Source organism: Bos mutus, chromosome 2, assembly GCF_027580195.1.
Source record: "Bos mutus isolate GX-2022 chromosome 2, NWIPB_WYAK_1.1, whole genome shotgun sequence".
Lineage (NCBI taxonomy): Eukaryota > Metazoa > Chordata > Mammalia > Artiodactyla > Bovidae > Bos > Bos mutus.
Window position 1 is genome coordinate 19,249,227 of NC_091618.1, and position 72,089 is coordinate 19,321,315.

The window sequence follows — 72,089 nt, forward strand, 5'->3', positions numbered from 1 at the left end:
CTGCAGATGGTGACTGCAGTCATGAAATTAAAAGACTCTTGCTGCTTGGAAGAAAATCTATGACCCACCTAGACAGCATATTAAAAAGCAGAGACATTACTTTGCTGACAAAGGTCCATCTACTCAAAGCCATGGTCTTTCCAGTAGTTATATACAGTTGTGAGAGTTGGACCATAGAGAAAGCTGAGTGTCAAAGACTTGATGCTTTTGAACTGTGGTATTGGAGAAGACTCTGGAGAGTCCCTTGGACTGCAAGAAGATCAAACCAGTCAATCATAAAGGAAATCAGTCTGGAATAATCATTGGAAGGACTGATGCTGAAGCCAAAACTCCAATACTTTGGCCACGTAATATGAAGAACTGACTCATTAGAAAAGACCTTGATGCTGGGAAAGATTGAAGGCAGGAAGACAAGGGGATGATAGAGGATGAGATGGTAGAATAGTATTATCGACTCAATGGACATGAGTTTCAGTAAGCTTTGGGAGTTGCTGATGGACAAGGAAGCCTGGCATGCAGCAGTCCATAGGGTTGCAATGAGATGGACACAACTGAGTGACTGAACTGAACTGAACTGAACTGAATAAACCTCCAATGATAAAAGGGTAAAGGACAGAACTCTGTAACTCATTAGCTCAGTTCAGTTCAGTTGCTCAGTCGTGTCCAACTCTTTGTGACCTCATGAATTGCAGCATGCCAGGCCTCCCTGTCCATCACCAACTCCCGGAGTTCACTCAAACTCACCTCAAACCTGTCCATCGGGTCGGTGATGCCATCCAGCCATCTCCTCCTCTGCCGTCCCCTTCTCCTCCTGCCCCCAATCCCTCCCAGCATCAGAGTCTTTTCCAGTGAGTCAATTCTTCGCATGAGGTGGCCAAAGTACTGGAGTTTCAGCTTTAGCATCATTCCTTCCAAAGAACACCCAGGACTGATTTCCTTTAGAATGGACTGGTTGGATCTCCTTGCAGTCCAAGGGACTCTCAAGAGTCTTCTCCAACACCACAGTTCAAAAGCATCAATTCTTTGGCACTCTCAGTGGGCAAGAGCTTTTACAGATGGACAGAAGGGGCTACATGAAGAAACAGCACAAACAGCTCTGGCTGTCATCTTGGAATTGGTCAACTCTCACATCCATACGTGACTACTGAAAAAACCATAGCCTTGACTAGATGGACCTTTGTTGGCAAAGTAATGTGTCTGCTTTGGAATATGCTATCTAGGTTGGTCATAACTTTCCTTCCAAGGAGTAAGCATCTTTTAATTTCATGGCTGCAATCACCATCTGCAGTGATTTTGGAGCCTCCGAAATAAAGTCTGACACCATTTCCACTGTTTCTCCATCTATTTCCCATGAAGTGATGGGACCAGATGCCATTATCTTCGTCTTCTGAATGTTGAGCTTTAAGCTAACTTTTTCACTCTCCTCTTTCACTTTCATCAAGAGGCTTTTTAGTTCCTCTTCACTTTCTGCCATAAGGGTGGTGTCATCTGCATATCTGAAGTTATTAATAATTAAGCAGGGCAAAGGCTAATAGAGGTTTGCCAAGAGAACGTACTGGTCATAGCAAACACCCTCTTCCAACAACACAGAAGAAGACTCTACACATGGACATCACCAGATGATCAACACTGAAATCAGATTGATTATATTCTTTGCAGCCAAAGATGGAGAAGCTCTATACAGTCAACAAAAACAAGACCAGGAGTTGACTGTGGCTCAGATCATGAACTCCTTATTGCCAAATTCAGACTGAAATTGAAGAAAGTAGGGAAAACCACTAGACCATTCAGGTATGACCTAAATCAAATCCCTTATGATTATACAGTGGAAGTGAGAAATAGATTTAAGAGACTAGATCTGATAGAGTGCCTGATAAACTATGGACGGAGGTTCGTGACATTGTACAGGGGACGGGGATCAAGACCATCCCCATGGAAAAAAAATGCAAAAAAGCAAAATGGCTGTCTGGGGAGGCCTTACAAATAACTGTGAAAAGAAGAGAAGCGAAAAGCAAAGGAGAAAAGATTAGAGGCTTCCTTAAAGGTGGGTTCATACCTATTTGTTGAGAATCTTCAGTTATGGCTATTCCACCAACTATAGAGTTACCTATTTCAGCTTTTCTGCAGTCTTTATTTCTCTAGTGGGTTAGGAAAAATGGCATACTTTATTAAATGCCTTGACTTGCTGACCAAGTTACAATATTTCTATTTCTTTCCCCTTTTGTACTATTAATAGTGAAGGAAATTATAGAAAAGGAGGTTTGTCTGGGATTTTGTTCAGTACACATTTTTGAATACCAGTCTGTGTTTTGTCACTGTCTAGTACTTAATGAAGAGATAAGGTTCTTTCCTTTTCTCCTAAGTAGTTACAAAGAATCCATTTAATAGCACTTTCTAGAATTGAAGTAGACAGTGCAGGTAACACAGTGCTTCCCCCTCATAGGGCTTTCAGTTGGTTCTCCATGTAGTTTCAGGTACTCCACGGAATTGTGAAGAGGATCATTTTAATAGAAAAAGTGACAAAGGGAGTTCTTGTGGAAACTTAGATTATGTACTTTAGACACATTCTTTTTGCTCCAAATTAACACAGGGATCAAATTAGAAGGGACTTTGGATACCAGGCATGCAAGTCTAGTGACACTTTTTCTATTTCTTCACCTGTTATTTAATTATTTTAGAGCTCTTTCTCCTCTATTATTGTTGTTTTTCAGTCGCTCAGTCATGTCTGACTCTTTGGGACTCCATGGAATGCAGCATGCCAGGTTTACCTGTCCTTCACCATCTCCCTTTATCTTTTATAAACATAGCCAATATTATCTCTAACCATGAGACTGTCAGTTTCTTAAGGAAAGAGGACTTGTTTTATTCTTTTAAAACTCTAGGACAGTGCTTTGTTCAGTGTTAGGGAAAAAGAACAAGAATTACTTGAAGAGTAAGAAATTTTAGCAGACATCTGAGAGATGAGACGGCCAGAGAACCAAGAAAAAGTAAGAAAATTATGGGAGAGAATTATATTGGAAATAAAGTAAATGATAGAGCTTAAAGTTTTGCCTTGGGTGCACTTGGGACTCACTACAGTCTCATAGAATTTAGAACACATAAAGTCACTGAAATTGCCCAGTGTTCAGCCTTTCACAAGCAATGAGAAGGCAATTTGATTGTAGAAGCTATCAAATGTATCTTACAAACCAGAATTTGATCCAAAGGTGAAATTAATTGCTTGCTTAACTATATGCCAGGTACTCTGCATGTATCATTGAAACAGAGCAGGACCCTATGATCCTTACCTTCCATGTCCTCTGACTGCCTTTTACCACTGGAAAACTTTAATCAAAGAATAATTGTAATCATGGCTTCCCCAGTGGCTTAACAGTAAAGAATCCACCTGCAGAAGACATAAGAGATGCCAGTTCAATCTCTGGGTCAGGAAGATCCCCTGGAGGAGGGCATGACAACCCACTCCAGTATTCTTGGCCTGGAGAATCCCATGGACTGAGGAGCCTGCCAGGCTACATTCAAAAGGGGCAAAGAGTCAGACACAACTGAAGCAACTGAGCACACGTGCAAACAAGTGTAATAAGAGAAGTGAAAAAAATGAAGAAGCAAAGAAAACAAGCCGACAGGACAAAAGAGCAATAGTTTAGTCAGTAACCAAAGTCAACGACCTTTAGTTCCTTCTCAAAGGCTATAGGTAATATTCTGAACCATATTCTCTGAGTTGTCTTATAGAGTCTGAAACCCTCAACAGGTAGAAGAAGTTAACTGTGAGTTGTCTTATAGAGTCTCATCAGGTGGAAGAAATTAACTACATGATGATCAAACTGTAGCTGTGACACAAGATGCCACAATTCCTAGAATTAGCTTCAAAAAAATGAGAACAATTTGACCCTGGAGCTGAATATTAATTGTATTTAAAATAAACAAGATGATGCTGGTCAGACCACTAATGACCAATTCCAAGATGACAGCCAGAGCTGTCTGTGCTGTTTCTTCATATAGCCCCTTCTGTCCATCTGTAAAAGCTCTTGCCCACTGACTGTCAGTGGAAGAGAGTCAGCCTTTGGACAGAAGTCCACCCTCCCCATTGGCTGCTGGCATCTGAAATAAAGAAAACTTTTTTTCCACCATCTTTGCCTCTTTAATATCTTTTAGTGGCAAGCAGCCGGGCCCCACTTTTGGTAACATGATCTCATAATTAGTGGTCAAAGATACCATCAACTGATTATTGTGAAAGTCACTCAGTCGTGTTAAACTCTTTGTGACCTCATGGACTGTAGCCTGCCAGGCTTCTCTGTCGATGGAATTCTTCAGGTAAGAATACTGGAGTGGGTAGCCATGCCCTTCTCTAGGGGATCTTCCCAACACAAGGATCAAACCCAGGTCTCTCACACTGTAGGCAGATTCTTTACCATCTGAACCAGGGAAGCCAGTGAGAGGAAGAAAGCACAACATGGAGATAATGGCCCAAAGTGAGTGGTGGAGCAAGGCAATTCCAACCCCTTGGAGTTTCCCCACACTCTCAACCTCTCAATCTGTGCTCCTCTGCACTTAATACATGAAACTTAATATGAACAATCTTTAATGCAATATCACAAGGAACTTATATTTCAGTCAGTTGTAACTGCTTATTCTTTGACTCAGCCTGATTAGGCTCTTGTGTGTTATTTACATCGAGAGTGGAAAAATGCATTGTCTTAGGGTGTTGGGATCATTTCACTGTTTAGAAGACCAAATCTGCTACAGTAAAAAAAAAAAAAAAATTCATTACACTTAACAAAGAGAAAGGTTACGCAGCAAATAAAAATACAGTAGTACTGGTTAATGTAATTAATATGAAAATATATATACATACATATGCATATATATGTATATAATTATCATTTACAATCAATTAGACCCTCAAAGTCATTATTCTAGTGATAGGTGCACAAAAAGATAAATACTTCAAGATAGCCTTGATGAAAATTACAACAAAATTATACACAAATACGCATGTTTACAATTACCTCTTTCAACATTACTTTTGGTACTTTTAGTGTAATCTGTTAGAAATACATACAAGCTATTCTTAAAAAGATCCAAATATACTAGGAATTAAAAAAACAAAATAATAAGGTTAAACTAGTCTGATTCAACAATCTGATGGCTCAATAATGAAAATTATCTAGTATATGAACTCTGATGATAAAAACAGTTAACCAGTCAGGAGTTCATCATGGAAAAACACTGTGGTGATTATTCTCCTTTCCAGAACTCTTAAAACACTCTTAGCTTAAAGTGGACAGCTATTTCAATGATACTGCATTTGCTTCTGGAGAAGCATGCATCAACAACATAATTAACATGCCCAATTGAATATGCATTATGTACTCACTGAACATACTGTCTGAAAACTAATTTAACTCAATATGTTGTAGCAAAAATCTGAGTATATATGTTAAATACTAATAAACATATTAGTAAAGCCAACTTTGAAAAGTTGAAACCTGAATCTTTATGCCTAAACAAAAAAACAACTTTTACTTTACCTAATCAATCTTTTCACAACACAGAGGGAAAGGATTTCTGTATAGTCTGATGGATTTATCATACAGTTAGCCTTGTCCAGGGTAAAGATTTTAGTTTGGTTTGTCTATATCAAAGAAGTTAATTTGCTCATTACATAAATAGCATTTTACCCTGGGGAAGCATTGTAGTTTTTGACTGCTCTCAGACGGAGGTTCATGACATTGTACAGGAGACAGGGATCAAGACCATCCCCAAGAAAAAGAAATGCAAAAAAAGCAAAATGGTGTCTGAGGAGGCCTTACAAATAGCTGTGAAAAGAAGAGAAGCAAAGACCAAAGGAGAAAAGGAAACATACACCCATCTGAATGCAGAGTTCCAAAGAATAGCAAGAAGAGATAAGAAAGCCTTCCTCAGAGATTAATGCAAAGAAATAGAGGAAAATAATAGAATGGAAAAGACTAGAGGTCTCTTCAAGAAAATTAGAAATATTAAGGGAACATTTCATGCAAAGATGGGCTCGATAAAGGACAGAAATCGTAGGGACCTAAAAGAAGCAGAAGATATTAAGAAGAGGTGGCAAGAATACACAGAACTGTACAAAAAAGATCTTCATGACTCAGATAATCATGATGGTGTGATCACTCACCTAGAGCCAGACATCCTGGAATGTAAAGTCAAGTGGTCCTTAGAAAGCATCTCTATGAACAAAGCTAGTGGAGGTGATGGAATTCCAGTTGAGCTACTTCAAATCCTAAAAGATGATGCTGCGAAAGTGCTACGCTCAATATGTCAGCAAATTTGGAAAACTCAGCAGTGGCCACAGGACTGGAAAAGGTCAGTTTTCATTCCAATCCCAAAGAAAGGCAACGCCAAAGAATGCTCAAACTACCACATATTTGTACTCATCTCACATGCTAGTAAAGTAATGCTCAGAATTCTCCAAGCCAGACTTCAGCAATACGTGAACCGTGAACTTCCTGATGTTCAAGCTGGATTTAGAAAAGGCAGAGGAACCAGAAATCAAATTGCCAACATGCAAGAGAGTTCCAGAAAAACATCTATATCTGCTTTATTGACTATGCCAAAGCCTTTGACTATCTGGATCACAATAAACTATGGAAAATTCTGAAAAGATGGGAATACCAGACCACCTGATCTGCCTCTTGAGAAATCTGTAGGCAGGTCAGGAAGCAACAGTTAAACTGGACATGGAACAACAGACTGGTTCCAAATAGGGAAAGGAATACGTCAAGGCTGTATACCGTCACCCTGCTTATTTAACTTCTATGCAGAGTACATCATGAGAAACGCTGGTCTAGAAGAAGCACACACTGGAATCAAGATTTTCGGGAGAAATACCAAAAACCTCGGATATGCAGATGACACCACCCTTAAGGCAGAAAGTGAAGAAGAACTAAAGAGACTCTTGATGAAAGTGAAAGAGGAGAGTGAAAAAGTTGGCTTCAAGCTCAACATTCAGAAAACTAAAATCATGGCATCTCGTCCCATCACTTCATGGAAAATAGATGGGGAAACAATGGAAACAGTGAGAGACTTTGTTTTTTGGAGCTCCAATATCACTGCAGATGGTGAATGCAGCCATGAAATTAAAAGATGCTTACTACTTGGAAGGAAAGTTATGACCAACCTAGACAGCATATTAAAAAGCAGAGACATTTCTTTGCCAACAAAGGTCCATCTAGTCAACATTATGGTTTTTCCAGTAGTCATGTATGGATGTGAGAGTTGGACTATAAAGAAAGCTGAGCACCAAAGAATTGATGCTTTTGACCAGTGGTGTTGGAGAAGACTTGAGAGTCCCTTGGACTGCAAGAAGATCCAACCAGTCCATCCTAAAGGAGATCAGTCCTGGGTGTTCATTGGAAGGACTGATGTTGAAGCTGAAACTCCAATACTTTGGCCACCTGATGTGAAGAGCTAACTCATTTGAAAAGACCCTGATGCTGGGAAAGATGAAGCCAGGAGGAGAAGGGGACGACAGAGGATGAGATGGTTGGATGGCATCACCGACTCAATGGAGATGAGTTTGAGTAAACTCCCAGAGTTGGTGTTGGACAGGGAGGCCTGGCGTGTGTGGTCCAATGGGTCATGAGGAGTCGAACACGACTGAGCAACTGAACTGAAGTCCAGAAATACACTAACAATTACTGAATTGTACACTTTAACTGGATAAACTGTGCAGCAAGTGAAATATACTCAATTAAACTGTAAAAAAATAAGGTTAGTTAATGAAGACAACGCAAGAAAAAGTAGCCATATAGAACAAAATGAAGGAAGGAAGGGAGAAAAGAAAGATGGAGGGGAGGAAGAGAAGAAAGAAGGAAGTAATATACACTGGATTTAGTTTGGGTGGAACAGACAAGTAACTGGAAAAGAAGACCATGTGGTGAGAAAATGTTAGTTTCCAGTTTAGAGATTGATTCAAATGTGCTTATTGCACTACCAAAATAAACAAACATATTTTTTAAAGGTAGCTCTTTTTGATGAACAGTGATGATATTGGACCACAAACCAAGGATTTTGATGAATCCAATTCTGTTAATCTGAGGTCCAAAAAATAAAATTCATGATTTGAGAAAAAGAAAAGATAGAAGGAGGAAAGCCCTTGAAAAGACATGAGAATATAGGTGCCCAAACTTATCAACGTTAATCTTTTTTTACACCTAAGATTTCCATTAATGCTGGAACAGCCAATGAGGATAGTAAGCAATTAATAACTTCAACGTAACTCTAAAGAGTAGTTCAAATGCTGGACGCATAAGCCAAATGACATGAATTAAGTAAATTTCTCAATATTCTCATTGGCAAAAGAAGATCATTGGACTGAATGATTTATGAATTCAACACTAGCTCTAGGATCTGATAAATCAGAGGCATCTAAATGCCATCTCTTCTAGAATGTTATTCTTTTTTTTATTAAGGTGTCTTTATCCCTATGACTGGTAAGCAGAGATGTCATTCTGGGTGATCATGTGTTTACATGCTCACCATATGAAAATACCAACAAATACGAAAAACCAATTTTGTGCCCCATAGAGCTGATAAATATCAAATTTCCAAAAGAAAACAATTCAGCTGTAATGTGAGAATTTAATTGTAAATATTGTTTTATTCTCTCTGGATTTTTTGTCTATCAATAATAGTAATCTGACTAAATGATAATGAAGAAAGAACACTGAAAAACATTTCAGAAGGATTTTATAGAAAATTAAGGTTCAACATGGACTAGAAGAATGAGATCAGATTTTTTTATAATTACTGTTTGATATTAACTTTTCCATCAACATTGATTAATTGTAAGTAAAAAGGGGGAAATTAGTGGAATATTGGCCTGTTTTACAGCTAAGATTAAAATTAACAGCTGGAGTGTTGGTGAGGTAGTCATGTTCCTTGGCAGCAATCTTATTATTCATTTAGGAATGTCATTTAAAAAGTTGCTAATTGACAACTAATGGTGTACGGGCTCACTGCAATGAACATATCACTTCATATCATGATGAGTCTATGTTCCCAACTAAAGGTACCATGTGGTCTAGTGATCATATCCGGATATAAGTGAGTGCCAGCTTCTTAATTGGGCAGGCTTTAAGACAAAAATATAATCAAATAATTGTAGAACATTAGAGTTGGAAATAAATTTGTGAAAATGTTTCATTTTATAAATGAGAAAATTGAGGTTCAAGATGGCTAAATAACTTCTCCTCGATCATTTAATTTGGGATGATCTAGGATTGCAAATATCTTTAACTCTTTATTTGTTGTTATTTATTACAGAGACTATAACAGACCACTATAATTACTTGCTGCTGCTCCTGCTGCTGTTAAGTCGCTTCAGTCGTGTCCAACCCTGTGCGACCCATAGACGGCAGCCCACCAGGCTCCCCCGTCCCTGGGATTCTCCAGGCAAGAACACTGGAGTGGGTTGCCATTTCCTTCTCCAATGCATGAAAGTGAAAAGTGAAGGTGAAGTCAGTCAGTGGTTTTCTACTCTTAGCGACCCCATGGACTGCAGCCTACTAGGCTCCTCCATCCATGGGGTTTTCCAGGCAAGAGTACTGGAGTGGGGTGCCATTGCCTTCTCCATAATCATTTGCATTCTTGCTTTGACAAGAAATATTGTGGGAAAAGCAAGTTTACTTTCAGCATTTTCAGGGATTGTTTAGTGCAGCATTTAAGGGTGGATAATTGATCAACAAATGTTTAGAAATAAAATTTTCTAAGAATTCAGAGTTTATTATTTGCATCAACTCTGAATTCTTAGAAAATTTTATTTCTAAACATTTGTTGATCAATTATCCACCCTTAAATGCTACACTAAACAATCCCTGAAAATGCTGAACGTAAACTTGCTTTTCCCACAATATTTCTTGTCAAAGCAAGAATTGCAGCAGGGAAAATTAAACAGGAAAGAGTTTATTCAAGGCTACTTCAGTAGGAAAGTCCAGACCCTAGTCTGAGCTCAATTCCACTGTTAAGAGCGGGGGGAAAGAGGATTGTGGGTCTGCGTTTGTTAACTGGCTTTGTCCAGAGGAAAAGTGAACCTTTTCATTTATTAAAAAAGGCAGCTTTTTAACTTGGAGATGGATGAGCATGAAAGTTAGACTCCCATCTTTCCACCAAGACTGAGAGACAAGGATGCTATGCTCCTTGATAATTATGTTTCAAACTCCTAGTTCTTGATAAAGATGTTCCTGAGTTGTAAAACTAACAAGTGGCTTCTGAATATATTTTTATCTCAAAAGGGAGGAGAGTTTATAATTTTTCAGTTTTTTAAAGTGGGAAGATGGAGGGACCTCTGTGGTTAGACCAGCTGAATTCCAGGCTGGAATGAGAGAAGGGTCATGGGAATAGAGGCTAGAGGAAGCCTGTCTAAATCTTAGTTAAGATGAGTAAAACTTTGATGCCATCTTGGTCAAGCCCAAGAGTGGCTCCTCAGAGTAAGCTGATGTAATTTTTTACATGTTAATTATGTCAGGAACATCCACAATCAGCCAAAATGATTTAAAGCATGAACAGAATCACACTACCCTATGAAGACTTATGTAGAAAAAAAAAAAAAAAGGCTTAGGCAATCAACTTAGGCTTCAGACATTTGGAAGAGTCTATGTTCTCTTCTCACACAAAGAACCAACATTTTCTCTGTATCTTGTGGTGGAAGACACATTATAACTGTGCTAATTCCTCTCTAGTCTCTAATTCTTCTAATCTATAACTTTGCACACCCTGCCTCCAGACTATTTTTCCCCTTATTTTCCACTTCAGGACCCCAAATTTATTTTCTTCACCTCAACACAAAATCATTGTCTTTAAAAATAAAACTATTAGAAGAACTAGGAGTGGTCCCACCAAGGAATGGAATGACCATATTTGATGAGAGTGATTCTTATTTCTTATTCCTATTTCTGCTTCTGGTTAGAATTGTATACATTAAAACATTTGCAACTCTGTGAAAACTCAAGTTCTAGATTTCCAAAAATTTTAGAACATTTTGGCAATAAAACCTCTGCCACCATTTTTAGTCTTTCCTTTAAATTATAGCTTTCAGATAAAATGGTGATTTTCAAATTATTCATATTGCTAGCATTTTATCATCCTTTAGTTTTTGCTTATGGATTTTGATAATTTATACTAAATTTAACTTTCTCTAATTTTCTGTAATTTTTTCTTTAGAATTACATGAGTGATTAATCTTCATTTTTATCAAAAATTATTAATTGAATGGACAATTTTTGAAAAAAATGAAAATGCTTTAACCAATAGAGTATTGTAATAACTAATTAAATTATTTAGTAACTCTAAAACACTGTTAGATAAAATGTCATGCTTGAATTATCTTCTATACCCTTGGTTCCTAATCATTTTCAAGTGAAGAAGCAGTTGTTTATTTCCCTTCTTTATGTTTACCCTAGTAGGGATTTGACTTTCTGTTCCCAAGACAGTGAATCCAGCCTGGATTTTGACTGTTCCACTGAGCAAGGTGAAATTAATGTGAAGCCTCATCAAACAGCTATAGCACAAATATGGGAGATTGAAGGCACATAGGGTCCAGCGTAGCGGGAAATTGATGACCATGATGGGAGGAGAGGCAGAGAACATACGGGAGAGACTGGGGGAGGAGGAGAGGCTCAGAAGAGAGCAGCAGGGTGATTGGCTAAGTCTCATCAGCCCCGGAGGATCATGACCAGAAACTGCCATCTGGATGGAAAGGCCACCTAATGGAATTCCTGAGTGGAAGAGTCATACCTGAACTGTCATCTCTACACCTGTGTGTGTGGAAACTTTGGCAAGTGATGGTGGGCTGGGTCAGTCACACAACTTGGGCACAAAGGGGTCTTGATCAAAATTACCTTGAAGCACAGGTCATCAGGTTTTGCTGCAGCTTTGTTATTAGGTGACATGTAGCAGTGCCCTCCAGAAGCAGAAGAAAACCATGGGATGGTGTCAAAGAGGAAGAGAAGAATATGTTGGTGGTTCCATAATTTCATGAACTTTCCTCTCTGATTCCTTAAAACTGTAAAGAACGGTAGTGGTCCCCAGAGCAGACCAGTGCCTGGGACTGAGGTTTTCCTCAGGGAGACTGAGGAAAACCAAATCTGCATATGGTTAAATCCAGGGTTCTTCAGTAAAGTTAGCCAGTGAAGCCAAATCTGGTCTCCATATCCCAACACTGAGTTAAATCTCAGGGCCAGAGTTTTGGGTGAACTGGTAAAGAATAGCATTATTGTTTTGCAGGCAAAGGGGGCCACAGCAAGGTAATAACCTCCAAATCTGTGTCTCCCATTGTGGATAAGTTAGTGGGAAGAGGACATGATCAGCTTGTGGACAAGCTTCTGACTTCTTGGTGGTATGGCAATTGGGAGTCAGCATCATCAACCTTCTGGTCCCAATCTGTCCAGGGTCTCCTCGTGGGCAGCAAACCATTAATTTCTCTCACTTTGTGGAGGTTTCATTACTGGCAAAACAGTTCAAAGCTACTGTTATATACATCCCTTGAGAGGGAGCCAGGACTTCACCCCAAGGCTGCACTACTGTTTCTTTTGACTGGTCATCCCTTCCCTGATTAGCATCCGTTTAGATCTGCTCTTGCAACTCAGTGAAGGTTAGAGAGGCTGAATGAAGCCAATTTCCTGTAATCGAGAAATCGGGGACACAGAAAGGCTTTTGTGCCCAGGAGAGCTCTGCAAAGTGCTGCTTGGTATCACTGGGAGGCCTAGCTTGTTGGACCCACAAATTAGCACAAACTCTGTTTTGGTTTTCCTCCATGATCACCACTCCAAGCAATTAGTCTCTTAGGGGGACAAAATTAAGGTCAAGAAAGACAGAGACTAAGAGACCCAGAGAAAAAAATCATACACTGTGAAGTCTTTAAATTGAGTATTTTTGAGTATATCCAAGTAATTAAATCAAACAAACAAAAGAGATATTTGATGGAGTGTCCTAAAGCAGTTTTTCTCCTAAGCTGACTCTCAGATTAGCATCTGATTGAGTGCCGTTTATTTGAAAGGGCATTCTTGAAAACACCTGTCAGTCAGGAGCCAGGAAGTGAGATGGGAGGACTGGAAGCCAAGAAGTGGAGAGTCAGTGATCAGGTGTCACTGCAGATACCTCTGTGGACGTCTGGGAGGTGCTTTGAACATGCTTGAGCAATCTCTCCTAAGAGACAAGAAATTTACGGTATATATCCATGAAATTCTCTGTATTGGTTAAGCATTGCTGATAGGAGAGTTAACCCCCTGCACTTCCTACTTGTCTTGAATAGAGGCTGAGCATTTTTCTGCTGGCGAGAGAAATTTCTCAACTGGAGTCATAAGAGTTTGCCATCAGGGGGTTGCTCAGTCATTCTGTCACATCAGACTTTTTGTGACCTGTGAACTGTAGCCTGCCAGGCTCCTCTGCCCATGGAATTTTCTAGGCAAGAATACTGGGGTGGGGTACCGTTTCCTACTCCAGGGGATTTTCTGAGCCAGGGATCTGAGCCAGGGATCGAACCTGCATCTCTTGCATCTTCTGCATTGGCAGGAGGATTCTTTACCACTAGCACCACCTGGGAAATGCATTAGGAGGTTGGGATGGGGCAAAATAATACTACTGATAGGAACAGAGTGAAGGGACAAAGTAAGTGATTAAATAGTTAATCCCACTAGGGGATTATGAATAGGAAAAAAAATATGGGAGACCCCTGTAAGTTAATGATTACTCAAAAAACAGATTTGTTTAACCACAAAACCAAGCAGCCTTGCTCAGCAAAAACACCATGCAGTAGAAGCATGAGACAAGCCCCAGAACAATAGGACAGTGGTGGCATGACACCTACAGCCTGCCCAGTGAGCTCAGTAAGTTAATGATCCCTAGGACGTGCCCTCTGCACACATAAAAAAAACAACAGCAACAATATTTGTGGATCTAGTTCGACCTTGTTAAGGACAAGAAAACTACCCCCTACTCAACCTGGAGGAGAAGCTGATGATGGACACTAGATGTCTACTCAAGAAAGACAAAGAAGTTCTTTCTCCCCCTACTTTTTCCTTCATATATATGAAACTGTAGCCCAGTAAGTTCTCAGGGTACAGCATTTTTGCCCACCCACTTGTAGACCTCACAAGCACCCTGTTCTAACAAATCACTCCTTATCTATCACTTTGTCTCTCGCTGAATTCTTTTCTGCACTGAGACATAAAGGACTATGGTACCAGACCGCTTTGAAGCCCCCTGAAATGGTGCTAAATGGTTTCACTACTGCAAACAGGAAGACAAGGCAATTGATAAAGAAATATTGAAAATAAAAAACAATGCAGACATTGAAAAAAAAAAAAAGATGGACAAGAAAAGGTTTGTACCAGACCCAACTAAATAACAAGTTAATTTAATGAATTATAAGTTATTTGTAGGTTGTGTGTGTGCATGCCAAGTTACCTCAGTTATGTCTGACTCTTTGCAACCCCATGGACTGTGGCCCACCAGGCTCCTCTGTCCCTGGGATTCTCCAGGCAAGAATACTGGAGTGGGTTGCCATGCCCTCCTCCAGGGGCTCTTCCTGATCCAGAGATCAAACCTGTGTCTCTAAGGGTTCTTTATCACTACCACCACCAGAGAAGCCCTCTGGGTACTCACATATTCCATCGAATAGAAACTATGCAAATCAAAATATGAAGAGATAATACTAAATTTGTGCATTAAAAGAGAGAAACTTCTATTGATAGCAGAATGGAGGAAATTCCAAAAATAAATAAATAAAAAATCTGAATATAGTATTTCCAAATATTTATTTTTAATGTCACAAAGGAGCTGACAAGTTAACAAGGCCAAAAGCTAAATGAAGACAGTTACCCAAAGAGGCAAGTAAAGACTGAAATCTGCTTTCCCCTTGAGAGAATTTGTCACACTGGGTAAACTTGAATTTCAGTTATTACAGCCTCATGAGATATCGGGGCTAGAAACAAGTCCAGATGGAGAATGCTATAGGCAACAGTCTCAGTGTAAGGGGAACTAGATATAACCCTTTCCTTTCCCACCGTACCATCCCATTTATTCATCAATTCATCCATCATCCATCCTTTTCTCATGCACACACCTACCAGAAGACTGTAGAAAACAAAGCAAACAGGTAAACATAAATTACAAAAAAATAACTTACTTGTTAGGAGCTTTGGCAATCAGTGAGATACTGGAGGGATTTTCTTTTCCTAATATAATTTGTGACTACAAAAAAAAATTATATTTTTTCTCATATGATTTTGCAGCTTGAATTTATAGTAGCTGGGTGATCCTGAATGACTTAAGCCATTAACTTAGCTTAAAGCAGTCCTTCTGCATGATTCCACTTACATGAGGTATCAAAAATAGTCACATTCATAGAAGCAAAGAATCAAATGGTGGTTACCAGGAACTGGGGATAGGGAGGGGATGAGAAGTTGTTAATCAGCTGATATAAAATTGCAGTTATGCAAGATGAATAAGTTCTAGAGAATTGTATCCACATTCTTAGTGAATCGAGTTACTTTCTTTTAAACTTGTTGTTTTAGGGCTAGAATAGAAGGAACTGCTTATTAGTCTTCATCTGGGCTGCAATTTACCCTCTCCTCCATAATCTCCACCATTTTGGAGGAAAGAGTAGCCAACATTGCTGAATAATAAAAAAACATCGCTCTCCCTAGCCCAGGCCGTGCAGGGACCACGGTTTTGCTTCTTGACAGCAGTTCCAGTCACTTGACACCATGGATTACAGTGGCCACTTAGTGACAGAAAGCAGTATGATCAGACACCAAGAGGAACAAGAAACTTCCAGAATTGTAACTGTGGCAGAGTAAAAACCATACAGTGGCACCTCATTAAGTCAGTATAATCTCAGCATTCACATTCAGTTCTTTAGTAACTGGTGGTAGAGAGCAGAAGAATGGGGGGATAAAAATGTCAGCTCCTCTCTCAGGGCAAGTCATTAGATTTAGCTCAGCCTGTCTGCACCGCTTTGTAGCTGCAGACAACATGGGTTCCTGCCAAGCCCCTGGGAGTGAGAGGTGCCAACACCCAAATGTTCTTGACTGAGTGGTTGCTCGCGTACATCTGTGTCTTTGGCTGATAGCTGATCAATCCCAATTTTGATAGCCACTTTTGCAAGCACATAAAAGCAAAATGAACCAAGCTGTTTATTTTCACTTTTTAGCCTTCGCCTATTATGCTGCATTTATTTCTCCAACTCATACCATTTACTGATTCTCTAGTAATCTTGTTGCCAACTCTTGGGAGTAGAAGAAAATAAATAACATTTATTTTTTGTAAAGAAAAAGAACTTTGTCCAAGATATTTGAAATTTTAATGCACATGCTATTGAATAAAATTTAACAAAATAGTACACTCATTTTATCAAAAGATAGCTTGGTTGAAGAGTGAGAAAGGCAAAACATACAAGCTAAAATACAAGTGAGGCTTTAAAAGAAACTCTATCTTCAAAAATATGCATGGTATTCTTTTTCTTTTTTTCTAAGCAAAGTTATATGAAGCGGAACCCAAGATGTTTATATATACTCTAGGCACAAAGTTTTGAATTTTATAATGTCCCAATAATGAAAATATAATTCAACCCATCACTTAATAAATATGATTGATTTTGATGGACTTCATAGCTGAAAGTTGATAAATATCTCCCTTTAAATTCATCTTCTGCTTCTGAAACTAGGAGATACAAGTATACATACATGATTTTATTAAGTGAATAGACAACTTACTCTGAATTATTATAAAAGACTCTACATATCTGTGACAACCTATTACATCCAGAAAGAACACATTTGGAGATAAGTTCTTATGGTTTCTTGTATTTTATATGCTATTTCCCCAGTAATACAAACCTTTTTATAGCATAAATTTGGATTATTCCTATGACATTTCTGCTGATTCACATGCTGGTAACTAAGATTCAGAATACACCTCAGTTTCAGGAAAGTGCTTAATGGTTTAAAATTGGAGCACTAATTCAAGAATCTTCTGGCCATTTTGATAAACATTTGTTGAGAAGGAAATATGTTGTTTTTGAAAACAGCCACACTGCTGAGAAAAATAACCTGCTTTTGAAAGAATCAGATAAGGAAACTCTACTCCACCCAAGTACCTTTTCATTTAGAAAAGTCAACATCGTTTTCAGCTCCCGCATCATCCATCCTCAGTGATCCGTCTCCTGCCTTTGTTGTCAGCTGGATGCTATCGTTTGCATATCTTCCTTGTGCTAGATCATTTTGTAATAACAGCTAGATATGAATGAGTCCCATATTTGTCATACACACTTTCAGGTCTATCTGATAGAACGTGGTTTTTAAAATCTGAGCTAAAAAATAGATCTTTCACAGGGAATTAATTCTATTCATTTAGGAGTCATTCAGAAAATAAATGCTACTTTGATATAAAAGAATTTTGTTATCTTTTCCAGTTTATACATCTCTATCCCATATGTGATTCACCTGGGCTTTTAAAAGGAAAGCTCTGAAGGCAAATATACAAGAGCTTTTCTGTTCATTGTTCTGGACTTATCCATGAATTCTCATGGATAAGTGAGCAGGTGGAACGTGAGTTTGTTGTTTAGTTGCTAAGTCATTTCCGATTCTTTGTGATCCCATGGGCTGTAGCCTGCTAGGCTCCTCTGTCCATGGGATTTTTTTAAGCAAGAATATTGGAGTGGGTTGCCATTTCCTCCTCCAGGGCGGTCTTCTTGAGATATAAGTGGCTGAGAGCTCAGTGGTGTTGGTACTGAGTAATTTACTCAGTACCTGTAAAATCACGGGCTGATAACCTCTTGTTTACTATACCTCTTGCAGAAATTAATTCCAAAATTTTATAAAAAATCTCCATATTCCTGCTAAGAAGACTCCTTTTCCAATTTATGGTCTTCAAAGAACTAGAGCAGTTTTCTGTATTGTACAGTGAGTAGGAAATATAGCAGTATTCAAGAAAATGAGTTGGTTTTAAAATTCCCACTTTGTTGTTATCAAAGACCTCTTTGGAAGCTGTTTTTTTTTTTTTTTTTAAGTTAGTGACCACATTTTTACAAGGTACATGTATTGCATGTTGGATGTAAAGGTAGAAAACGTGAATTGGGTTGGAAATACGACATTTACATTTCCTGCTGAGGAATTAATCTGTCTAGCACATGGAGAAGGCAATGGCACCCCACTCCAGTACTCTTGCCTGGAAAATCCCATGGACGGAGGAGCCTAGTGGGCTGCAGTCCATGGGGTTGCTAAGAGTCAGACACAACTGAGTGACTTCACTTTCACTTTTCACTTTCCTGCATTGGAGAAGGAAATGGCAACCCACTCCAGTGTTCTTGCCTGGAGAATCCCAGGGACGGGGGAGCCTGGTGGGCTGCCATCTATGGGGTCGCACAGTGTCAGACACGACTGAAGTGACTTAGCAGCAGTAGCAGCAGCACATTAGAAAATCCACTGGGGTTTATATATACTCCTACAGATATACACAGCTTCAGTTAATACACTCAAGCTTGACAAAAGGTGTGTGTGTGTGTGTGTGTGTAACCTTCATCTTGCCCTAGAGTAAACAATAGCATTTTATCTGTACAATACACCTGTAATGTTTGCTGAAATGCCCTGCAGTAGCTACAGCAGAGCGTTCTACACAAGGGCAGATACTGTTCCCAGTACTTTAGAAAGAATCATCATCCAATATCATGGAGATCTTCCACTTTGAAATATCTGATCTAGAAATATCTAGATTAAAATGAATATCAGGAGCAGTGTTTAAGAAAAATAAATCTGAAGACTCAAATAATGCAGTCTCTGAGAGGATCCTGGCTACAGGAAGCAAGAAACTGAAGTCTCTGAGACGTTTTCCCTGCTGGATTCTCTGCAGATATTTTAAACACAGCTAGAATCCTTCAGTTCAACACTGTCAATCTTCTGTCTCAATCTTCTTTGCCTTGTTTTCCTCTAGAAGATGATACTGTCTGTATGTGAGAAGTGTAAGACATGGTGGTGAACACTGCAGACCCGGGAGCCTTGCTGTCCGGGCTCTAATCCCAGTTCTGCTGAGCACCAATCACATAACCAGTCACATAACTGGATCTGGGCATAATGAGAGTAATATTATTGGACAGTAATAATGCTGATCTCATGGCGGGGGGCAGTTGTGAGGCTTATATAATTTAATATATGTAAAATACCAAGAATGATGCTTGGAAAACTTTGTTGTTCAGTCCTTAGTTTCATGTCCAACTCTTCGCAGCCCCGTGAACTGTAGCACACCAACTTCCCTGTCCTTCACCACCTCCAAGAGTTTGCTCAGACTCATGTACATTGACTTGCCAGGTGGTGCTAGTGATAAAGAATCTGCCGGCAATGCAGGAGACGTTAGAGACACAGGTTCAATCCCTGGGTCCATAAGATCCGCTGGAGGAGGGCACAGCAACTCACTCCAGCATTCTTGCCTGGAGAATCCCATAGACATAGGAACCTGGTGGGCTACCATCCATAAAGTCACGAAGAGTCAGACACAGCTGATGTGACTTAGCACAATGCATGTCCATTGAGTCGGTGATGCTATTGAACCATCTCGTCCTCTGCCACCCCCTTCTCTTCTTGCCCTCAATCTTTCCCACTGTTAGATTTACATAAATCATACTATTTACACCACTTAATTCACTATTTTTCTATGTCAGGTACTCGTTCTCCAACTGGCAATATGTAGCCCAGAAAAAATAAAATCCTGTCTAATAAAAACAGTACATCTTTAATATAAAAATGGAATGAATAATGCCAGTTGTTGATTTCTCAGAAATATGAGCCTGTTAATAAAACAAGACTAGACTGTAGTCTTAGTCGAGTCCAGGAAGAAGAAGTCAGAAAGGGCATTTAACGGTCTTTGACATCTGGGTTTAAGTGAATTAGGACATGTCTTTCAAGAAGGAGAAATGGATTGGTCAGTATTGGAGATGTAATAGTTTAGAATTGGTGGATATAGTGAGGGTGAAGTGAGGTGAGGATCTTGGAGTGAATCTTGATAAGCAAACCACAGTTTGGTAACTGAGTCATTTGCCCAGGTGAATAGACTGTTGCCACAGATAAATCACTTTCCAGGAAATTTCTGAGACAAACATTGAATTCATTTATTGGTTTATGGTCTTATCTTTCCTTGGTAGTGGTTTCCTGGAATAAATAACAAAGTCATGATACCATCAGTGAACCCAGTTCTGGGTCCAAATGGCTATGTCATGTTTATGCAAGTGATTGCAATTTTCAAAACAAAGTTTAAATCACCCTTGATGTTAAAACTTATCTGCTACCATGCTTAACATTTTGATGTATTTTCATTCAGTCAACATTTACTTACAATATTAAGGACTAAGTAAACACATTTACATTCTGATGTTTTATGTAATATTATATTGTACATTTTTCCATTTTAATAAAATGACAGTAAGAATTTTAATGACCATCCCTGTAGCTCAGATGGTAAAGAATCTGCCTGCAATGCAGGAGACCAGGGTTCAATCCCTGGGTCGGAAAAGATCCTCTGGAGAAGGGAATGGCAATCCACTCCAGTATTCTTGCCTGGAGAATCCCATGGACAGAGGAGCCTGGTGGGCCACAGTCCACGGGGTCGCAAAGAGTAGGACACAACTGAGCGACTAACACGACCACTACACTACTACCAAGTTCACCTTATGCTTTCATACAACTTATTATCTGTGTTTAATCTCCATACAGATTTTAACGCTACATCATTATTTTTAGATTTTTGTAAACTATGCAATGATGAATATTCTTGTATATAAACTTTGTGTTCACTATTTCTGTTTTGTTAAAACAAATTCCAACTGAGAGCAAAAGCTCCCATTCAAGGGGTACAGGTCTATTTATATATATTTCCAAATTGCACTCAAAGTATTACAAAGTTTGGTAAAATTTATTTAAAAACAAAATTTGGAGAAGGAAATGGGAACCCACTCCAGTATTCTTGCCTGGAGAATCCCAAGGGGAGAGGAGTCCGGTGGGCTACAGTCCATAGGATCACAGAGTCAGACATGACTGAAGCAAAACAGCAAGCACGAACACTCATTTTAAAAATGGCAGTGATGAAACTATATGCAGGGCAGAATAGAGACTCAGACATTGGGCTTGTGGACACAGCGAGGGAAGAGGGACGGGTTGAGAGAGGAGCACTGACATGTATGCACTTCCACGTGTAAAACAGATGGCTAGTGGGAGGCTGCTGTATGACGCCGGGAGCCCAGCCTGGTGCTCTGTGATGACCTCAAAGGGTAGGATTGGGGGAGGGTGGGAGAGAGGCTCAAGAGGGAAGAAATATTTGTGTACTTATGGCTGATTCACATTATTGGACAGAAGAAACAAACCACAACATTGTAAAGCACTTATTCTCCAGTTAAAAAAATATTTTAATAAGTAAATAAGCAAATGAGCATATGGCCATGGCTCACATGTATTTTTTTTACTATATTTTATATACTATATTTTTACTTTTTTTTTTTTTACTTTACAATATTGTATTGGTTTTGCCATACATCAACATGAATCCACCATGGGTCCATGGCTCACATATTTTAATAACTTTTTTGGAAACGTGAACTCAGTCACTCAGTCATGTCCGACTTTTTGCTATCCCATGGACTGTAACCCTCCTGGCTCCTCTGTCCATGGGATTTCAAAGGCAAGAATACTGGAGTGTGTTGTCATTTCCTCCTCTAGGGGATCTTCCCAACTGAGGGGACTGAACTCACATCTCCTGCACATATTCTGCACTGGCAGGCAAGTTTTTACCACTCGAAAAAAAAAAAAGAAAGTTTCTCAGTCCTGTCTGACTCTTTGCGACCCCATGGACTATGCAGTCCATGGAATTCTCCAGGCCAGAATACTGGAGTGGGCAGCCTTTCTCTTCTCCAGGGGATCTTCCCAACCCAGGGATCAAACCCAGGTGTCCCACATTGCAGGCAGATTTATTACCACTGAGCCACCTGGGAAAACTTTATTGGAATATTGCCTTGCTGCTGTTGCTGCTGCTGCTGCTAAGTCACTTCAATCGTGTCCGACTCTGTGCGACCCCATAGACGGCAGCCCACCAGGCTCCCCCGTCCCTGGGATTATCCAGGCAAGAACACTGGAGTGGGTTACCATTTCCTTCTCCAATGCATGAAAGTGAAAAGTGAAAGTGAAGTCGCTCAGTCGTGTCTGACTCTTAGCGATCCCATGGACTGCAGCCTACCAGGCTCCTCCATCCATGGGATTTTCCAGGCAAGAGTACTGGAGTGGGGTGTCATTGCCTTCTCCAGGAATATTGCCTTAGAACATATCAAAAAATCATGCAAGAAAGATATTTTTAAACCCAATATCTAATTTTGTCAAAAATCTTATTTACGAGAATTGGCTGCAAGTAAATTTTGCCTCTTTACAAGACTCAAAACTTTTATCAAAGAAAAAAAATAACTTCAGTAGGATTATTTTAAAAGGTATATCACAGATTACCAAGCCATACAGATTTGTTAAATATTGAGAATAATAGCTGTGTTGTTCAAAATAGCTTGATACCTAAAGAAAGATTTTTTGATGTAGTCTTTTTCTTTTTAATATAGATTTTGACTCATTTTTAAAATTCTAATATCTTACTAAATTAAGCAAGCATTATTGACCACCAAGGCATGATTACATGAAGGAAGGCAGATAAATTTTCATCCCAGACCTTCAGGTGTGTACCAGAAGCATGAACTTCTATATAATAATGAAGTGGAAGCTCCTAGGAACAAAGCTCACCAGGGCTGCCCTGGTGGCTCAGCTGGTAAAGACTCTGCCTACAATGTAGGAGACCCAGGTTCCATCCCTGGGTTGGGAAGATCCTCTGGAGAAAAGAATGGCTACCCACTCCAGTATTTTTGCCTGGAGAATTCCACAGACAGAGGAGCCTGGCAGGCTACAGTCCATAGGGATACAAATGAGAGACTATCACCTTCCCAGGAACAAAATTCTTATCTATCCTTCCTACTTTTAGCACCTAGGCAAACCAGCTACTCCTTGAGGTCTCATGTTGGCTTTTTTGTAAGACTGAAATAACACAGATTTCTGGAGGTAATTGCATAGTATGATGCATGCAGAGGTACCACAAGGGCTATAAAAATAACAGAAATTCAAGAGATTGGTATTATCTATGTAAATGTATCATCTTTACCTTAGAGGTCTTAAGATTTTAACAAAGTCTTACAAAGTACTGAAAGATGCATTGAGGACATTTTTAGCAAACTCTATAAATTCATAGGTAACATTAGCGATGAAATCTTTTTTCTCCTTCCCTTTATTTTGATGGAATCAAATTGCATACCAATAGAGTAAATGACTAAACAACAATGACAACAGAAACAAATTGTATTGTAGATTGACTGGTTTCTTAAAAACTGTAGATGTCTTGAGTCTTCTAACTTATGCTGTTTGTTTATCTGTACTGACCAACACATGTGGCTATCAAATATTTGAAATGTGGCCAGTGTGAACCAAGGAATGCTATTTCAGTATAAAATATGCCCTGGATTTTGAATACTTAGTATAAAAAATACAAATAATATAAATATTTCATTAATAAATTTCCTTTCATATTGATTGCATGTTGAAATGATAATACTTTAGATATATTTGTTTGAAAACAATGTATTATTAAAACTAGTTTCACCTGTTAATTTTGACTATGGTTCAATGTCACTATTAGAACGTTTTAAATTGCCTGTGTGTCTCAGTGTCCCTGTTGGACAGTTCTGGATTAGGTCACTTGTTCATTTTAAATTGCCTCAATCCAAAGCTTTTCATTCACTTTGCCAAATTCCAAGGGCATCTTTGGTGAAATACATCATGGAACCAGCTGGGTTGAGGTCAATGGTGGCTCAAGGCCTGTCAGTGTCCAGAGGTTAACAGACAGCTATTCATTCTCCATGTGCTTTCATCTCCCAGAGAAAGGACACCCAAGGTTTCTTGTTTGATTCATTATTTAGAAGCTTATCTGTTCAAGAAAGCAAATTTTTCAGAGTTATTCTGCTCTTAACTTTTTTTCCTTAGAGTTTTTAAATCATCTTTATAGTGGGATATTTCCTAGGTATATCATTTCAGATCTTTACTACACCAAGGGTAAGATGATAACACTGAGACTTTCTAGGATTTGGGGCAGGGAGACATGTCATTCACAAATAAATGAGAAACACTGTCATTAGACTTTTTGCCTACAACTTTGGAAACTGGAAACAATTGGACAATTCCTTTCACGGTTCTTGAAGAAAACAATTTCTAATGAAAATCTTATATCTAACAAAAATATGGATCAACTGTCCAGGTTTAAACATCACAAACAAATCATCTAATCTGCAAGGGAATAGAAATGTAGTCCTTCATTTAAGAAGAAACTTATTTGCTAATAATGGATGGTATTCCAGAGAATAGGAAGAAATAAGATCCTAGTGACAGGGCATCCAGCCTCAGATATCAGTGAAGGGGATTCTGCAAAGGGATGATGGTGAAGATAATCACAATGGTGTGATCACTCACCTAGAGCCAGACATCCTGGAATGTGAAGTCAAGTGGGTCTTAGAAAGATCACTACAAACAAAGCTAGTGGAGCTGATGGAATTCCAGTTGAACTCTTTCAAATTGTGAAAGATGATGCTGTGAAAGTGCTGCACTCAATATGCCAGCAAACTTGGAAAACTCAGCAGTGGCTAAAGGACTGGAAAAGGTCAGTTTTCATTCCAATCCCAGAGAAAGGCAATGCCAAAGAATGCTCAAACTACCACACAATTGCACTCATCTCACACACTAGCAAAGTAATGCTCAAAATTCTCCAAGCCAGGCTTCAGCAATACTTGAACCGTGAACTTCCTGATGTTCAAGCTGGTTTTCGAAAAGGAAGAGGAACCAGAGATCAAATTGCCAACATCTGCTGGATCATGGAAAAAGCAAAAGAGTTCCAGAAAAACATCTATTTCTGCTTTATTGACTATGCCAAAGCCTTTGACTGTGTGGATCACAATCAACTGTGGAAAATTCTGAAAGAGATGGGAATACCAGACCACATGACCTGCCTCTTGAGAAATCTGTACGCAGGTCAGGAAGCAACAGTTAGAACTGGACGTGGAACAACAGACTGGTTCCAAATAGGAAAAGGAGTACATCAAGGCTGTATATTGTCACCCTGCTTATTTAACTTCTATGCAGAGTACATCATGAGAAACGCTGGGCTGCAGGAAGCACAAACTGAAATCAAGGTTGCCTGGAGAAATATCAATAACCTCAGATATGCAGATGACACCACCCTTATGGCAGAAAGTGAAGAGGAACTAAAAAGCCTCTTGATGAAAGTGAAAGAGGAGAGTGAAAAAATTGGCTTAAAGTTAAACATTAAGAAAACGAAGATCATGGCATCTGAGCTCATCACTTTATGGCAAATAGATGGGGAAACAGTGGAAACAGTGGCAGACTTTATTTTTGGGGGGCTCCAAAATCACTACAGATGGTGACTGCAGCCATGAAATTAAAAGACGCTTATTCCTTGGAAGGAAAGTTATGACCAACTTAGCATATTAAAAAGCGGAGACATTACTTTGCCAACAAAGGTCCATCTAGTCAAGGCTATGGTTTTTCCACTGGTCATGTATGGATGTGAGAGTTGGACTGTGAAGAAAGCTGAACGCTGAAGAATTGTTGCTTTTGAACTGTGGTGTTGGAGAAGACTCTTGAGAGTCCCTTGGACTGCAAGGAGATCCAACCAGTTCATCCTAAAGGAGATCAGTCCTGGGTGTTCATTGGAAGGACTGATGCTAAGCTGAAACTCCAATACTTTGGCCACCTCATGTGACGAGTTGACTCATTGGAAAAGACCCTGATGCTGGGAGGGATTGGGGGCTGGAGGAGAAGGGGACGACAGAGGATGAGATGGCTGGATGGCATCACCGACTCAATGGACATGAGTTTAAGTAAACTCCGGGAGTTGGTGATGGACAGGGAGGCCTGACGTGCTGCGATTCATGGGGTCGCAAAGATTCGGACATGACTGAGCCACTGAACTGGAACTGGATGATGGTGAAAGTCAGTGCCCAGATGACAGTCCAAATTAGAACCAAGTATGAAAGTCTTTAGAAAGGAGTTCTTTAGGAAAAATGAAATCAATTGTAAAATACAATGAAAAAATTGTAGAATGCTGAAAAAAAAGTATGTCCTTGAGTATAAACTGGATGAAAAGGAACACCTACCTACCTTAAGGTTTGTAATATTTATATCTATAATAGGATAATGTTTGTTATTATCACAGTCTTGTTAATGTAAAAGATAACTTTATACTGCTCAGATTCTTTTTATTGAATTAACTTGTCTTTGCTTCTCTTGGTGTGACTAATCTGTCCTCTTCACAGAGTAGAGTTCAATAATAATATAAAACCATACTTTAAAAATCATTTTGGTTTTATTGTATGCTAAAATCTTACAGTTAAAAACTAAAAAATTATATGAGTTAATGATAAATAATCAGACTATTCTTAAGTAATATCTTTCAATCTCCATGCATAGATAAATAGATGCTAGATAGAATAGATAGATTTAGGCATGTAGATACAATGCTCTTATTAAAAATGGGATAATATGTATTAACTATTAAGATTATATTTGTTCCTATTTAGATTTAATGAATAAAAAGCTACTGTTGTGTGAGACAGATTTGCTGAACAGAAGATAAATCATCCTTAACTTGTAGAAGTCATATCCTTAAACACTGAGCAAGATCAAGATGTTTCAAGGTGTAAAGAACTAAAATATTGAGCACAATAGACAATGCAGTGGTTTAGGTGATGCTGGTTTGTTTGAAGGTGGTGGTGTTGGAAATGGAAATAAAAAGATATATTAGACATTAACTTAGAGACAAAGATCTATAACATATATGGAAATAAGAAAATTAGTAGCAGTCTGAGTGATGGGTATGAAGAAAGTCAACTAGGGAGTTATGAACTCCTTAAAAGATCAACTGACAAGCTGTTAATTAGGCAAAACTAGAATTAACTACAGAAAGAGGGAACATCAGCTTAATGAAGTCTCAACATTGTATCAGAATCTGGGGAAGTTAGAAATGAAATGTCACCAGAGGTTTGGATGTTGAGCTGCCATGCTTTAAGGCAAATATTTTAAGCAGAGGAACTGATCTGGAGTGAGGAAAGTTTATGATATAATAGTTTAGGATTGGTGGACACAGAGAAGCGAGGGACTGGACGTGATACTTGATAAGCATACTGCGGTAGATAAGCAAATTGTTTGTTACAGGTAAACAGTACCCTGCCCAATAAATTGACTTGTGGGACTGTTCCAAAGAAAACTGCCTTATTTTTCTCCTGGGCAAGTGACTAGTCTTGTTGGCAAAGGTAGTGTTATCTAAGTAATATTGTCAGAAGAGACGAATGTAGCTAGAACTGAGCCCATCAGTTCAGTCAGTTCAGTTCAGTCACTCAGTCGTGTCCAGCTCTTTGCGACCCCGTGAATCGCAGCACGCCAGGCCTCCCTGTCCATCACCAACTCCCGGAGTTCACTCAGACTCACGTCCATCAAGTCAGTGATGCCATCCAGCCATCTCATCCTCTGTTGTCCCCTTCTCCTTCTGCCCCTAATCCTTCCCAGCTTCAAGGTCTTTTCCAATGAGTCAGCTCTTCCCATGAGGTGGCCAAAGTACTGGAGTTTCAGCTTTAGCATCATTCCTTCCAAAGAAATCCCAGGGCTGATCTCCTTCAGAATGGACTGGTTGGATCTCCTTGCAGTCCAAGGGACTCTCAAGAGTCTTCTCCAACACCACAGTTCAAAAGCATCAATTCTTCAGCGCTCAGCTTTCTTCACAGTCCAACTCTCACATCCATACATGACCACTGGAAAAACCATAGCCTTGACTAGACAGACCTTTGTTGGCAAAGTAATGTCTTTGCTTTTGAATATGCTATCTAGGTTGGTCATAACTTTCCTTCCAAGGAACAAGCATCTTTTAATTTCATGGCTGCAGTCACCATCTGTAGTGACTTTGGAGCCCAAAAAAATAAAGTCTGCCACTGTTTCCACTATTTCCCCGTCTATTTGCCATGAAGTGATTGGATCAGATGCCATGATCTTCGTTTTCTGAATGTTGAGCTTTAAGCCAACTTTTTCACTCTCCTCTTTCACTTTCATCAAGAGACTTTTGAGTTCCTCTTCACTTTCTGCCATAAGGGTGGTGTCATCTGCATATCTGAGGTTCTTGATATTTCTCCTGGCAATCTTGATTCCAACTTGTGTTTCTTCCAGTCCAGCATTTCTCATGATGTACTCTACATAGAAGTTAAATAAGCAGGGTGACAATATACAGCCTTGATTTACTCCTTTTCCTATTTGGAACCAGTCTGTTGTTCCATGTCCAGTTCTAACTGTTGCTTCCTGACCTGCGTACAGATTTCTCAAGAGGCAGATCAGGTGGTCTGGTATTCCCATCTCTTTCAGAATTTTCCACAGTTGATTGTGATCCACACAGTCAAAGGCTTTGGCATAGTCAATAAAGCAGAAATAGATGTTTTTCTGCAACTCTCTTGATTTTTCCATGATCCAGCGGATGTTGGCAATTTGATCTCTGGTTCCTCTGCCTTTTCTAAAACCAGCTTGAACATCTGGAAGTTCACGGTTCAAGTATTGCTGAAGCCTGGCTTGGAGAATTTTGAGCATTACTTTACTAGCCTGTGAAATGAGTGCAGTTGTGTGGTAGTTTGAGCATTCTTTGGCATTGCCTTTCTCTGGGATTGGAATGAAAACTGACTTTTTCCAGTCCTGTGGCCACTGCTGAGTTTTCCAAATTTGCTGGCATATTGAATGCAGCACTTTCACAGCATCATCTTCCAGCATTTGAAATAGCTCAACTGGAATTCCATCACCTCCACTAGCTTTGTTCGTAGTGATGCTTTCTCAGGCCCATTTGACTTCACATTCCAGGATGTCTGGCTCTAGGTCAGTGATCACACCATCGTGATTATCTTGGTCGTGAAGATCTTTTTTGTACAGTTCTTCTGTGTATTCTTGCCACCTCTTCTTAATATCTTCTGCTTCTGTTAGGTCCATACCATTTCTGTCCTTTATAGAGCCCATCTTTGCATGAAATGTTCCCTTGGTATCTTTAATTTTCTTGAAGAGATCTCTAGTCTTTCCCATTCTGTTGTTTTCCTCTATTTCTTTGCATTGATTTCTGAGAAAGGCTTTCTTATCTCTTAACACTTATATTTAAAAGACATGAGAGGAGGCTTCAGCAAGAAAACTACAAAGAGACAGGAAAAACATCTGCAGGATTTAATATCTTAGAAACCAGTGGAAGGAGTTGTTGAACAGTGTGAAGGGGTGAATGAAGATGAGAACTGACAAATTCTCACTGAAGTTAAAACGTGAACATCACTGGCAATTTTAGGCAGAACCTTTCAAGGGAAGCCAGATTAAATTAAGTCAAAGAATGAACCACTGAAGATGTGGAGAGGGTATGTTCAAACTATTGTAAGAATTTATCAGTTTCAAATTAATTTTTAAAGAGATTTTAACTCTCCCCAGTTTTGAACATTTTAATAGTAAGTGTACTTAATAGAAATAAACTAAATGAAATTACATATATAGAAATATAAATATATAAAGATAATAGACTTTGATATTTTTTACCCATAGTAAGAAAAAAACACTAGTAAAAGAGTAAAGGGAACTGCCACAAAACATTACACAAAATTGTTTTTGTCAAAGACAGTGTTCATAGGAGCACGTTTACCAGCCAAACATCATCCAGGAATAGACTTGCCATGAGGGGGTCATGCCAAAGGATATTGACCTTAGTCAGGTCATGATGCTAACATATTAATATTTTATAGCAAATCTGGGTACACTCAGCCATAAGTACTAAACAGAAACTGGTATATTTATTTTCACTTCTCAAAATTGTTCATTTTCCTTTGATCCTTCTTGTGTTTTCCACTGCTGCTTGCTCCCCATGTTGTCAGCACTCTGGCACACAGAACAGGGATACTTTTGAGACAGGGCTTTCTTGTTAAAGTAGCAGCTCCTCAGGTAATATGCCTGGTCTCCCACTGAGTATTCAGCTACATTACATCTTCCTTAGGAAAGATAGATTAGTTTTTTTCTGGGTTCCTTGGATTCCTTGGTTTTCTAACTTGCCTGAATATGTCTGGTTCATGACACTGTCAATAGGTCATTTAATTCCTGTATCAGTCCCAGATCTGTGTTGAGAATTCCCTTTATCAGATGCTCTGTGGAGCTCAGTAACTTGTTTGAAAGAGATGCATGGAAAGAAATAAATTATACATGACTAGACAAATGCCACACAGGTCTATGAGTCATTTTATCTCCTCATCGCTTTCTTTATTCTGCATCTTATAAATTTCTTCATGAGAAGGGCATAAACAGTATCTGCTTTAGTCCAAAATACCCACAGCAGGTTGTCAGGCAAATACAGGTGCTCAGTTAAAATTGATTGAATAACTAAATAGGGATGTGATTAAAGCAGCTTAGGAGAACCAAAGACAAGATAAAAGATGAGATTAAAGATGAGATTAAAGATGAGAAGGACTTTATCAGGGTATGAAGCAGCATTCTGGCAGGTGCTGTGGATTTAATGGGGTGGAAGGACCATAGGGTCTGGAGTGCTTGGGAACAGGAGCAAAACACAGGTGTTGGAGGACATGCAGCTGGAAAGTGGAATGTGTTTCTTCTGGAAGGTTCTGGGGAATCCACTTCCAAGCTCTTTCAGGTTGTTGATCGAGTCCTGTTCTTTGTGGTTGGAGGGCTGAGCTTATCCTTTCTTTATTGGTGGTAGTCAGTCCGGCTATAGCATTTGCTTCTAAAGGGTGCCACAGTCCCTCTCATGTGTACCAAGAGCTTCTGTCTGGCCCCTGCACTTTGATTTCTACATCTCAGGGCCAGTAACAGTGCATCATGTCAAGTTCCATGGGTGCTTCAGATGGCTCTGAGTTCTCTTTCTGCTGTATCTCTGACTCCAACAAGAGAAAGTGCTCTGCTTTAAAGGGCCCATGTAGTTTGAGTAGGGTCATACAGAGGTGTCATCGGAGTGATTTTCCTATTTTAAGGTCTGTAAACGTAATTACACCTGCAAAGTCCCTTTTGATATGTATTGGGTTGTCCAAAAAGTTATTTTTTTTAAGATGTTATGGAAAAACCCAAATGAACTTTTTGGCCAACCCAGTGTCACAACATATTCACAAGTTCCAGAGATTAGGGTACCAACATTTTTGAGAGCCTGGTAATCTGCCCACTACAGACACAATCAAACATGAGCTGTTACTAGAGTCTGTAGTAGATCACATGGCAATATGTCATTGAGAAGCAATGTAGGGAACTTCACAAGTGCCCTGGGCAGACACTCAACATTGATTATATTCACCTTTAGTCTTGCAATAACAAGAAGGATATTTTCTACCTTATTTTTAATTTCTAAAATTCAATTTATACATGCTATTTTGTACATCTGCACTCCATCATTGTTAGCTAAATGATGGACATTGAAACCAAATTATCTGTAAATGGTAACTTCACCACTTAAGAAGTGACTCTATCACCAACAGTTGTTGGTGTTAACTCTCACAAACAGTGCAAGAGGGTTCCCTTTTCTTCACACTCTCTAGTATCTCCGAAATAAACAAGCAATTCATAAAGCTCAATATCAGAAAAACAAACAGCTCAATAAAGCCTTGAGCTTTTAGACAGAAATCTTCTGCAAACTTTTTTATTGAGTTGTTTGTTTTTCTGGTATTGAGCTTTATGAGGTTCTTATATATTTTGGAGATGCTATAGAGAGTGTGGAGAGAAGGGAACCCTCTTGTACTGTTTGTGGGAATGTAAATTGATACATGGAGAAGGCTATGGCACCCCACTCCAATACTCTTGCCTGGAAAATCCCATGGATGGAGGAGCCTGGAAGGCTGCAGTCCATGGGGTTGCTGAGGGTCGGATGCAACTGAGCGACTTCACTTTCACTTTTCACTTTCATGGGTTGTAGAAGGAAATGGCAACCCACTCCAGTGTTCTTGCCTGGAGAATCCCAGGGACAGGGGAGCCTGGTGGGCTGCCAGTCTTATGGAGATTCCTTAAAAAAAACTAGCAATAAAACTACATCTGACCCCAAAATCCCACTACTGGGCATGAACACTGAAGAAATCATAATTGAAAAAGACACATGTACCCCAAAGTTCATCGCAACACTATTTACAACAGCTAGGACATGGAAGCAACCTAGATGTCCATCAACAGATGAGTGGATAAAGAATTTGTGGTACATATGTACAATGGAATATTACTTAGCCATAAAAGGAACACATTTGAATCAGTTCTAATGAGGCAGATAAGCCCAGAGTCTATCATACAGAGTGAGGTCAGTCAGAAGGAGCAAAACAATCACATATTAACACATATATATGGAATCTAGAGAGACGATACTGGTGAGCTTATTTACAGAGCAGCAATGCAGATGCAAACATAGAGAACAAACAGATTTGTGGACACAATGGGGGAAGGGGAAAAAGGGATGAATTGAAAGAGCAACTTTGAAACATTTACATTACCATATGCAAAATAGATGGTGGGAATTTGCTGTATGATGCAGGGAGCCCAAACCTGATGCTCTGTGACAACCTAGAGGGGTGGGATGGGATGGGAGGTGGAAAGGAGGTTTAAGAGAGAGGGGACATATGTATACCTATGGCTGATTCATGTTGATGGATGGCAGAAACTAACGCAGTATTGTTAAGCAATCATCCTCCGATTAAAATTTTAAATAATCAAAATGAATAATTATGCAACTATTACCCTATCTGCATCAGTGAATTCTTTTTTGATGTGGTAAGAGTCAGTGAAAATAAAATGAAATGTAAACATTGCCTTGCTTCTACATATGTAAGAAGTGACAGAATGCTTTCTCTTCATTTTGTGGCAAAGCTCAGCATGATAATCACTTTTTTCTTTCTTCCCAAATTAATTCTCTGGCCTCTCCATCTTTAATCTGTATCCCAAGAATCTATATTTCCCAGGTTTTTTGTTCTCTGGTTTCTAGATACAATTAGCCAATGAGAAGCATTCAAGGAAGATATGGTGGTGGAGAAAGGGAGAAGACAAAGTTTTTCTTTCTTCTATCTGATGTCTTTGGCATCTCCTTTCAGGGTCTAGAAGTCATCAGATAGACTTTCACCAGGTGGTCTTGCAATCATCTTCTTTCTTCCCCCTCTTTTCATTTTGGATAATGAAAGAAACTGTAAGAAAGGTGCAAAAATACTCGTTTAAATATAGGCAGAGGGTTTTACCCAAATCTAAAATTTGTCATTTGTGCCTGTTGCCACTCCAGAGTTAGATTGTGTTTCCATGAGTAATAAACAAGAATAAGACACACTGTGGTTTAGGATGTTTGGGATGTATAGCTTTAGAAATTTACTGCCTGGCTTATGGGTTCTCAGTAAGATGGCGTGAAAAGACATGACAAGTTAGCACATGAGTTTAGTCTATTACCATTTCAAATGTCCATACCTTGACTCGATGCATACCACTGGATCATGTCTTTTATCTGCTTCCCTATAAATAACTAGACTTCACTTACCGTCACTTCTATTTACTCAGTATCTTCAACACAGGGAAGAATGCATGAAGCTGTTGGTGAGCTTTTATTTCACAGTGCCCTGCAGAAGAAAACAGATGGCATTTGAAAAATAAGTGTGTCCATCTATATTTGATCCCATGGTTTAACGATAGCTATTACAGACTAACAAAAGGCATGTGGAAAGTCGGTGGAAAATTGAACACCTTTCTTTTTAGTATATATTAAAGCATCACTACGAACAAAGCTAGTGGAGGTGATGGAATTCTGAGGAGGCCTTACAAATAGCTGTGAAAAGAAGAGAAGCTAAAGGCAAAGGAAGAAAGGAAAGATAAACCCATTTGAATGCAGACTTCCAAAGAATAGCAAGAAGAGATAAGAAAGCCTTCCTAAGAGATTAATGCAAAGAAATAGAGGAAAACAATAGAACAGGAAAGACTAGAGATGTCATCAAGAAAAATTAGAGATTCCAAGGGAACTTTTCATACAAAGATGGGCTCCATAAAGGACAGAAATGGTATGGACCCAACAGAAACAAGATATTAAGAAGAGGTGGAAAAATACACAGAGAACTATACACGAAAGATCTTCATGACCCAGATAACCGTGATGGTGTGATCAGTCACCTAGAGCCAGACATCCTGGAATGCGAAGTCAAGTGGGCCTTAGGAAGCATCACTACTAATAAAGCTAGTGGAGGTGATGGAATTCCAGTCAAGCTATTTCAAATCTTAAAATATGATGCTGTGAAAGTGCTGCACTCAATATGCCAGCAAATTTGGAAAAGTCAACAGTGGCCATAGGACTGGAAAATGTCAGTTTTCATTCCAACCCAAAGAAAGGCAATGCTAAAGAATGCTCAAACTGCTGCACAATTGCACTCATCTCACACACTAGCAAAGTAATGCTCAAAATTCTCCAAGCCAGGCTTCAACAGTACCATGAAATGTGGACTTCCACGTGTTCCAGCTGGATTTAGAAAAGGCAGAGGAACCAGAGGTCAAATTGCTAAAAACATCCATTTGCTGGATCATCAAAAAAGCAAGAGAGTTTCAGAAAAGCATCTACTTCTGCTTTATTGACTATGCCAAAGCCTTTGCCTGTGTGGATCATAACAAACTGTGGAAAATTCTTCAAGAGATGGGAATACCAGACCATCTGACCTGCCTCCTGAGAAATCTGTATGCATGTCAAGAAGCAACAGTTAGAAATAGACATGGAACAAACAGACTGGTTCCAAATCAGGAAAGGAGTACATCAAGGCTGTATATTGTCACCATACTTATTCAATTTATATACAGAATATATCATGACTAATGCTGGACTGGATGAAGCACAAGCTGGAATCAAGATTGCTGGGAGAAATATCAATAACCTCAGATATGCAGATGACACCACTTATGGCAGAAAGTGAAGAAGAACTAAAAAGCCTTTTGATGAAAGTGAGAGAGGAGAGTGAAAAAGTTGGCTTAAAACTCAACATTCAGAAAACTAAGATCTTGTCATCTGGTCCTATCACTTCATGGCAAATAGATGGGGAAACAATAGAAACAGTGAAAGACTTTATTTTGGGGGGCTCCAAAATCACTGCAGATGGTGACTGCAGCCATGAAATTAGAAGACACTTGCTCCTTGGAAGGACAGTTATGACCAGCCTAGACAACAGTTTAAAAAGCAGAGATATTATTTTACCTACAAAGGTCCATCTATTCAAAGCTATGGTTTTCCTAGTAGTCATGTATAGATGTGAGAGTTGGACTACAAAGAAAGCTGAGTGCCGAAGAACGGATGCTTTTGAACTGTGGTGTTGGAGAAGACTCTTCAGAGTCCCTTGGACTGCAAGGAGATCCAACCAGTCCATCCTAAAGGAAATCAGTCCTAAATATTCTTTGGAAGGACTGATGCTGAAGCTGAAACTTCAATACTTTGACCACCTGACATGAAGAACTGAGTCATTTGAAAAGACCCTGATGCTGGGAAAGATGAAGCCAGGAGGAAAAGGGGCCAACAGAGGATGAGATGGTTGGATGGCATCACCAGTGCAATGTACATGAGTTTGAGGAGGCTCTGGGAGTTGGTAATGGATAGGGAAGCCTGGTGGGCTATAGTCTATGGGGTCGCAAAGAGTCGGACACAACTGAGCAACTGAACTGAACTGAGAATTGTCTCTACAGTTAAATATTTTTATATCACTTCAAATGTACTGAGTCTCAAAGAATTTTTGAGCTCAAAAGTATTAGGAATAAGGCAAATATGGTGTTCCAGTTTGGGTATGTGTATAGTCACCTTTCAGATAAATTCCAAAAGTTTCAGTGAGTTTGTGGGTTTGGCCCCAAAGTAGACCCGCACACACACATACAGAAACACGTATTTACAAAAATGGATGTACTGATTACCTTTGGCTGCTGAAACAAAAAACACCTAAACTTGCTGGCTGGAAGCAATAACAAGTTTATTATTTTAGAGTTCTGGAGGTCAGAAGTCGGAAATGGGTCTCACTGGGTTAAAATAAATGTATAGGCAGGACTGTGCACTTTTCTGGGGGCTGTAGGGGAGAATATGTTTTCTTGCTCTTTCTAGCATCTAGAGCCTGTCAGCGTTCCTTGGCTTGTGTTGTTTCATCTTCAAAACCAGCAGAGGCTGTTCTTGTCTTTTTCACGTTGTGTCCCTCTGACACTGACTCTTCTATCTATAGTGTCTGACTGTTTGTAACCTCATGGACTACAGCCCGCCAGGCTCCTTTGTCCATGGAATTCTCCAGGAAAGAATACTGGAGTGGGTTGGCATTTCTTTCTCCAAGGGAATCTTCCAGCTCCAGGAATCAAACCCAGGTCTCCTGCATTGCTGGAAGGTTCTCTACTGTCTAAGCCACCAGGGAAGCTCCAATAGATAGACCTACTATCTATCATCTATCTGTCGATCAATCAATCTATCTATCTATCCACAGTGGCCTCTTCCCCTACCTCTTTGGCTCAGTCCCTCAGAGCTGATATGCTATCTCTCAGGATATAGTGCTCAGTAAGGTCCCCAAATAAAATTGAAATTCACAGCTCTCAGGTTGTGTGTTCATCTCAGTTGAGACACACGTTCTCAGTGGCCTCCCAGCTTTTGAGAGCTCTCTTAGCAATTCTGACTCCATTTCAATTTTCCAGTCACAGATGGGACTTGGATTTCTTCAGTTAACAGCATCAAAGCCAGAAAACCACATACCATCCAAAGGGAAAGAGTTGATATTTTTCTGAAGACAGGTTTTACATAGTAGGCTCTTTTCTGGCTGTATCATAATACTCTTATTCTTTCAGAGAAATATTGTCTGTTTTTAGGCAGAAAAGCAAATTTAAAGTATATAATAGGGTCAAAGACACACTTATTTTGAAACAAAATTTAGCATTTTGTTTGTATAATTTAAGTGGAGAAATTAGTACACCCTCTAAATGTTAAATTCCTTACATTTGATACAATCTAGTCAACATGTTGATGGCTTTCACAGTCTTCAAACCACACAATATTTTAGAGCAGGTGAAGACTGCAAGGAGAAAGGACAAGTTTCTCTCACTGATGACAGTTTTAATTACCCAGATCTTTTAATGTATGTGCTATGCATACTAAATATTTTTGCTTTTGTTTAAATTAATGAGTAGGAAAACAGGAGTCAGTATTCATTTTTAAATCTATGTTCTAATGAAAGTGAATAGATTCCAATTAGTTTAACGTAGAATTAAAAAGTTATTTTAAAAGTTATTTTAATTATAAAACACTGCACATTCATGGAATATATTAACTTAATATCTTTATTCAACTGCAGACTTAATTGCTGAATCACTGTGTCCTTTAGCTTAACATACAAAGACCAGAACTTGTTAGAGGTTTCTTAATTATTATTAGAGCTCAATTAAACTTTTAATATATTTTATCTAGTGGTGATTATGAAGCCAAGGTGAAGGAGGTCAGTACACCAAAATTCCTGTCATCAAAGCAGATTTGAAGGTGTTAGGAGTTAGCAGCTCTGGATAGAACTTGATAATGGCTTTGGAATGTTATCAGCCTGAAAGTGCTTAGAAAGTGTTTAGAAAATGCCATAGGACAGGACAACACAGTGACAGAAGACAGTACAGTGGTCCTCTGGCAGCTCTCCAGAAAGTCTAATTGCACTGATGTAGCTTTGCATGGAAATAAAGGAGTGAGACTTCCCTTGTAGTTCAGCATTTAATCTCCCTGCTTCCACTGGAGCGGCACATGGGTTCAGTCCCTGGGCAGAAACTGAGATCCAGCATGCCCTGTGGAACAGCCAGGAATAAATAAATCAATAAAACCAAAATTCCTTAAAAAAAAAAAAAAAAAGAATATAAGGAGAAAAACATGGGGAAGTTGGTGTCCAGAAATACTGCAAGGGAATCTGTGGAAAGCAGCAAAGTGAATCACACACATTTCTGGACTATTTGCATTTCCTTCCCTAGTGGCTCAGTTGCTAAAGAATCCACCTGCCAATGCGGGAGATCCAGGTTCAGTCCCTGGGTTGGGAAGATCCCCGGGAGAAGGAAATGGCAAGCTACTCCAGTATTACTGCCCAAGAAATCCAATGGACCTAGGAGTCTGGTGGTCAAAAGCCCATGGGGTTGCAAGAGTCAGACACCACTTAGTGAGTAAACCACCACCAAGAAGATAAGCAGGAATGCTTTGCTATCAAGCCTCAATGATTACTTAAGCAACATACTCTGAGGGTTGCCATCTGGTTAAAAAGTAAACCATGTTTCTTAATGGAAATTTGAAAAACGTCTCAAATATATATATATTCCTTTTAACTAAAAAATTGAAGCACCAAGGCCAGAAACACTGTTAAAGCTTTGAGAATGTATGTCAATCTCTTTTTTTCCTCTCTCCATTTTTGTCTCTCAATGTCAAATCTGGTGTAAACATCACTATATGATGAGGATATAGAAAACACCACATTTAAACAAAAAAATTTTTTTACATGAAATTGCAAATAACATGAGTTCTCATCCCCCAAATTAGGAAAAAGTCCTAAAGGGAAACCTTGAAGACTCCTCAGTGAAGAAATTTTGTCCTTCTTCATTCTCTCTCTGTTCCATCTGGTCACTTCCAAACCACGCCCTCTCCTTCCTTAAAGCTCTTCTTACCAGAAAACTTCCCTCCTTATCACGATCTATCTATCTTAGATCACTTTCCATCCATTTATTCTCCCAAGCTCAGAGGCTATTTGATACCTTTTCTCTCCTTAAATCAAGCATTTCCTCTCAGAAATAAAAGATAATGTTGGGTTCAAGTGCATGTGGGCAGGGAGATAAAATGATTAGTGTCTATGGAATTTTCTTCCAACTGTTTCACATTTTTCAATAAACTAAAAAGCAAGATTGTCATCTGAGAATCAACATGGGGGAAGAGAAGAGGGAGAGTGACCTACACCAGAAGCTGTGTTGCTATATTTTTTAAAATCATGAGGGGTAGAAAAAGGTTATTCTCATTTCTACAGGAAAACAGGGTGGCTGCTTACCAGAAAGCACCCAGCTATTACTGACAGAGTGTTCTTCAGCCCCTGGGGCAGTAGGGGAGGAAATAAACACCTCCCACTAATTCCAGATGAGTCAACTCCCCAAGAGGCACTGTGCTGAGGGAGCATGTGTGCAGGTTTTGTACAAAGTACAGGATTTTGATTTCTTCCTGCTCGGGTTGTAATTTTGGCCTTATCACTTCAAACTGTGAGACTCGGCAAATTATGTAACTCTTTGGAGGCTCAAGAGTCCTTTATAAAAAATGGGAATAATCTTGAGTTGCTTTTTGCAAAGACTAAGTGAGAAAACATCTGTCAATATGCTATCATCCTGCAGGGCACTCGGGAAGTCTTCGATAAACAGGTCTCAGCGGGAACCCATCACTGGAAGTACAGATGCAGCGTGGCAATTAAAGAGACATCAACTGAGTTTTCTACAACTCAGCTTCTGCTTCAAGGCTCCCTTTGCCTGATGGCAAAAAATGTAACTTTCATTAATTCAGTGTGTTTTGTTGTTCAGTAGCTAAGTCGTGTCCAACTCTTTGCAACCCCATGGACTGCGACACACCAGGCTTCCCTGTCCTTCACCATCTCCCAGAGCTTGCTCAAATTCATGTCCATTGAGTCAGTGATGCAATCCACCATCTTGTCCTCTGCAGTCCCCTTCTCCTCCTGCTCAATCTTTCCCAGCCATCAGGATCTTTTCCGATGAGTTGGCTCTTCACATCAGATGGCCAGATTATTGGAGTTTCAGCTTCAGCATCAGTCCTTGCAGCGAATATTCAGGGTTTATTTCCTCTAGGATTGGCTGGTTTAAACTTGGTGTAAACTCATCTGGTTTGAGTTCAATGGACTTTCCCTCACTCTACTTATCCATGGAGAGATTACTTCATTCTGTAGACTTGGCGTCACAGCAGAAGGAAGCTGCTACCTGTTCACACAGGCAACATCTGAAGTGCTCCAGGTCTGGTCTGGTCCATGCACACTACCATTTGCCTATACTCACATCCCAGGGCTCCCTGCCAGCTTGTCTGTTCTCCAGTCAACTGGTCCATTCCCTCCTCAGAGGAATTCTCCAGCCAAAAATCTAGGTGTTTTCTTTTTTTCCCTATAGATTTGTCACATGTCCAGTCTATGCACCTCCAAAACAATACTCTGAGTACATGTACTTTTCCATGATTCTCTTACCACCACCCAAGTCCAGTCATCAGTACTTGGATTTTTTCCAGCAGCCCCCTGGTTGGTCTTGCTTTTTTTCCTCTACCATCATTTTCAAATACATTACAGTGAGCCACAGGCATCTTTCAAGTACGTAAATCATATGTTTTACACCCCTATTTAAAATCTCCCATTTTCTTCTCATCTAATATAAAATATGACCTTCTTTCCCTGGTATACCAAGTCCTATATGACCTGGATCCTGCTTTTCTCTCTGACTTCATTATGTATCCATCAACCTATAATGCATATTATATATGTCTTATTCTTTGTTATATAACTTTACTGATATATGATTGACATGTAAAAGGCAGTGCATATAAAATGTATACAACTCACTGAGTTTTCAGATATTATCTGTACCATCAATACCATAGATATGGCATCATTTATCAGTATCCCTTCACCCCCTTTATTATCATTATATTTTTTATTGTGTATATGTATTAAGATCATGTAGCATAAGATCTACCCTCTTATCAAATTTTAAGTGTATAATACTGTACTGTCAGCTATCAGCATTTTGAGATTACAATTTCAATTCCTTTGAATAAATACTAAGAAGTAGGATTTCTGAATCATGTGGTAGCTCTATTTTTCAGTTTGTGAGAAATCTCAATACTATTTTTCATTTTGGCTGCATCAATTTACATTTCTACCGACAGAGTACAAAGGTTCATTTTCTATATATTGTCAGCATTTGTCATTTTTTAAGAAAATGATAGCTATGCTATCAGAAGTGAAATTATATCTCACTGAGGTTTTAATTTGCCTTATAAGATAACAGTCCAGGAGTTAGGATTTTGGTGAGGAAATCATCTGCATTTCTCAACCTATTGTAATCATGTTCTACTAACACTGATCTAAACTAATACAGAAATATCTGTGAGAAATTGAAATTGGAAAAGTTCTACTCAAAAATAGAAAAAATCTATTTCTTAATTTATATGTTTTCATTAATTGCAAATGAAACTTTCCAAAGTTTAAAGGCATTGCTGAACAACCTTGTTGTTCTCATTATTTTTTGAGAGAGTGGTGATGGGATGGAAATGTTGAAGGTACCAGGCCAGAGGACTGCTGTGCTCAAAAGACAGTCAAAATCTGATGCCACAGGAGTCAATGTTTTTAAAAAATCTTTTCAACTCCAGAGCTTCTGGAACAAGCTATTCAGAGATGCTTTAGCACAGCATAATGAAGTCAGCAGAAGGGAAACATGGTGTGAAAGGTGGCTGATGCCCAAGGCTCCTTAGCAGATTTATGAGTGCTCTGCCACCGAGGTGGGAAACATAACAGGAGTGATAGAAAAGAGACTTCTTGCTGGTGTCCCTTGTGATGATGGAAATAACAGAGCGGCCTAAGCTTAAGTGCTGTTAAATCTCTTCTGGAGACTGGGGCACATGATGGGAGGATAGGCAGTGGGGAAGGCAAGTTTCCAAACAACTTTTACATTTCATGCCCACTGACTGAGGGGCAGTAGAATGGATGATCCAAGAAAGGGGAGGGCTCCAAGCACTGCAGGACGTAGTGACCAGAATCTCAGAGGAAAACGATAGAGAAAAATAAACGGATTTTTATATCTTTTCCCAAGAGAATTGTAAAAAATAATTAGAAGAAGACCACAACCATTATGTACACAATACTCTTGATTAGGGGTTGGCTGAAAGGGGTGGGGGGTTCCGAAATAGCAGCAAAGGATTGGCCCAAACCATTCTCCCCAGTGAAAGGGAAGTCTGTGGGGATGTGCTTAGTGACCAGGGACCAAGGGACATAGGCCATCCAGTCTGTTACTTATTCTTTATATTTCTTTGAGCTACAAAAGTACCAATAATTTTATAGACTATAGCCTGGAGGCTCCTCTGTCTGTGGAATATCCTAGGCAAGAATATTGGAATGGGTTGCCATTTCCTTCTCCAGGGGATCTTCCTGACCCAGAGATTCAAACCATGCGTTCTGCTTGGCTGGAAGCTCAGCTGGTTAAAGAATCTGCCTGCAATGCAAGAGACCCCCGGTTTGATTTCTGAGTCTAGAAGATACGCTGGAGAAGGGATAGGCTACCCACTCCAGTATTCTTGAGTCACTTCCCTGGTGACTCAGATGGTAAAGAATCTGCCTGCAGTGTGGGAGACATGGGTTCAATCCCTGGGTTGAGAAGATCGCTTGGAGGAGGGAATGGCTACCCACTCCAGTATTCTGGCCTGGAGAATTCCATGGACAAAGGAGCCTGGCAGGCTACAGTCTATGGGGTCACAAAGAATCAGACATGACTAAGCAATGACTAAGCAACTGAGAGCCACAACTGAAAGAGAGAGAGAGAATACTTCTTTGATCTACAGAAAGAACAAATAAGTTAGGCAAGGTATTGTGGGATTAAAAGATCTGAAAGTTGTGCTTAGCCCAGAGATGAGTAGAAGATAGAGGTGCCTGGCTTAAAAGTTAGTTAGAATATAGCTCCCCTAGAGTGACAAGAAAAGGGGCTTCCTGTTGAAGTGTTTTCCTGGAAAAATCAAAGTGTGATCTAGATTTTTTCATGCAAAATTGGCAGTTATTCTTATTATTCTCTAAATCTCTTTCTCACGTGCAAAATTTTTAAAAACATGTTTTAGGTAACTATTATCTTTTTTAAAAGGAACAATATTTCATACTCTTCTACACTCTAATTTTAGAAAACAAATATCATAAAAGTATTATGATATCCCTCTTGGCTATTACAAGGATAATTTTGAAGATCAGCTTTCTTGCTAAAGATCGATACCTAAGTACAAAAACCAGAGTTGTTCAGATTTATTAGGAAGATGCAGCAGCAGCAAAAACCAAGCTAGAAAACCTAAACGAGAAGGAAGTGTTTGCTGCCTGAGTTATCCCATTACTTCAGCACATGTTTAAGTAAGTAATACAATGGCAAGTGTCCAATTTAACCAGAAGGTATATCATAATTAAAAGAGGCTTTCAAAAAATTTTTGCATATGAGAGATCCACAATTTCCCTTGAGTGGAATTAGAGCCTAAACGCACACCAATACTCCCTCCTGCCCTCATTTTTAAGGTAATGCAGATTTTTTGGAGCAAGCTTTTTTATTTATACTCAGTCACTTGGAGTCAGTAGTTTTTCAGTGAACCTTTTGTAGCATATGTCTCTTCCTGTTCATGCTTTTTGGTCTACATTAAAATTATTCTTTCTGTGATAAGAAGATTCTTTCACTCATTACAGATCTCAGCTTAGGTTACTTTCTTTATCAAAAGTATGTTCCTTGAAGCCACATCGTTATGATGGTTTTGTGCTCTTGTACATTGCATGGCTTAAGCTGAGTGCAGTTCAGTGGATACTTTCTCCTCACAGGAAGGTATTTCTTTCCTTCAACAGGGTGATCCAACCTGTGACAAATCTGTACCATACACTGTGTAAATGGCTAACAAGTCAATTGCAGATCACTGAATGTACAAATCTTAGTGCTGGGGCAGAAATCTCTTAAGAATAGTCATCATTCCCACCAACAGTGTAAGAGGGTTCCCTTTTCTCCACATCCTCTCCAGCACCAATACAGTATACTAACACATATATATGGAATTTAGAAAGATGGTAATGACAACCCTGTATGTGAGACAGCAAAAGAGACACAGATGTATAGAACAGTCTTTTGGACTCTGTGGGAGAGGGAGGGGGGGATGATTTGGGAGAATGGCATTAAAACATGTATAATATCATATAAGAAATGAATCGCCAGTCCAGGTTCGATGCAGGATACAGGAAGCTTGGGGCTGGTGCACTGGGATGACCCAGAGGGATGGTACAGGGAGGGAGGTGGGAGAGGGGTTCAGGATGGGGAACATGTGTACACCCGTGGCGGATGCATGTTGATGTATGGCAAAACCAATACAAAATTTTAAAGTAAAAAAAAAAATAATAATAATAAAAAAAAAAAAAAAAGAATAGTCATCATGGTCTCAAAGTTTGTTTCAAAATTTGAAAGCATCATGTGTCATTCAAAACTGAAGACAGGGTACTTAGGGATGTTGAATTCTCATGCTTTAGGTGTGCTTCCTTATAAAAATGGTTCTGTGCTATTTTTACTATAACGTTGCATTTACATTTCCTACATGTTAAGCTTGTCTGTGTGATTGAAATAAATTGCAATATATACCTAGAAAAAAAAAAGAAATTCTCAAAAGATAAAGATTCTTTCTGTAGTAGCTTCCATGTGCCTGTCCACCATCCAGTATTTACTGCTGTATATGCAGGGTTTAGTGAGAGTTCATGCAGCTGCTTCCATTGGTCCCAATGCACCATCATTTTCTTGCGGTTCTCTCTGGGCTACTCCCAGTCAACAGTCAAGCATAAGCAGGATACTAGAGACAGGCCATATCTGTCCACTGTGGGGCCCCATCAGAGAGCATCAGCCTGCCAACAATTTCTCTGAGCCGCACTAGAGCCAGCTGAATCATTTTTCCTTCTCTCTCTGCTTTCCCAGGCATTGAGATCTGTATGTGATTTGAAAGGTCTTCTTGTCTGAGTCATTTTTAGTTTATTCTTTCCACACCTTTAAAGTGACATCATGCTGTCTTCTATTTTTCCTGTATTCTGACAAAAATTCTATTGTCAATTTTTTTTTCAAATTCAGTTCTTTAATAGCAGGCTTTAGAACTTTCTAGATTTAAAAAGTAGTAATTTATAAAGCATGCACAACAATATAACAATGAATAAAATTTATTGGTTAGCAATAAAAAATTGTATAATCAATGAACACAACCTAGGTAATTTTTTTTTTTCATATTCACTTCAGTAACTCGACTCCACAGATACAGGCAGTATGCAACCAGAAAGTTATGAGTAAAAACAGATTATACATGAAAATTTTTGTTCATAAAGGTCATGTGTTCAAGTACATGAATGAAAAGCATGCATAGCTTATGACCAAGCTGTTTTTACAATGCAAAAATTCAAAACTACATTTTGAAATTATAAAGTATAATATTATAACAATTATAATTATTAATTCAAAAATTAAATGTTGCTTACACCAGGTGTATGAGAGCAACAGGATTTAAGAGGCAAGCAATAAGAATTCAGGAAATTAATACTAGTGAAAAAGAACAGGGACATTTTTACATTTCACTGAAAATACACAAACTACTAAAATATGAAATCTAGGAGGAACTTAAGGCAACTATTGCAAAATCTAAAGCAAATCACTGAATATTCCTTATTCATTCTTAAATAGTAGCGTGACATTAAAAGAAAGCTGCACCTGGATTTAAATTGCCAATCTCACATGACTGTCATTTGAATTGTTTGGTTGTTCCTTTATATGAAATGTCTTGTCTGTCTCTGGCTATTTTCAATATGTTATCTTTAATATTCTGCAGTTTGCTTATTATGCCTTTTGCTATATTTTCCTTTGAACTTACTTTGTTTTTCAGTGAACTTCTTGGATCCTTAAATTTATGTCTTTCACAAAACTTGGGGGAGATTTTGGCTATTATCTCGTGTTTTGTTTTTTAGTCCCTGAGTTGTGTCCAACTCTTTTGCAACCCCATGGACTAGCCCACCAGGCTACAAGAGATTTCTCAGGCAAGAATACTAGAATGGGTTGCCATTTCTTCCTCCAAGTATCTCATCAAATTGTATATTTTTCTGGCCCATTCTCCTCTGACCAATCGCCTTAGATGATGTATCTTGAGTAAAAGGAACTGCTGAAGACAGGCCTTTAATAATGCTGTGGTGAGGTGGGGGTGGGGTGGGGAGTAGTCTATACTCCTATGATTAAGCTTCAGTTTTCCAGTAAGCTTATGAACTGCCCAAGTGCTTCTCATTATTTGTCTCTTCCCTTATGTGGGACAGGATGATTAAAGTGGACTGGAATTGGATATTTCCCTTCTCCAGGTCAATCAGTCTCTGATAATATTCCAGCAGGTAATTTCTAGTTAATTAACCCTAAAAGCAGACCTTGTTAAGAACAGAGTACCCTAATATATGGGTTGGCCAAAAATTTCATTCAGATTTTTCCATAACCTCTTACGGAAAACCCAAATGAAACCAGGTTTTCTGTCTGTCCCCTCAGTCTTGGGGCAACAGTTTGCCCCATATCCTCCCCTCCCTTGTATATCCAGGAAGAGTCGATTTTTCAGTCTGTTAAGTACATTACTTGATGTTAGGACAGAATGGTGACTTCCAAGCTGCGTACATGTGGGACTAAAACTAAAGGTCATCATACAGTCAGTTTTAGAACCTTTCTTCTCTACTCTGGAAACACAACTTCTATTGCATTAAATTTTAGGGTACTCATTCCTTATTATTTTTGCTACCTCTGTTCTAGTCTTAGTGAGTTTTAGACAGACTGTGTAAGGGATAATACACAGTTTAAATAAAGTAAGTTAACTATTTCAGGAATTTGGTTACTATTCACTTGGCTAGATAACCATTTTCGTCTTATCTCTCTTCTCTTCTACAACTGTCTTCCCAATGCAGAACTGTCATTACATCATTTTGTTCCAAGTAAACATGTAATGGCTCTTCTTTGTCTGTAATAGATGTCTTTTGTTGGTTTTATTACATGATATTCAAAGCTTTTCACTTTCTGGAAACAACTTCCATCTCCAGATTTTTTTCTCACTCTAAACTCTATAATGTATTTGTAATGAATGTGGTATTTTTTACTCTTCTGATTTAAATAAGAGAGTTTTGTGCAGCTAATAATAGAGGGAAAAACATAAGTGTGATATAACTAAAACAAGTCAGGATGAAATGAAAACCCAAGAAAGAAAAAAGTAGATTAAGAGAAAAAAAGAAAAATACTACAAAAAATAAAAAACATCATGGCCAAGGAAAGAAAATGTAACAGAACACAAAGGTAGATTTTTAGTTTTCTAACAGGATTGATAAAATAGGAAATATATTGGATAATATATTGGTTGCATTGGTTAATTCTTGGAATACTGTTGTTTGCACATATTGATTACTTTTTTCCCAAAGCAGTCTTTTTGATTTCTTGAATTTGATTTTTACTTAGAATTTCCCACTCAAATCAATAGTTGTAAAAAGCCAATTAACCCATTAAGATAGCATTAAACTACATCTCCTCCAGGAGGTCTCCATGAAGCCAAGCCCCTCTGTCAGGATATTTCCTTTTATTTGCCCATTTTTTTGGTTTTTGCACTTACTTATGTGCTGCCTTACTCGCTACTTTATAGCGAATGCCCTTTTTTTTGTCATCATCCTTTGTTCGAATTTCTTTTGACAATCATAATATTGTAGACAATTTTGTTTTCATTGAAGTCTCTCCCTTAAATATTAAATCCTAATTGAATTCAAAGGAAATGGATACATGACTTATTTACATTTTCAAAATCTTATGGCTTGGTTGGAGAAGAATAAGAAGCAATACATAAATAAGCCAAATAGTTTGCAAAGATATTTCACTGAAATTTCATACTCCCAAGATGAGATGCTCTTTCTATGAAGAATCAACTCCCATTGATTTGTAGATTACTCTGTGGTTTTGGGGTCCATCTAGTCAAGGCTATGGTTTTTCCACTGGTCATGGATGGTTGTGAGAGTTGGACTGTGGAGAAAGCTGGGTGCTGAAGAATTGATGCTTTTGAACTGTGGTGTTGGAGAAGACTCTTGAGAGTCCCTTGGACTGCAAGGAGATCCAACCAGTCCATTCTGAAGGAGATCAGCACTGGGATTTCTTTGGAAGGAATGATGCTAAGGCTGAAACTCCAGTACTTGGGCCACCTCTTGTGAAGAGTTGACTCATTGGAAAAGACTCTGATGCTGGGAGGGATTGGGGGCAGGAGGAGAAGGGGACGACAGAGGATGAGATGGCTGGATGGCATAACCGACTCGATGGACGTGAGTTTGAGTGAACTCCGGGAGTTGGTGATGGACAGGGAGGCCTGGCATGCTGCGATTCACGGGGTTGCAAAGAGTCGGACACAACTGAGTGACTGAACTGAACTGAACAAGTTGGGACCAGGGAGCATCTTGTTCAGTGGCACTTAGGCATATTTTATAAACATCTAGCAGCAAATAATCCAAGACAATGATGCAAGCAATTTTTTAAAAGATCACAAAGGAGAAGGAATCGTATTATGAGGTTTCAGATGAATAATGTTAAGAAAAATAAGACAAGTACATGAGTAGTTTATATTCTGAATTCTACACATGAAATTCCCATGTTCAAAGTCCAAACTCTAAAATCTGGTTAGGTTATAATAAAACATTATAAAATCCAGAAAATCATATGACCTTTCTGCACTCAAGACAACAGCCTATTTTTTTTTTTTTTTTTTTGACTTCACCATGTGGCATGCCAGATTTTAGTTCCCCAACCAGGAATTGAATCTGTGTCCCCTACATTGGAAATGGGGAGTCCTAACCACTGTACCACCAAGAAATTCCACCAACAGCCTAGTTTTATGTCCAAACCACCATGTTCTTTACTATTATTTGATGTCTAACAGGAGCTATTTTTATTTTCTATTGCCATCCTTCACTTTTCTCTTTATATTTTATTCTTGGGAGTAGACTTTGGCTTAAAAATATCTTCTATATTTATTGAGTTCTTGAGCTCCCTTTTAATCACTACTATCATTACTGTCATCAGTCACGTATTAAGTTTCTATGTTTTGTAAGTTCCTGGGGATTTAAGATATATCATCTATACATTGGTACTCATCATTGTAATTAGTTATGTACATAGTAATTTATTTAGAAGTTTAGGAAAAGTAAGTCTTAGCTAAGGAAAAGAAAAGAAAATCATTCTAGAAGAGAAAAATGAGGGAAAATATCAATGAATATGCAGGACCAATGTCATGAAAATAAATTGTTCACATACAGGAGTAAGGGAAGGTATCACTGAAATATATTTAAAGGCAAAATTTTATGGTGCTTTGCATGTCAAGAAAATAAGTGTAGACTTTATCCTGCAATGGGGAAATAAACATTTATTGGAGTAGGCCACAAACGTATCTATTTACAGTATATGGAATACAATTAGTACCAAATGCTTAGAACAGAAAAATAATAGATGCACTACCTTCCAAAGGAACTGTGCATGGCAGAGGGCAAGAAATTGCCACACGGAAATAACAGCATATATATATAAAACTGTATGAATATATTTTCCTCGGGTCAGGTAAATGAGAGTGATTTTTTTCTACTTAAGAGGAAGTATCTCAGACAGTTCAGTTCAGTCGCTCAGTCGTGTCCGACTCTTGGTCAGACAAGGGAATTATAAGTATAATTTCTTTAACCTAACCAAGAAGGAGAAAAGGCAATTTCAAGTGGAAAGAACAGTGAGCTAAATGACACAGAATCCTGGAAGGTCAGGAAATACTGACAAGACAATATGATTGGAGCTTCATAAAAAGAGCTGACTCTGTAATAAACATTACTTTTACAATATGTTGAAATAGTTAATGGACTTAAAACATTGGCAATAAAATAATTTATGGAGTGAAATGAGTCAGAAAGATAAAACAAATATCATGCATTAACATATATATATAGAATCTAAAAAATAATGATACTGATGAACTTATTTGCAGGGAAAAAATGGAGACACAGATGTAGAGAATGGATATGAGGACACAGGACACAGCAGGGGAAGCAGAAGGTAGGCTGTGCTGAGAAAGTAGCACTGACATATGTGCCCTATCACGTGTAAAATAGATAACTAGTGGAAAGCTGCTGTATAACACAGGGAGCCCAACTTGGTGCCTTGTGATGACCTGGAAAGGTGAGATGGGAGGAGGGAAGGGGGCTTAACAGGGAGGGAACATATATGTATAATTATGACTTATTCACGTTGTTGTATGACAGAAGCCAGCACATTGCAAAGCAATTATCCTCCAATTTAAAACATTAATTAATTAATTAAAAATAGTTCATTACAAAGATTGCAAGCAGATATTTGGCTCAATACTACACAAGCATAGAGTAGAATTAACTTACATAAATGTACAACTACTCTTGAATTTAATATAACATGGAAAAAGTTGCTGTTAATTGTGTACTCCATGTGTTCTGTTCCCTATTGAGCACTTCATATTGATTTACATTCTGAGCTAGCTAGTACACCAAAAGCTACTTCATTCTTTCAATAAATATTTACTGAGAGCTTACTATATGCTAGGCTCTCTTAGGGGGACATCAGTGGGCAAAACAGGGAAAATCTCATTCATTGGAATGCTTATGCACCTGATGGAACCATCTTTGTCACTGCTGTACCTTAAGGGCTACATACACTGCTTGGTATAGGAAAGGTCCACCTGGACCTCTAGTCAAGACCATCTGGAGCATACCTGAGGTCAACAAGTTTGAGTTTATCATTAGTTGCAATGAGGGAGATTACATACCATAGGGAATCTTGGACATCTTGACAAAAGAGTGATTTTTTCATAAAAAGACCAATTATGGGATTGGAGTTTGTGTTAGGTGATTTGGGGGAATTTTTAAGGAAGCGAGAGTTTACTCTATATTAGATGCTATCAGATAAAGAACAATCCTACAACTGGGAATAATAAGTCTTGTCTAGGAGGGGACACTAGAGCCAGGCTAAAGCTGTAATTGAAAAAAATAAATTGGAAAAGAGATAGCAATCACTCATGTTAGACAAAAGAAATGAATATTTGGCAGTTGGATACTTGTTGCAGCTTTCACAGTGACCTGGTTTTCATTTATGCTGAGACAAAATGATGAGCGGTCTTGCTTTTTGTTTCACTTCATCATGGTTACAGAATGATTTTGTCTGATGTTGGTGTCCTGTGAAATTATCGATTTCCAAAAGGCTAACAGCATGGCAGAACTGTAAGGACCTGGCCAATTCCTAAAAACACCAATAATTAGAGTCAGGATGTCATGGGTGCTCTTCCCTTTCTTCTAGTTAACTGTTCAACCACAAAGCTATTAGACTAGAAATCAACTACAAGAAAAAAAAAAAAAAACTGCAAAAAAAAGTATACCTGATAAATAATAGGCTTTTAAAAGCCAATAAGTTACTGAATAAATCAAAGAGGAAATAAAAATATACCTAGAGACAAATGATAGTGAAAACTTAATGATACAAAATCTACTGGGCTTCCCTGGTGGCTCAGTGGTAAAGAATCCCTTGCCAATGCAGGGTACTCAGGTTTGATTCCCAAAACCAGTGGGACACAAAAGGAGTTCTAAGGAGAAAGCTTACAGTGATACTAGCTTATCTCAGGAAATAAGAAAAATGTCAGATAACCTAATCTTACAGCTAAAGTAGCTAAACAAGAATAGCAAATAAACACAAAGCTAGTAGAAGAAAAGAAATCATGAAGATCAGAGCAGAAATAAATTAAATAAGAACTATTAAAAAAAATAAAAGATCAATGAGACTAACATTGGTTTCTTTAAAACAACTATGACAAACATTGATGCAAAGTACTCAATGAAAATTAGCAAACTAAATTCAACAATATATTAAAAAGATCATTCAACTTGGTCTATTGGTATTTATCTCAGGGATGCAAGAATGGTTCAATATTCACAAATGAATCAATGTGATACACCATGTTAACATATTGAAGAATAAAAGCATATGGTTATCTCAGTAGGTGCAGAAAAGATTTTTGACAAAATTCAACATTTATATGACAAACCTAGACAGCATATTAAAAAGCAGAGACATGGGGGAGGAGCCAAGATGGTGGAGGAGTAGGACGGGGAGAACACTTTCTCCCCCACAAATTCATCAAAAGAGCATTTAAACGTCGAGTAAATTCCACAAAACAACTTCTGAATGCCGGCAGAGGACATCAGGCACCCAGAAAAAGCAACCCAACTCTTGAAAGGAGAGAGAAGAAATACAGCTCCACCCACCAGAACACCGACACAAGCTTCCTAACCAGGAAACCTTGACAAGCCACCTGTACAAACCCACACACAGTGAGGAAACGCCATAATAAAGAGAACTCCACAAACTGCCAATACAGAAAGGACACCCCAAACTCAGCAATTTAAACAAGATGAAGAGACAGAGGAATACTCAGCAGATAAAGGAACAGGATAAATGCCCACCAAACCAAACAAAAGAGGAAGAGATAGGGAATCTACCTGATAAAGAATTCGAATAATGATAGTGAAATTGATCCAAAATCTTGAAACTAAAATGGAATCACAGATAAATAGCCTGGAGACAAGGATTGAGAAGATGCAAGAAAGGTTTAACAAGGACCTAGAAGAAATAAAAAGAGTCAATATATAATGAATAATGCAATAAGTGAAATTAAAAACACTCTGGAGGCAACAAATAGTAGAATAACAGAGGCAGAAGACAGGATTAGTGAATTAGAAGATAGAATGGTAGAAATAAATGAATCAGAGAGGATAAAAGAAAAACGAATTAAAAGAAATGAGGACAATCTCAGAGACCTCCAGGACAATATTAAACGCTACAACATTCAATCATAGGGGTTCCAGAAGAAGAAGACAAAAAGAAAGACCATGAGAAAATACTTGAGGAGATAATAGTGGAAAACTTCCTAAAATGGGGAAGGAAATAATCACCCAAGTCCAAGAAACCCAGAGAGTACCAAACAGGATAAACCCAAGGAGAAACACCCCAAGACACATATTAATCAAATTAACAAAGATCAAACACAAAGAACAAATATTAAAAGCAGCAAGGGAAAAACAACAAATAACACACAAGGGAATTCCCATAAGGATAACAGCTGATCTTTCAATAGAAACTCTTCAAGCCAGGAGGGAATGGCAAGACATACTTAAAATGATGAAAGAAAATAACCTACAGCCCAGATTATTGTACCCAGCAAGGATCTCATTCAAGTATGAAGGAGAAATCAAAAAGCTTTTCAGACAAGCAAAAGCTGAGAGAATTCTGCACCACCAAACCAGCTCTCCAACAAATACTAAAGGATATTCTCTAGACAGGAAACACAAAAACGGTGTATAAACTCTCGAACCCAAAACAATAAAGTAAATGGCAACGGGAACATACTTATCAGTAATTACCTTAAATGTAAATGGGTTGAATGCCCCAACCAAAAGACAAAGACTGGCTGAATGGATACAAAAACAAGACCCCTACATATGTTGTCTACAAGAGACCCACCTCAAAACAGGGACACATACAGACTGAAAGTGAAGGGCTGGAAAAAGATTTTCCATGCAAATAGGGACAAAAGAAAGCAGGAGTAGCAATACTCATATCAGATAAAATAGACTTTAAAACAAAGGCTGTGAAAAGAGACAAAGAAGGTCACTACATAATGATCAAAGGATCAACCCAAGAAGAAGATATAACAATTATAAATATATACGCACCCAACACAGGAGCACCACAGTACGTAAGACAAATGCTAACAAGTATGAAAGGAGAAATTAACAATAACACAATAATAGTGGGAGACTTTAATACCCCACTTACACCTATGGATAGATCAACTAAACAGAAAATTAACAAGGAAACACAAACTTTAAATGATACAATAGACCAGTTAGACCTAATTGATATCTATAGGACATTTCATCCCAAAACAATGAATTTCACCTTTTTCTCAAGCGCACATGGAACCTTCTCCAGGATAGATCACATCCTGGGCCATAAAGCTAGCCTTGTAAATTCAAAAGATAGAAATCATTCCAAGCATTTTTTTCTGACCACAATGCAGTAAGATTAGATCTCAATTACAGGAGAAAAACTATTAAAAATTCCAACATATGGAGGCTGAACAACACGCTGCTGAATAATCAACAAATCACAGAAGAAATCAAAAAAGAAATCAAAATTTGCATAGAAACGAATGAAAATGAAAACACAACAACCCAAAACCTGTGGGACACGGTAAAAGCAGTCCTAAGGGGAAAGTTCATAGCAATACAGGCACACCTCAAGAAACAAGAAAAAAGTCAAATAAATAACCTAACTCTACACCTAAAGCAACTAGAAAAGGAAGAAATGAAGAACCCCAGGGTTAGTAGAAGGAAAGAAATCTTAAAAATTAGAGCAGAAATAAATGCAAAAGAAACAAAAAAGACCATAGCAAAATCAACAAAACCAAAAGCTGGTTCTTTGAAAGGATAAATAAAATTGACAAACCATTAGCCAGACTCATCAAGAAACAAAGGGAGAAAAATCAAATCAACAAAATTAGAAACGAAAATGGAGAGATCACAACAGACAACACAGAAATACAAAGGATCATAAGAGACTACTATCAACAATTATATGCCAATAAAATGGACAACGTGGAAGAAATGGACAAATTCTTAGAAAAGTACAACTTTCCAAAACTGGACCAGGAAGAAATAGAAAATCTTAACAGACCCATCACAAGCATGGAAATTGAAACTGTAATCAAAAATCTTCCAGCAAACAAAAGCCCCGGTCCAGACGGCTTCACAGCTGAATTCTACCAAAAATTTAGAGAAGAGCTAACACCTATCCTGCTCAAACTCTTCCAGAAAAATTGCAGAGGAAGGTAAACTTCAAACTCATTCTATGAGGCCACCATCACCCTAATACCAAAACCTGACAAAGATCCCACAAAAAAAAAAAACTACAGGCCAATATCACTGATGAACATAGATGCAAAAATCCTTAACAAAATTCTAGCAATCAGAATCCAACAACACATTAAAAAGATCATACACCATGATCAAGTGGGCTTTATCCCAGGGATGCAAGGATTCTTCAATATCCGCAAATCAATCAATGTAATACACCACATTAACAAATTGAAAAATAAAACCATATGATTATCTCAATAGATGCAGAAAAGCCTTTGACAAAATTCAACATCCATTTATGATAAAAACTCTCAGAAAGCAGGAATAGAAGGAACATACCTCAACATAATAAAAGCTATATATGACAAACCCACTGCAAACATTATACTCAATGGTGAAAATTGAAAGCATTTCCTCTAAAGTCAGGAACAAGACAAGGGTGCCCACTTTCACCATTACTATTCAACATAGTTTTGGAAGTTTTGGCCACAGCAATCAGAGCAGAAAAGAAATAAAAGGAATCCAAATTGGAAAAGAAGAAGTAAAACTCTCACTGTTTGCAGATGACATGATCCTCTACATAGAAAACCCTAAAGAGTCCACCAGAAAATTACTAGAAATAATCAATGACTACAGTAAAGTTGCAGGATATAAAATCAACACACAGAAATCCCTTGCATTCCTATACACTAATAATGAGAAAACAGAAAGAGAAATTAAGGAAACAATTCCATTCACCATTGCAACAGAAAGAATAAAATACTTAGGAATATATCTACCTAAAGAAACTAAAGACCTATATATAGAAAAAAACTATAAAACACTGGTGAAAGAAATCAAAGAGGACACTAATAGATGGAGAAATATACCATGTTCATGGATTGGAAGAATCAATATAGTGAAAATGAGTATACTACCCAAAGCAATTTATAGATTCAACGCAATCCCTATCAAGCTACCAACAGTATTCTTCACAGAGCTAGAACAAATAATTTCACAATTTGTATGGAAATACAAAAACCTCGAATAGCCAAAGTGATCTTGAGAAAGAAGAATGGAACTGGAGGAATCAACCTACCTGACTTCAGGCTCTACTACAAAGCCACAGTTATCAAGACAGTATGGTACTGGCACAAAGACAGAAATATTGATCAATGGAATAAAATAGAAAGCCCAGAGATAAATCCACGCACATATGGACACCTTATCTTGACAAAGGAGGCAAGAATATACAATGGATTAAAGACAATCTCTTTAACAAGTGGTGCTGGGAAATCTGGTCAACCACTTGTAAAAGAATGAAACTGGACCACTTTCTAACACCATACACAAAAATAAACTCAAAATGGATTAAAGATCTAAACGTAAGGCCAGAAACTATAAAACTCCTAGAGGAGAACATAGGCAAAATGCTCTCCGACATACCTCACAGCAGGATCCTCTATGACCCACCTCCCAGAATATTGGAAATAAAAGCAAAAATAAACAAATGGGACCTAATTAACCTTAAAAGCTTCTGCACATCAAAGGAAACTATTAGCAAGGTGAAAAGACAGCCTTCAGAATGGGAGAAAATAATAGCAAATGAAGCAACCGACAAACAACTAATCTCAAAAATATACAAGCAACTCCTACAGCTTAACTCCAGAAAAATAAACGACCCAATCAAAAAATGGGCCAAAGAACTAAATAGACATTTCTGCAAAGAAGACATACAGATGGCTAACAAACACATGAAAAAGATGCTCAACATCACTCATTATCAGAGAAATGCAAATCAAAACCACTATGAGGTACCATTTCACACCAGTCAGAATGGCTGCGATCCAAAAGTCTACAAATAATAAATGCTGGAGAGGGTGTGGATAAAAGGAAACCTCTTACACTGTTGGTGGGAATGCAAACTAGTACAGCCACTATGGAGAACAGTGTGGAGATTCCTTAAAAACTGGAAATAGAACTGCCTTATGATCCAGCAATCCCACTGCTGGGCATACACACTGAGGAAACCAGAAGGGAAAGAGACACGTGTACCCCAATGTTCATCGCAGCACTGTTTATAATAGCCAAGACATGGAAGCAACCTAGATGTCCATCAGCAGATGAATGGATAAGAAAGCTGTGGTACATATACACAATGGAGTATTACTCAGCCATTAAAAAGAATACATTTGAATCAGTTCTAATGAGGTGGATGAAACTGGAGCCTATTATACAGAGTGAAGTAAGCCAGAAGGAAAACATAAATACAGTATTCTAACGCATATATATGGAATTTAGAAAGATGGTAACAATAACCCGTGTAATGAGACAGCAAAAAGAGACACTGATGTATAGAACAGTCTTATGGACTCTGTGGGAGAGGGAGAGGGTGGGAAGATTTGGGAGAATGGCAATGAAACATGTAGAATATCATGTGGGAAACGAGTTGCCAGTCCAGGTTCGATGCATGATGCTGGATGCTTGGGGCTGGTGCACTGGGACGGCCCAGAGGGATGGTATGGGGGGGAGGAGGAGGAGGAGGGTTCAGGATGGGGAACACATGTATACCTGTGGCGGATTCATTTTGATATTTGGCAAAACTAATACAATTATGTAAAGTTTAAAAAAAAAAAAAAAAAACAGAGACATTACTTTGCTGACAAATGTCCATACAGTCAAAGCTATGGTTTTTCTACTAGTCATGTATGGATGTGAGAGTTGGAACATAAAGAAGGTTGAGCACAGAAGAATTGATGCCTTTGAACTGTGGTGTTGAAGAAGACTTTTGAAGTCCCTTGGACTGCGAGGAGATCAAGTCAATCAATCCTAAAGGAAATCAATCCTAAATATTCATTGGAAAGCCTGATGCTGAGGCAGAAGCACCAATACTTCGGCCACTTGATGTGAAGAGCTAACTCATTAGAAAAGACCCTGGTGCTGGGAAAGATTGAAGGCAGGAAGAGAAGGAGACAACAGAGGATGAGATGGTTGGATGGCATCACTGACTTGATGGGCATGAGTTTGAGCAAACTCTGGAAGATGACAAAGGACAGGGAAGACTTGTGTGCTGCAGGCCATGGGATTGCAAAGAGTTGGACACAACTGAGCAACTGAACAATGAAGAACTTTTAACAATGTAAGGGAACACACTTCAACATCATAAAGGCCATATATGACAGGTCCACAGCTAACATAGTAGTACTTAACATTGAAACAATGAAAGCATCTCCTTTAAGGTCACAAACAAAACAAGGATGCCCACTTGCCACTTTTATTCAACATAGTATTGGAAGGTCTCAGACAGTGTCAACAAGAGAAAAGAAATAAATTTAATACAAACTTAAGTAAAATGATCACTTTTTGCAGATGACATGATTTTATACATGGAAAATCCTAAAACCACCACCAGAAATTACTATAACTCATCAATGAATTAGGTTAAATTAATGCTAACACACAGACATTAATATATATAAGTCTGTTGCATTTCTATACACCAAGAATGAACCATCAGAAAGAGAAAATTAAGAAAGGAATTGCATTTATAATTGCATTTATAATGAAATAGGCCTATGACAAAAGAGGCAAGAATATACCATGGGGAGAAAGGCTTTTCAATAAATGGTGTTGGGAAGACTGGGAAGCTACATACAAAATAATCATACTGGACTGCTTTCTCATACTATATACAAAGATAAACTCAAAATGCATTAAACACTTAAATGAAAATCCTGAAATCATAACACACGTAGAAGAAAACATAGGCAGCATTCTCTTTGATATCCTTGGCAATATTTTTTGAATATGTTTCTTTAGGCAAGGGAAACAAAAGCAAAAATAAACAAATGGGACTACAATAAAATAAAAAGCTTTTGCACAGTGAAGGAAACTACCAGTGAAATGAAAAGTTCACCCACTGAATGAGAGAAGTTTGCAAACAACATTCAAATAAGGGGATAATATTCAAAAGATACATAGAACTTATACACCTCATCACCAAATAAAAAGAAAAAGAACTTATCAAAAAACAGCAGAGGATCTGAAAAGACTTTTTTCCCAAAAAAGACATACAGATGGCCAACAGGCACATGAAAATATGCTCGATGTCACTGACCATCAGGGAAATGCAGATGAAGACCACAATGTGATATCACCTCACATCTGTCAGAATGGCTATCATCAAAAGACAAAAAATGACAAGTGTTGGCAAGAATGAGGAGAAAGAGAGTCTTGTGCACTGTTGTTTGAGAATGTAAATTGGCACAGACACTATGGGAAACAATATGGAGATCCCCATCTCCAATTAAAAATAACATTACTATGTGATCCAGCAATTCCACTCCTAGATATTTATCTGAATAAAATGAAAACAGTAATTAAAATTAAAATGAATGCACCTCTGTGTTCATTGCTATCTTCCACCTGCTATATTCACTACTATGCTCACCCTGGGGCTTCTCAGGTGGCTCAAATGGTAAAGAATATGCCTGCAATACAGGAGACCCAGGTTTCATCCCTGGATCAGGAAGATCCCTTGGAGAAGTGCCGGGAGCCGGCGAGAGGCACTCCACTCATGGCAAAGGTCATGAGGAAGGAGGCTCGGCATATGCAAAGGTGGGATCTGAGCCTCAGGAGTCCCCCTGGATATTCTCGAGCATCTACCCCCAAAAAACCAGAGTCTGCCTACTTTATTGCTTTGTGCTCTCACCTCTGACTTTACTGGGGGATGTCCCCCACCACCATCTCGCTCTCTCTGACAGAGAGTTAACTTACAGCTCCAGTTAATAAGTTCCTGGGCATTGCTGCTGTTAGGAGTGTTTAAATCTAAACCCCTCAGATAGCTCTCTAACTCGCCTGACAAGTTTACCCGGACTCCTACAGCTATGCATACAATTGTTTACAGTCTCCCACTCTCGAGAGGCATGGGAAGCTTAAGATATTCAAATAGCTTAGAGCCTCTCAGAGAGTTAGAAACTGTCAGAATAAAACTAGTAAAAGATTTCATTGATGAGCCAATGCTCGCTGCCAAGTTTCCACATCCCCTGTATTGTATCCTTGAATGTGTATTAATTAATATAGTTGGTATGTAGAAAAAATAAGTAGTGACCTTGGTGTTAGCAACTTTAGACCCTTAAGGTAATAAATTCTTTGCTTTGTTGTAAACCCATTACACCTTTGCCCTATAGGAATGCAATTTTATCTAACACCTTCGGAAGATGGTGCCAAACCTTAAAATAATTACTCTTAGAGAAAATAAGTCTTACGGTTGACAAACCTTTGTCAAGAGTCACAAAATGTTAATAGGCCTTCTGGCCAGAAGATGATGTAAATCACCTAAACCATTTGTATATGATAAATTTGCAGGAAAGAAACCCTAGTTTTTGATAAGGATCAAAGACTGCTGACTTTGCATGATTTCACATCCCCTATTATCCTCTATGTGTAACTTAGGGTATAAAAGCCCCTGTTGAAAATAAAGCTACCGGCCTTGCTCACCGAAGCTTGGTCTCCCCATGTCATTCTTTCTTTTCACATTCTGGCTGAAGTTTCCATCCGGAGCACGGAGGTCCTCTGCGACCATTTATTTGCCTGGGCTTCTAAGACCCACTCGAGAAGGTGTCTAAGGTGGGGCACCTTCCGCTATTCAAGAGGGCGCCTGCGGCCTCCGTGGTCAGAGCTAACCTGGTGTCACAGGTTATATTGATTTTCCGCATAAACCAAGCTACTCAGCCTCTTTTCTCCACTGAATTTTCCTACTGAGCTATCCTCATTCTACTACTCTTTATATTTCTAATTAATATTTAAATAAATCGCCAACGCCATCTCTCCTTTGAATACCCTGGATCAGCCAGGGCTGGACCTCGGCAGAGAAGGGCATAGCAAGCCACTCCAGTATTCTTGCCTGGAGACTCCCAGAGGAGACTGGCAGGCTATATTCATGGGGTTGCACAGAGTTGGAACTAGACTGAATGACTAACACTTTCACTTTTCATGTTCACTGAAGCTTTATTTACAAGAGCTAAGATATGTAAACAACCCAAGTGCCCATCAGTAGATGAATGGGTAAACAAAATGTGGTGCATACACATAATGCAATATTAGGCATAAAAATGAAGGAAATCTTGCCATTCGTGACATGCATGGACCTAGACGGTATTATGCTAAGTGAAACAAATCAGACCAAGAAACACAAATACTGTATACTGTATGTGGAATCTAAAAAAATGAAACACATAAACAAGCATAACAAACAGTAACAGAGCCATGAATACAGAGAACAAGCAGGTGGTTGCCAGAGCAGAGGGAGGAGAATGAGAGAAATAGGTGAGAGAGACTAAGAGGGACGGACTTACGGCTGCAAAACAAATGAGTCACAGATACGAACTGCAGTGTGGGGGATATAGTCAATAACTATGTGTTATCTTCTTAAATTTACATTTGGAAGCTAGACTCATTGTGGTGACCAGTTTAAAACATACAGAAATATCGAATCACTAGGCTGTGTAGTTAAGAACTAACATAGTGTTGTAGGTAAATTATACTTCAAAAACAAAAAAAAACAAACCAAACTCATAGTAAAAGAGATCAGATTTGCAGTTACCAAAGATGGGTATTGTGCGGGGGGCGGAGTGGGGTGGGGTGGGGAATTCAATGAAGTCAGTGAAAAGTAAGAATCTTTCATTTATGAGATAAATAACTACTAGGAATGGAATGTACAGCATGATTAATACAATTTACACTGAAATGTGTTATATATAAAATTGTTAAGAGGGTAAATCCTGAGTTCTCATGACAAGAAAAATTATTTTTTCTATTTCTTTAATCTTTTAGCTGTATGAGATGATGGGTGTTCACTAAACTTATGTGATAATCATTTCATGATTTTATGTCAAATCATTACACTGTACACCTTAAACTTAAAAAGTGTTGTATGTCATTTACATCTCAGTGAAACTGGAAGAAGAAAATAAAGGGGGGAAAGGAATTAATTCTAATTAATAAAGAGCTAATGTATTCATTCCCAAAGTCCTATCCAATGATCACATAGGAAATGGCAGTCGGTTTAGTTTCTTGCCAAGTATTGCTATTTTCTGGGTTCACATTGACTCTGGACTCCCTATTGGTTCTAGAGGGACTTGCTGCCTTCTAGATGTACAGCCACAAAAATAGTACTAGTCATAGTGGCCCTGGGAATAGCCTCAGCCCTGGTGTCTCAGATGGTAAAGAACCCGCCTGCAATGAGGGAGACCCAGGTTCGATCTCTGGGTCAGGAAGATCCCCTGGAGAAGGGAATGGCAATGCACTCCAGTATTCTTGGAGAATCCTGGAGAATCCCACGGACAGAGAGCCTAGCAGGCTACACAGTCCATGGGGTTGCAAAGAGAGGGACACCACTGAGAGAAATTAACACTTTCACTACAGACTAAAATATTTTTCTGGAGTGATTTTTCTTTTTGGTAGGTAGGTAGTTTCAATTGTTGTCTCAGTGCTTCTCCATCTAAAGTTAAGACCATTGCCAGCACTATTTTTAGAGTTTGTTTTTGCATTTTCTCATTTGTATTCTGCGCTTCTGAAAAGATGTTTGTGTTGTCATCCTCAATTTAAAAAAGCTTTTTTATTTTCTAGTTTTCTTTCTGCATTCACCCACGCTGGCCTATGCTGAGATCTCACAAAGGTAAGGTGCTGCCAGTGTACCCTCCTGCCAAACCTGTCCAACAGGACTGCTAAAGAGGTAAGATATGGAACCTCCTACCCACAGACACCCTCACACCGAGTTGATGATGTCACAAGATTGCTGTCCTCATCACAGACTCTTGGCACTCAGTCACCCCTCTTGGCTTTACTAGCAAGAATTGCCAACCCATGTGTCAACTTGTAAGGCTTCCTGCTAAGTGGCTTCACACCCTGCTGGCTTTTTCTCACCTAATTTCTCAAAGATATGTCTAGTCCTTTCCATACACTGAGAAATACCAGGAATCTGACATTTTCTTTCTGAGTAAAGAAAGTCTTTCTGGGCATGCATGGAAAGTTGTCTTGAGGACACAAGTGACCCTTTGCCACTATTTATACTTCTATCCCTTCAAAAATTATCTAGTTTGCACACACAGGTGCTGTATTGACTTGACAAGCTGCCACCTTCCTAGCAGATGATCCCTTCTAACAATCTTCGGATTCTTGAACACTTTCTCGCCCCCAATCCATGTCAGTTTCTGTATAAATGTGCTGCCCTGTCTGAGTCTTAGCAGCTGAATTGGGGTATATTACATTCCAATGAAATGAAAAGGGTATTTAGATATTTTGTAGAATATTAAAGCAAACACACAGAGAAGTCCCACAACTCACTTGGCAATAATTCACTATTATGTATGATTTCTAATTAAGTGTGTGATTTCTAAATCATATGTGATCTAACGCTAGGCGAATGTGTCTTCCTGAAGCCAGGCAGACCGTGTGCTTGATTTAAGAAATCTCAAAAGTCCTTGGTTCTTTGAGGCTGCTGCTGCTACTGCTGCTAAGTCGCTTCAGTCGTGTCCGACTCTGTGCGACCCCATAGACGGCAGCCCGCCAGGCTCCTCTGTCCCTGGGATTCTCCAGTCAAGAATACTGGAGTGGGTTGCCATTTCCTTAGAAATTACGTGAAACAATTCTAAAGATCCCATTTATAGTTTCCACAATGTCCCACGATGCTTGTACTGTAACCAGCTGTTTCAGTACACACAGTTCTTTTTTTCTCTTTCCTGCCTGCTGTGTGCTATGCAGTAGTGTGTACTTTTTATTATTCAAAGTAAATTGATTTGCAGTTGGGAAAATAACCTCTCTAGAGATCAGTCGATGCTATATTTGCAGAGATAAAAGAATACAAGAAAACTATATATGCTAAAAATACAAAAAAGTCCCAGTGTACATGTAATTCAATTTCTTCTCTCCACTTGTTTTATTTTAATTTATATTTCCTATACCTGTCCTTTAGCACCATACTCTTGGACTATTTTCTTGCAAAAGAATACTAGGGACTCTGAGGATCGATCGCTTAAGCATAAACAAATGGAAAATAAAAACACCATCTAGATAAGAAACTGCTAAATTGGCTCTAAAACCTATTCAAAATCCAATATAAAATCAGAGGCATGGAAAACATAAACAGGAGGCTTATGTTTCTAAACGTTTTCTCATCTCAATTTCACATTGAAAATTGCTTCATAAAAGACATAGGTGACAGGTCAGGAACGCAGGAAACAATTTTTTCTATCTTCTGATACCAAAGATAGTTACCTTTTTCTTATTGCAAAAGATGCAAATTTCCTGATTTGGGTTTTCGTTTTCTTGACTCTGTCTCATAAAAGGTGCTGAATAATAGGGAGGAAAAGGAAATTATTCATCCTGACATATGATGTTTATAATGTTCCCACTGAGCTACACATCTGTCACTGGAGTGCAGTATCACAACATGGTAAAGGGCATTCGATATATTTTTCAGCCTGCATGTAATATAAACCACTGGACAGAGACTGGAGAGGAATTAACAAGCAAAGGAAAAAAGGCTTTCACTGTCAGAAGCCAATGTCAAAAGCAAACAGCAATTAAATGAAAAAAAATCAACATTCAAATTTTAAAGTACCATTGCTCTCTCATGAACATAATGTCCTGCCTGTGAACACCAGTGCAAAATAGAGTTTTGTTTTTAACATCGGCCAGTCCTAAAGTGAAGTAGACCAAGAATACTATTTTTTAAGAATGAACAATCATTTCATTAAGAAATAGTTTGTAAAACTTCAATTAAGCAAGATATAGAATTCAAAGATTAAACGCATTTTAAGACAAAACTGAAAGCTTTTTTAAAATTTTCAAACAGGTACAATTTAGATCAGAAAAAAATTTTGAATGTTAAAACTATTAAAAAGTGGAATTTTCATAAAATAAGCTATGAAAAAGTTTTAAGTTAAGAAGAGGAAATTAGAGGTTAAAAGAGAAATGATTCAAATCAACTACTGGCATTAATTTGTTTAACTGCTTATCGGGTATTTTTAGCTAAATGCTAATTAAATACTGAAAAAATACTGATGTAACTATAAGTAGCTTATGCAACTATACAGTAGATAGATAAATAGATAATATTAAGCCACTGCTTATGTTTTTCATGATCTTCTTATCTCCTCTTGCAAGTGCTATAAGATATGGAACGCTTTTGGTCTAAGTTTCTTGACCTACGTACGTCAATCCCTGGGAAGCTGACCCCTGCCTTAGAAATGAGGAAACACAAAAAGGATAAAGATGTTAGGAGACTGTCACAAGGCAGTCAATGGAGAACCAGAAAGAAAATCTAGCTCTTCAGCTTCCTTCCCTTGGATTAATGAGAGCTGCCTGGCTTTGTTATTTACTAAGTGATCATTTTTATGTTCCTGTGAGGTAGGTTACCAACGTAAATGCTCCGATTTCTGGTCATAACACTCAACTTAGAGTTGAAACCAGCTCCACCATTCATTAATTATAAGATCTTTGAAAAGTTACTTAAACTCTGTGCTTCACTTCCCCTTTTTCAAAATTAGACTACTAAGAGTATCTGCTTCATTTAGTAACTGTATTAACGGAGTTAATAGAGCATAGGCATTGTATGCCTGGCAGGAAATAGTTGTTCTTCTAGCTGAGGTATCATATTAATAAATGATTTGAAATTGACATATGCTCAAACCCAGGTTAAAACTGCCTTAAGCCATCTATAAACATGTGGCACAGTTCACAGTACTTCCCCATTGTAGTGCTCATCATATTTTAATGGGATCATTAATTTTAAAATTAGTTTTTTACTCTCAGTTGCCTCAGATAACATACACTTTGTGAGGGTAATGATTTATTTTTAGTGTTCATAGCAATATAGAAATAATGACCAATAGTCACTGAACAAAACAGACAATATATGCTTGCTTAACCTTTATATTTTACAGTTGAGGAATTAAAGGTAGATAAGCTAAAGTGACTTGCCATAGATCACAGGGTTAATGACACATAAAGACACATTAGAAGCCAGAGTAATGTTAGAGCAGCAATTACCCATCACCAGGGCTAGTTCTGTGGGTGTGTGACTTGCACAATTGCACAGGACTCTGTCTCATAAGAGCCATACACTTTGGTTAGTACTCAACTGTGCTGTCATGAAATTCTTAATAACTTAATTTTTTATTATTCTTAATAATTTTTGATAAGGAGCCCCACGTTTTCATTTTGCACTATGAACATTATATGGCCTATCTTGACCATCATGCAGTCTCATAATTCAACTTTAAAAATAGACTCGAAGGTCCTAGACTGAGAAAAGCCTTCCACAGATGAAGGCAGAGTTGCACACTCTGGACTCTTGTCCTACTAGAGCAGCAGGAAGAAAGACTTCCTTCCCTTCAACTCTTCTCCAGGGGCCATAAACATTCTTTGTTTCAGAGCTGGTGGGGCCAAATGACAGTGAGAGTACACTGGAGAGAATGACTCTACCAGTCCCAGGCACCCCAGTGAGACAGCACAACTGGTCTCATCAGACCTGAAGGCCATTCCTGAAATTTAAAAATGTAGATAATAAATAACATCATCTTGCACATGAAATTCTTAGCAAATGTTATCAATTGCTACATCCTCCTGTGTTGGAGCTTCTCTGTCCTCCAGAATGTAAATGCTCACTGGTTTCCTAGTGTATTCATCTGCAAAATGTCATCAGGCTTTGTCTGTCTTAGAGAGTGCTCCATGCTGCCAGACTCCTAGAGCTACTGACAAGATAAACTCATAGAGGAACTAAAATTGGAAATAACAGTGACAAGCCTGGATTTGAAACAGTATCACGGATAAAAACCTGTACCAACCTCCTATTCTGCTCCAGCCCAGTGATGTTCCTGGACCATAGACACACCAGGCAACACTCCCCATCCTGAATATCTCCCAGAGGATGGCAAATTCTGATATTTTCACAATCTGGAGGTCATTAGTGGACTTATAAAATGAATCCCTGCTTGTATGCATGCTCAGTCCCTTCAGTCATGTCCAACTCTTGGACTATAGCCCGCCAGGCTCCTCTATCCATGGGATTTCCCAGGCAAGAATACTAGAGTGGGTTGCCATTTTCTCTTCCAGGGGATCTTCCCAACCCAGGGATCGAACCTGCATCTTGCTCCTGTATTGGCAGGTGAATTTTTTAGCACTGAGTCACCTAGGAAGTCCCATGAATCCCTAGTAAACTGCAAATTATCAGGACAAAAGAGTAAGCTAAGTCATACTTGTACTGCACTGTAAGTATTGAGTGTTTTGGTGTTTTTTTGTTTGTTTGTTTGTTTGTTTTGGAGTCTAGGTTTTATAGTCACTGATTGCAAAGCTAGAATAGAGGAGTTGGGGAAGGACAGGAGGAAGAATTAGACCCTCAACGCTTCTGCAGCAACTTGCTTACCATTCTCCAGTAGATCATTCTTCCTCTCTGAATATCTAAATCCTTTATGATTTCCTTACTTGACCCACCTCGCACCATGATTTACCCTTCTTCCCTTATTTTCAGCAGACAACTGTGGTTCTCTTTTTTCCAGGGAAAACATACACTAACAGGTGGACCTTTCTCCATCAAACATACAAACCTACCTGTAGCTTTACCCTCCCATTTTAATGGAGACAGTGTCTCTTCTGAACCGCTAGCTGTTTCATCTTTGGAGACTTCATATCAGCACTTAAACATTTCAAGTGTTTCCAATCTTAAAAAGTAGACCCCAAACCCATGGCTTATATCCATGCCTCCAGCATATATGACCACAACTCTATCCCTCATGGTCAAGTGTTCAAAAGGTTTCTCTTACTGTCTTAGTCTACTTTCCCTTTCACTGACCATTTGAGCCATTTTTATCACACATCTGGAGAAGGAAATGGCAACCCACTCCAGTATTCTTGCCTAGAGAATCCCGTGGACAAAGGAGTCTCGCGGTTGCCGTCTATGGGGTCATAGAGTTGGATATGACTGAAGCAACTTAGCAGCAGCAGCAGCAGCAGTACCACACACCATCCAGCTCTGTCCCCATTCTCCATCAGTGCCCCCTCTAAGTGGGCCTCCATGTTTTTCAACACAAAGCGTTTTTCCACTTTCATTTAACCCAATTTCTTGGGCAGAACTTGACATTGACATATATTCCTTGAAATACTCTGGTCGTGTTTTTAACTTATCCTTACATTTCTCTGGTCAATATTTCAATCATCTTGTTCTACCTCTTTTAGACTAATTTAAACTATTTGGAATTTTTCAGGATTCCACTTCATGGATCTTCTGATTTCATTTTTTCTAGGTTATCTTAGTGTATCTACATACACTCTTATGATGTCATTTACAATATTTATGCTAATAGCATATATTTCTATGACATATAATGTTTCTTTCAAATATTTATTTTCATGACAAATTTCTCTTCTATATTCAAGGCCTGCAGGTAACCATGATAGTTGACATGCCCACTGCAAATCTCCAGACACTTGAAACTCAGTGTATCTAAAACTGAACTCATGTGTTTTTTTCCCCACAAAATATCATTGCTTCTTTTCCTTCTAGAACTCCTGAGGTCAATAAATGATGCCAATGTAAATTCCATTTTTCATGCCAGAAACATGGAAGCCATTCTTGACTCTTTGTACTTCTTCAGTCTTTGCTTCTAATCAATGACTAAATCATGATGATTCTAAATTCAAAATCTGTCTCAAAAAAGATCTATTCTTTTTCATATGCACCACTTCCACCTCAGTCTGTATCACCACCATTTTCTCTTCACCTACTGCAATAGCCTCTAACTGGTATCACACACACAACCTTTCCCCTCCAATCTAATTTTTGCTTAGAAGCAAGGTAGATGCTTTTCAAAAGGATCCTAATCTCTGATACATTTCAATTTAGAAGTCACTCAGTTTGTGTCCTGTTACTTTTGATATTGATCTGAGACCCTAATCCAGACTATGACTCCTTGCATGATACAAATAAGTGCCTGCCTTATCTTGTGTAACATTTCAATTCTCTATCCACCAATCACAGCGGAACCTTGAACATGACCTGTTTGTCTTTTCCTCAGGGCCTTTGCCATGTTGTTTAATTTGCTTGGAAATTTCTTCCTCATCTTTACCTGGCTACATCCCACTCATCTTTGAGTATGCCACTTAAATAACACTTTCTCAGCCAATCCCACACAATCCTCCACACCAGGCCCTTTCTTTATATTTTTATAGTACCTTGTTTTTCTTCTTGAGTACTCAAGTACTTGAGTACCAGAATTTTAATTATTTGTATAGTATCCATCACATCCCCATCACAACTCAGCCAGAATGCTCTGAGAGGCAGAGGTCATATCTCTCCCCTCTGTTACTGCGAACCCTGCACTTAGCCTTGTATCTTACACAGAATAGGGGCTTCCTAAATATTTGTGAACTGAATGAATGGATGAAAACTATAGCTACTAAAATCCTGCTTTGGGATTTAATAAAGCAAAACCAGGATTGCCTTCAGGCTGGACCTTGAGCTCCTAGAAGAAGCAGAGGGAGTATTATATACAACTAGGAAAAGTAAAATATCTGGTTTCATAAAATTTTGTCAGCTTATACATGGCCCTAGATCCACATTTTATGGGTATGCAGCTATGCTGAGTCCAAAGATGCTATTGTAATAAGTGCATATGATTCAAATAACCTCTGCAGTTTGTTTCTAAGATGAATTGGGTCATATTACTTTTATACACATCATGGGGTAAATCCTGGGGCTTATGAGCTCAGAGTGTACCCATAGATTCACACAGAGGCGTTAAGATTCAGTATTCTCAGCCACAATGTGTTCAAGTCACAGTGTGTATTTTATAGGGATTTTCAATTGCTTTGCTGCTACATTTCTTTTCTTTTTTTTTTTTTTTTTGCTCTTTTTGAGATTAGAAACAACAACAGTCATGTCACTTCCAAAACATACTGGCAATAAAATAGTTTGATTTGTTTGTTTTGTTTGTTTAAAAAGCAGAAATACTCCACTGCATGAGAACAGATGTTTAAATCAGTTGTTTCCCCTTTATGGTTCAGCATGTTACTTTTCTCTAGATCTTTCTGAGAGAGCTAATTATATATGATGTGGGGCGTTTGTAGATTTAACTGTACCAACTTTTTTTCTGTGAAGGAAGATGCTGAGAATGTAATGGGGAAATGTAGTATTTTATGGTATTGGTTCACCTTTAGAAATAGGAGTGCGCATGGTAAGTCACTTCAGTGATGTCCGACTCTCTGCAACTCCATGGGTTGTAGCCCACCAGCCTCTTCTGTCCACAGGATTCTCCAGGCAAGAATACCAGACTGGGTTACCATTTCTTCTTCCAGGGAATCTTCCTGACCCAGGGATCGAACCTGCATCTCCTGTGTCTCCTGCACTGCAGGCAGATTCTTCACCACAGGAGGAGGATATGCAATGTATTTCCTGATCCTTGAAAGTGCTCCACATTAGAAAATTAAATTCATGAAAATATAGGTCTAGACTGTGTGTGCCTATTAACTTATATAGCAAAACATTTTTTTCCCCTAGGAATCTGCTAGTAGATAATGTTTTACAGATACAAACTTTCAGATTCTTATCATTAAGCAGCAGCATAGCATTATTAACTTGATTTTTTTCTTTTCTCCCATAGATTTCTTTGTTTCTCCTTCTATTTAATGGGATGCTGGTTGTCTATGGTCACTTCTTTCTCAATTATACTAATAAGAGCACTGGCAAGAATATGTTTACTTGTTTGCATCAGTACTGCTTATATTTGTAAAAATACTTTTTAAAAAGTGTCCGTGTTCACATTGATGCATGAGGGTAATAGCCCTCTCTGACTTTTCCTCATTTCTAGGAAGAATTCAGAAGCTACACATGGTCTCAACTAAAGTTAAAGCTTTGTCTGCTTCATCCAAGGAAGACTGAGAAATCTTAAGATAATTTCCAACAGCACGGAGACCATGTAGAGTTCAACTATGTATTATATTACATTTTTCTTTGGCCTCATAGACAGCAAAAAAAAAACATAGACTAAAGGAAACAGAAGGTCATCTGTAGAGGGACACAGAAAAAAATTGTATGTGCTGGCTGAACTGATAATTACCTCACATCAAAAACTTTGTTAGTATAAATTGGATATCATTTTCATCCATTCCACTGACAAATTTTAGGACAAATGGTAAGGAAAGCACTTAGATAAAATGCAGAGATTCTGGAAAGATCTGGAGAATGCATTATTCTTTCTTTTCACAAGAATACTTTTGGCTCACCTGTCAAAATGGCTGTGAGAGGCAGTAGATTCCTGGGTATAAGAAAGGTTTTTACTCTGCAAATTGAAGATCTTTAGAAAGATACTTGTGAAGGGCTTCCTTTCAGAGGCTTGAGGAGACCCTGGTAAGAGATCCTTTAAGAAAAGATTATGGAAGATATTGGAAAGGACTTGACTTCCAAAAATTTGTGGATCCTTGGGGATTTAGATGGGACAAAATTGAACGTGTGTGTTTGCATGCACTCACACACATGTCTGGACTGGCTGGCCTCCTTAGCCTTCGAAACAGAAGACAGACCAAGAACCTTAAAGAATAAGAAGAGGTTGTCTGTATGACTTTGAAACTGTGGCTGAAATATCATCTGTTTTAGCCTTTTACTTTTTTCAAGGAAGAAATCAGATATGTGACAAATCAGACAATAGCAATAAGGAGCAAATAAATCTTAAAAAATATGAAATAGGTGATTAGGATTGACATACATGTGCTTAGTCACTCAGTCATGTCCAACTCTTTACGACCTCATTGAGCATAGCTCACCAGGCTCCTCTGTCCATGGGGATTCTCCAGGCAAGAACACTGGAGTGGGTTCCCACACCCTCCTCCAGGGGAATCTTCCTGACCCAGGAATCAAATCAGGGTTTCCCATGTTGAAGGTGGATTCTTTACCATTTGAACCACCAGGGAAGCCCAAGAATACTGAAATGGATAGGCTATCCTTTCTCCAGGGGATCTTCCTGACCCAGGAATCGAACCAAGGTCTTCTGCATTGCAGGATTCTTTATAAGCTGAGCTACTTGGGAAACTCGACACATACATACTACTATATATAAAATAGAAAACTAACAAGAACCTATTGTATAGCACATGGAACTCTTAGTCAATATTCTGTAATGGCCTATATGGGGAAAAAAGCTTTAAAAAAGAGGAAGTATATGTATAACTGATTCAC